The sequence below is a fragment of the Elaeis guineensis genome, chromosome 1 (assembly GCF_000442705.2).
Source record: "Elaeis guineensis isolate ETL-2024a chromosome 1, EG11, whole genome shotgun sequence".
Lineage (NCBI taxonomy): Eukaryota > Viridiplantae > Streptophyta > Magnoliopsida > Arecales > Arecaceae > Elaeis > Elaeis guineensis.
In genome coordinates, this window is record NC_025993.2 from 15,114,081 (window position 1) to 15,186,169 (window position 72,089).

The following is a 72,089-nucleotide window of genomic DNA, read 5'->3' on the forward strand; positions in this document are numbered from 1 at the left end:
GGCAATGTGAATTGTAGCACCAGAATCAATCCATCAAGTACTTTTTTTCAAGCCAGTTCTTATACTTTATGCAGCCCTTCTTTATGTGTTCCTTTTTCTTGCAAAAGAAGCATGTAACTTTATTGCCATTGCTCTTCATTGGCACTACAACATTCTTTTTTTCAGAAGCACTTTTCTTCTTTCTTTCTTTACTATGAGTAGCAAGATTAACACTTTCCTACTTTATATCCTACTTCCTTTATTTCAATCTTTCTTCCTCTTAAACATACATAGTCAAAAATTCATTAACACACCATTTTTTTTATATGTATTATAGAAAATTTTGAAAGAGCCATGTTGGGAATGTCTGGCCAGGACACCACTTCCATAGGACTTTTTCGATACCACATATTGCAGTAAGAAGGAAGAAAAAATAAAACAAAAACATAATCAAATATGTGGATCAGCCAAAAGGCTCACCTCCATGGGACATACAAGCTTTACTATGAAAAAAAAAAATTATAAGAGGAGATCACATCCTCAACCCTCATACACCCAATCTCTCTCTCACAAGAAACTCTCCCTCACAAAAGCTCTCTATCTAGGAAGACCTCCTAAATTTCTGAAGCGACCGCTATCTGCTGCCTGACAGTCTGCTTAAAGCACTCCTGTCTCTGCTCTCTGTCGGCTCCTCTTGATCTGCTACTGCTCTGGATCCTCGGCCAAACACACTACACTGTGCTGCCCTCTATTCACTGCCATAGGTCCTTTTAAAGAACTGAATCTGAGTCTTGATCGGATATGCACCCCAATTATCACCCGAACACACCTATAAACCACTAGATCTTGATCGGCTCATCCCTGGACTGTTCAATTGCACCTCATCGCATGCTACATGCCTGCTGATCTCCCTAAAACTGCCGACAACTGTCCGATCATGATCAAAATCATCCGCAACCACCCGATTATGCATCGGTCCATGAAATAATATCGTAGATCGTGAGAAATGGCTCTGAAACACCATTGATCCATAGTGGACCATGAGAAGTGGGCAAAAAATGCTCATTTGGTCCACCATAGCCTCCATGGACTGTCGGTCCATGCACCACACGTGGACCGCATAAGAGTCCCATGGGTCGTGCTGTGCGCACCCGTCTGGGCCAGGGCCGTGCCCGCACCATGTGTACTCGCACATCTACATGCTCGTGATCGGCCCATGCACCACCACACATGCTCGCTCCATCGGCCTGCTGTCGGTCTCCGCCACTCCGATCTCCATGCAGACTTTCTTCGATCATAACTTCTTCATCCGGACTCCATTTAGGCCGATCTTGGGCTTGTTGGACTCCATTTATCATCATGGATCTTGCTGTGGGCTCATCGTGGATCAAATTTTGAGATATCAAATCCTAACAATCTCTACCTCGACTCGACATTCGGCCTCCTCCTAACTCTGAGAGCTTCTGAATCTCCTCGCCCCCCGTGTTCTAGGGCAATCACCTATTGATCATAGATGGACAAACATAAGAGTCGAGCTAGATCGCTCAATTCCATCTCCATCGTACACTATGCTCCTCCTGATCTAAGATCTGCTCAGAGTATCATCCTGTGGTAATAAGAATCTCACCATGCGATATCGCCTCTCATCCTCTCAAGTCTCGTGTCTCGTGCCTGATCCACCTCTACTTGGAGCTCCACCTCGCTCTGAGCCCCTCCTGGCTCCTAAAGCTCCATCTCGCACTAGGCTCCCTGTCAGGTAGTAATATTCTCTCATCCTCTTCTTTCTTTCAAAAATAATTCTATCGCCATGCAATACCTTCAGGATTCCTCCACCACCTACCGTCCTGTAGCCTCTCAAATCTAGTCTACTCAATGAGATAAGATTCTGTCTGAAATCAAATATGTATCGGATCTCTCCCAATCTCCTCACTACACCATCATGTGTCTTTCAGCTAACTATCCTGATGCCTCAATCGCACAGCTCGATCCATCCGACAGATGAATAATGTCTTCACTGTTCTCTAGAGAGTCAAACTGCTCTTCTCTATAATATACATGATAAATGCATGCAGAATCTAAAATTCACTGCTGAAAAGAAGTAGATACCTCATAAGATATCTTCAGGATATTATCCTCTGACTTACTACTAGCAGTCACTGCAATAACCCTCATTCGATCGCTAAGTTGAGAGCAATCTCTGGCTAAATGTCCTAACTCATCACACCAATAGCATCTAATCTTGCTCAAGTCCCTCATCCTGGACTTGGACTGCTCCCATGACAATCTCCTATCACTCTGTCTATCGCCTGCTGCTCCTCCAAAAACTGTCAAAGCTAAGCTGCCACCTAAGCTCGAAGCTGGGTTCTCCCTCTTGAGAATCATGTTTTGAAGAATCACCATGGTGACCTCATCCATCTTGATGGTGTTCTTCCTCACTAGAAGAGCAGACATCAAAGACTCATACGAAGAGAAAGCGACGCTAGCAAGACCAGCGCTCTAGTCTTCTCCTCAACTTTCTCGTCAATGCTGAGGAGGTCGGTGAGGATCTTCTGAAAGTGGCTGAGATGCTCTTATATGCTCTGTCCTTTAGTCATCCACAGTTGGTAAAACTGTCTCCAGAGGAAGAGAGTATTGGTGAGAGATTTCACTGTGTACAACTCTTCAAACTTTGACCACAGTATCGTCGAAAAAGTCTCACCAAGTACATATATCACCACCTCATCCATCAGGTATATACAGATGATACTCGCCGTCTGCATCTGAAGTCACTTTCAATCCTATACCTCCATAATAGTCGGCTTCTCCTCATACAAGAGAGCATCGATCAATCCTTGCTGGATGAGTACGTCCTTCACCCTCACCTGCTATAAGAAGAACTTGCTCTTCCCATCGAACCGATTGATCTCTATCTTGATTGAGCATGTCTTCTCCATCTTCAATCTTGACCACCACTGTCATAACCTGCATCCTCATACCACCTTGCTCTGATATCATTTGTTGGGAATGTCTGGCCAGGACACCACCTCTAAAGGACCTTTTCAATACCACATATCATAGTAGGAAGAAAGAAGAAATAAAATAGAAACATAATCAAATATGTGGATCAGCCAAAAGGCTCGCCCCCATGAGGCATGCAACCTTTACTATGAAAAAGAGAAAATTACAAAAGGAGATCATACCCCCAACCCTTGTACATCCAATCTCTCCCTCACAAGAAGCTCTCTCTCACAAAAGCTCTCTCTAGAAAAATTTCATGAACCCCTGAAGCGACCACTATCTGCTGCCTGATAGTCTGTTTGAAGCACTCCTACCTCCGCTCTCTGTCGGCTTCTCTCGATCTGCTGCTATTCTGGATCGTCAACCGAACACACCATGCCATGCTGCCTTTTGTTCGTTGCCACAGGTACTTTTAAAGAACTGAATCCGAGCCCTGATCAAATATGCACTTCGATTACACCTGAACATGCCTCTGAACCATCAGATCTTGATCGGTTCATCCTTGGGCTGTTCGATCGCACCTCATCGCATGCTACACACCCGCTGATCTCCCTAGAACCATCGATAACCATCCGACCATGATCAAAATCATCCGCAACCACCTGATTGCGCACCGATCCATGAAATAGTATCGTAGCCCGCAAGAAACGGCTTCGAAATGCCATTGGTCCACGATGGACTGTGAGAAGTGGGTGGAAAATGCCCATTCAGTCCACCACGACCCTTATGGACCGTCGGTCCATGCATCACATGTGGACCGCGTGAGAGTCCTGCGCGGGCCGCACCTGCACGCACCCTCCTGGGCCTAGGCCGCGCACCGCGCGCACTCTCACATCTGCATGCTCGCGATCGGCCTGCACGCAGTGCTTCGCTGGCCCGCCACCGGTCGTCGTCGATCTCTGTCGCTCCGATCTCCATGCAGACTTTCTTCAACCATAACTTCTTCATCTGGACTCCATTTAGGCTGATCTTGAGCTCGTTGGTCTCCATTTATCATCACAAACTTCGCTGTGGGCTCAGTATGGATCGAATCTCATGACGTCAAATCTTAATATGTCATATTTTGTAGGTAAAGAATTCAAAATGAAATAGATTAAAAAAGTTTCAAAAATCTCAACATCCAAAGCTTGAGTTAAGCAGCAATATCTCTCATCTTCATGATATGATAACATATACCTTTAGTACTGTCATACCTCATGCCTGAAAGCCTCTTCATTAGAGGACTAGCCAATACCTTATCAGAACTTTCAAACTGTTCTTCAATATTCTTCATAAAATCCTTAATCTTATCATATTAAGGGATTGATCCTCTAATACTTTTAGGCATCCGAGACTTGATGAGCATCAAGCTCAAGCAATTAGATCACCCGCATTTCTCGTATGCCAAAATCTATTGCGATATACTTGAATCCATGAGAATAGATGGTTCATCCGTATGAAGCGTCAGACTAAGATCCTTATACTCAAGAGTGTAAAGAACACTATCTTTTCGGTCAAAAAAATTATCACCACTTAACATTGGAATATGCAGTAGGATTAGCTGCAATAATTAATAAGTATAGAAAACTTTAGTGCTATGAAGCATACCGTAATATAAAATAACCAATATTAATTTTACTAATAAATTCTAACCTTCATATGGATAGAGGTACATCATGCATAGAATTCACTAATACTTTATTAATAAGGCCAGCAACATAGATATCAAAATAGTAAATTTTCATACCTGTGGGTCTAGAAAAAATCTTATTCTTAATATCTAAGTTACCATCTTATCCCAATTAAATTATAAAAATAACCACTCCTTATGGGTAAAGTTAATTATCTCTATGACTTAATTAAAATTTTATTCGCATGCCATTATACTTTAATTTATAATGTTTATGTGATTTTATTATATGTAGGATGCTGTTGCTACTCCTGAATATAATAAATCTACTAACTTTAATATGATATCGAATAACCCAAATAACTATATAAAATTTTATTATTATTTTTATTTTTATCATGATCACAAAATTTTTAGCAAATAAATAATAATCTAAAAACTTTTATGTGACCAATATAAATTGTAAAATACAATTTAAAAGAAGATTTTTATATAATAAAATTTATTACACGGACTAAACAATAATCCAAGGGGTCTTTGTATAATAAACTCTATAACTTGAACCAAAGCACAATTTTATAAGGATCTTTATTGAATTAATAACTTTTCCAGGAACTAAATTGCAAAAGCCCCTTAACTGATCCAATTGAGTCAATTGAAAGGGCTTTTACCGAATACAGACTTTTTGAGGGGCTTAAATGCAAAATCGCCAGTTTAGTAAACGGATCCATTCTGGATTTTGGATTTCGGGTTTAGACCCGAAACCCGAACCCGTTAGGCCACCTTCTACCCCCTTTTTCTGATTACCACCCAAACCCCATGGCCGGCGCTTTGAATCTTGATTAACCTCCGATCCACCGCCGGCGAGGCACCTGCAGTCCTCAACCATCGGCGGCCGGCCTGGAGTTCGGAAAACAACGGGCGCAGGCCGGCGCTTATTCTCCCTTAAAATCCCATGCCAGCGGCCACCCGAAGCCCCAATCGGCGGACCGCCGGACTCTCCGGGGGCCAACCAATCTATTTTCGCTGGCGATAGGGAGGGGCAACCGTCGGTTTACCAAGATCCGACGGTTCGTTCTTCATGCCTTACATCTCCAAAAGAAAATCCGATTGGCGGCCGTCGGAAAAGCCCAGATCGGCCGACTGCTGCCGTCTGAAAAGGTGGTTGCCGGAGAGGGAGCTCGCCGGCGACATGTTGGATGTAGGCCAGAGGACCGGCTGCCGTGATGGCAGGAGGTGGGCCGCGGCCTTCTTCTTCCTTTTATTTTTTTAGTTTTTATTTTTTTTTAAGTCTCCGTTATTTTACCGGTGGGTGGCTGCCGGGGAAAAAGGTTGCCAGAAAGTGCGGCCAGGCGAGGGACGCCGGCGGCCAATCGTGGTCGCTGGACACAAACCAGAGGTCCAATCGGCCATCTTGATGAAGAGAAGAGAAGGGCACGGCCTTCTTCTTCCTTCAAAATTTTATTTATTTATTTATTGAAAGAACAATTCTAGCCCAAAATAAATCCTTCCAATCTTCGGATGTCGAAAGAAATAAAGAAAAATCTCTTGCTTCTTCATCCCATCCATAAATAATAAAATAATTTTTAATATATTAAAAATAAATCAAAATATAATATATACAAATTTTTCATCCAGTAACAAAATCAATAGACTGAACAAAATAATATAGAAGATGACTCTGATACCACTATATATTCAGCCATCGTTGCTCAAGCTTAAAGACGAATCAAAGATGAAGAACATTATGAAAATACTGAAGGATAAATCTATCAGACAGATCTACCTCACTTCTATCTTACAAAATAATACTATAAAAGAATTCTTTCGGTCTATACTTGAGGATCTCGATGCTTATTTGTCATGAAGAGTTATAAGCTATATTTATAGGCTAGATCAGGAACACTTTTAGATTAATACAAGTTTTTTTTCATCAAAGAATCATAATCATAGTGAAGTTCTTATTTTGATCAGAGTTCATCTTTATCTAAATTTTTTTTTTAATTATTTATTATCACCTTAATTATCTTAAGTTACCTTTAACGATTAGATCATATATGGACCATATCAAGTCCTTAATATTAGAATGAGCACAATATAATAAACTATAATTTTATATTATAAGTTAATATTATCATAGTGGCTAAGTATTAGGTAATTATCTAATAAGTTTTGTATCCTATTCTCTATACGGGTTATTAATTAAAATTATAAGTTGGAACAAATAAAAAAATACCATAGTCAAATATGACTTTAAAAGGATAATATTTGATTATAAAAATATTTATTATTAATTTATAAAAATATGTGATTATAAATATAGATTAATTTTAAAAAATATTTAATTTTCATTGTATCTATAGAGATAGTTATAATTGCGTTAGCATAGACTTGCTTATATCAATGCTCACCCAAAATACGACAACAAATGGCAATAGTTTTTAGCGATGCCACCTGTTGCCATGGTTTAGCAACCATTAGTATAGATTTTACCAATAGTTTTTTATACTTTTTGCGATGATTTTGACCACTACTATAGACTTTTTTTGTTGTAGTGCTAGCTCTGGTATCACATAGATAAATATATGCTCATCAACATATGCCAGTGATTAGCCCTATTTAGCTAAACCCAAAAAAAAATTGGCCCCTGACTACAACGCATCATCCGTCGATGTGCTCTCGTGATCGTCCCACCAGAGATCCAAAAGGTGACTAGATTCTGAATCTATATGATTACAGTCAGATTAGAAAATAATGATTCAACACACACAACACATTTTGATGCAAAGAAATACAATTTATTTTTTCACTAAAGCATGCATATGTGATCAAATATTTCATAAGTCATTTTTATATAGAACATATAAGATAATTAATTTAAATAGAATACTATAATAATAGATAAATATAAAATTCAAAAAAAATATATTTGAGTTAGAGGTAACTTACAACTTATCCTAGATTCTCGTGAAATTTAACCAATTCTGAAATCAAAATCTAATATACTTAATCAACCTATTAGACTTCTAAAAAGTAGTAGATAACCTAATTTACACCATCGAATCTGATCTAATATCCATGGGTCTTGACCAATCTAAGGATCTAATTATCAAATATAGATATCTAAGTGGAGATCAAGGTTACTGGTATGTGATGGATTTAGTTGCGATCAAAATTCTTTCACCATCTGGATCAGTGATTCCACCCGATCAATTCAAAAAAAATCTCTAAGTCAGACTTAATTTCATAAATTAAAGAAGAATTAAAAATTTAGGTTTGATCCAAATCCACTGAAATAGGAAGGAGGAGAGTGTGTGACTTGAGTTGGGTAGATCAAAGTTGGGATCTGATCCATTAGTGATCACGATATCTGGAGTATAGATCAGGGAAAGGAGATTAATAAACACAAAAAAATAGATTTAGAGAGATTGATTAAATATTAAATAATGAAATTGGAAATTGAGGGGAGAAAGAAGAGAAGAAAGAGGAGGGAAGGGAAGAGAAAAGGAGAGGAGAGGGGGAATTCATGGCTGGACTGGGATAGTGGTGGCATAGTTGACCATGACTGTGGGCTGGAAGCAGTGGCAACATCGATAGTGGCAACTCAAGAGAAGGCCAAAAGAAGTAGAAAATAGGGATCAAAATGGTTTCAAATAATTCTGAAGAATATGGCTCAGATAAAGAATGGAAGAGGAAGAAAGAGGCTCACCGATGATCAATAAAGGTGGCGACACCCAATTGATGGCAGCGATTTTTCAATGATTCAAGGGCACAAAATTGAGCCAAAATCGAGCATGAAAGAGAGAAAGGGTGGTTTTGGGGGGCCAGATTTGGGCTAAGGTGGCTTGTTGGCTACCAAAAAGGAGAAGGAAGGGAGGGAAGAGGGGAAGGAGGAAGGGAGGGAAGGGGGAAGAAGCTCGATGATGTCGATAGTCGAGGAGGGAGGGTTTAAATAAGACGTGGCCATGAAGAAGATAAGGCTGGTATAACACCGGCCGTTTCTTGTTGCACCGACCTCTAGTTAGCACTGGCCCAAGATTTCTGCACCAGCCACCATTTGGTGGCCTTAACCCACAAGCAAAGGCACTCGAGATGGGGGATCGGGATTCCCCTATTTCGAATGCTATCCCCTCTTCATTTTTTTTTTCAAATTTTCATCTGAAGTGGTTGGGCCCACTGACTTCAATCCAAAATGGACCTAATTAGGCTTGATTTCACATTCTTCCCTCAAAAAAAAAATTATCCTCGAAATTTGAGAAATCTAGATCTTCCAAAATTAAAGATACAACTCAAAATGTATATGCATCTCCTTTATTGGTGCTCGATAATTCTATCAAATTGAATATATAATGATATCATTCAAGTGCCTCTAAGCCATGTGACCCCTCAGATCATCCACAATGCTCATGCATATTTCTATATCAAAGCACAAGACTCTCCCCAATAATGCTTCACAACTTGGCACCATTATGCCAACTCTAGAATTTGTCCGTTAAATAACATACAATCCGAGATCTCATCTTGATATGTGATAATCAGATTTGAATCAATTATTAAAAGCTTTTTATCACATTCATGATTAAGATATAGAGTAACAAGATTAGCATTAAATAAGTGATTAAGAATCTGTGATTGAATTCATCATCTTGATATGAATGCACATTGATTTAAGATTGAGTTGGGATTAATTGGATGCAAAAACCTCATAGTAAGATCAATTATTAATTGCATTTGGAATAGAGCTTCAAAAATGATTCAACATGAACAATATAATGGAGCTTTGATCCCATAAAAGATAATGACCAATTTTGATTAGAGTCTAATCATTTGATGGCTGAGAAGGTGATCATGATTATATAGTGATAGTTTAGATAACAAGATTCTATTATAAAGTATGAAAATGATAACATTGAATCATAAAAATAAGTTTGAGAAAATAAAGTACTTGATAGCATGATTTATATGTTGGAGTTGCATGATTGATTCGAATCAAATTAGATCAAATTAAATCAGTAATCAAGTCACCCTAGACATGAGATGCTCCAAGCTTTTTCTTAGTGCGATGCACAATCATTCTACTTATTTGAGAGAATAAGATAGTCACGTCATGATTAGTTTAAGAATCAAATTCTCTTTTATTAAAAATATCAAATCTTTCATCATGAAATATTTCAAAGTACAATTAATATTTTCTATTATCTTTTAAATGATGCAAGCCACCACACTTCTGCTACATAATTCTAATCAATATTCTTTAAAATTTCTTAATGATCCTAGATTAATTTTTTTTTATAAAATTCAAGCAAAGATGTTATCGTTACTTTCTAAATTCATTGGATCCTGATTAACCCTCAAGATAATTACCATAAAAGTTATTATATTTCGTATCCAACTTGAAATTACGTAGATAATTCAATCAGATAATTCAAAATTGATCTCTCTATTTCAAGAATGTTAATTCTATTCTCTAATAAATTTTAAGATTCCAAATTATCTTCCTTATAAACATACTCGATCTGCTAGAATCTTCTCTTTTAGGTCAAACCTATTTAAGTTTTTCTACTAGCATTTCAAAAATGATGATGCAAGATTCATGATCAACTTATAAACATGATTATTAACTTTAAAAAAATACACAAAATTTAGTAATCTAGTTTAAGGGTTCATTAGTAACTCCTCAATGATATAGATTCTATAATTTTATAATAAGATCAATTCCACCAATTTTGAATTACATCTATATTTTATTATTATTCAATTTTAAATCTAAAATAATTTTTAATAGAATCAAAATTGACATTATATACCAAGATCACATCCAATTTAGATTTCTAAAATATTTGAATATCAAGATGAGATTTTTGGGTTACAGCTAAGTACTTACAAAGTCTATGTATGAGTCAAGATGAGATTGACTACTCTAAATTTTAGAGATAATGCTTCACTATATTTCAATTAAGTAAAATCTTGACCAGGATAATCCTTATAAGGAGTCACAGGATTTATAAGATTGAGATACTATATGGAGGCATTGATCAAGAGTCGACAATTTAACTCTGATGTCATCCTGAGCATTGAGGGTCAAAAGAATGAATTATATGATAACCATATTTCAAGGTTCTTGAATATTGCTTTGTAATAATTCAACCTATCCGAACGTCAGATATCATTGCTAGATGGTCACTTTGATTAGTATAAAAATTAGTTTCTATACTATCAATTTAGTGTTCGAACCTATGGGGTCACACAATAGAGATTCTTATCTGATCAGATTGTTGATTAACGATCATGAATCATTGAAGGATATAATTATCAATATGATTGATGATTAACCTTATATGAAAGTTACGATAAAATAATTATTGAATTATAGGAAGATGTATTAGTGATTAGATTACTAATTAGCTCAATTTAATTGAGCAATGAAGTTTGAATTAAGTTTAATTAAATTGAATATAATTAGATTTGACTTGATTAGGTTATAAAATGACCTAATTGCTAAGGAAGATTAATTTTTGATTGGATCAGGACTTGGACTCAATTAATTTCTGATTGGATTAGGATTTAATTATGGAGGTTAAGTAACTAATTAGATTAGGTTCTCTTTTTTAATTGGGTCTAACCACATAAGATCTGGATTGGGACCAAATAACAAAGAATTTAGAGTCCAAATTAGTTTGGACTTCTCCCTAGCGCCCACCCCATGACCACGCTGAAAAGGTTTCACGCCCACTTTGGTTTTTGCATAAAAAATTCTCATGCCAATCCTTATTCCATGCCCCCTTTCTCCCTTATTGATAAGGCTTGGGTTGGTTTTAGTTTGAGTTTAAATTCAACTTGAATTTTGAATTCAAGTTTGAATCAATTTTGAATTCAAATTGGACTCATCCAATCTTATCTCATCTTATTCAATTTGTTGGATGCCAAAAATAAAAAGGGCTTTGAATGTGCGTGCGCGAAGGATCTGGGAAAGTGTTTTTCACCATGAGAAAGAAAAGAAAAATAAGAATGGGTGTGAGACCCTAAGCCATGGGTTCATTCGAGGAGCATGTACCCTAGGGTTCCATCTAGGATTTTGGAAAGAGAGGAAAAGAGAGAAGAGAGTTCACATCTTTACCTTCTTCCACCACCTAATCTTCCTCCTATAGTCCTCCTAGAAGAGTTCGTGAAATCTAAAGGAGTCCAATCAACCATTAGGAGTAGATCTCTGTAAGAGAGCTAGCACTCTAGGGAGCATCGATCGTTGAACCTTCGATTGGACAAAAAACTTCATGTGGATACCTGTGGAGGCCAGACATTCTGTGCGGCTAGAAGCAACTGACAAATCCATAGAAATCAGTTGCTATGAAAATTGATCTATGTTCAGGTGATGAGATCTGATCTCACTTTCTTTGTAGATGCGATCTACTACCCAGATGTGATCTATGATTAGATTTCAGATTATGCATACATATTTACGTCATAAGTCCTTGCATAGATAGTTTTTAGATCAGATTTAATACATGATAGATTAAAATATTTAATCTAAATATCTTTCACTATTTTAAATTTTGAAAATATTTTAAAATTGCATGCATGAAACTACTTATGTTTCCTTTCAATGGTATCAGAGTGTGGTTGCTTTTGACATGAACATACATGCTTACATCTAAAATTTTATTTGTTACATATGGGATATATTAGATTAGATATCTTAGTCGCCCAGTTCTCGGAATGAGTTAATCACCATGGCCATCCGATCATAAGAGAAAGCAGGGATTAAAGTTCCTCTCTTGCCCAATCGATGGATTCTCTTATGGCATGTAGAGGTGCTCTGTGATCACATCTCATGAAAAAGAATAGAAAAAAAACTTCTTAAAATTATTTTAATCATTATAAATAAAATTTAAAATCATAAATAGATTTAAATTAGATCTAAAAAAGATTTATGATTGATTTTATTATTGTTTATGCAAAAATATCAGATTTGAAATCTTCCAATTATTACTGGCATAACTGCTGAGTCGACTCAATTTTGATTTGAGTCGACTCAAGACCCTGATGAGTCAACTCAATTTTCAGATGAGCCAACTTAGTTATGCAGGCTGAGAAAATAATTTCTATTCATAACAGTTGAGTCGACTATGTCTCAGAGTTGAATCGACTCACTGTGATGTGTCGACTCAGTTCAAGATGAGTTGACTCATTTTAATGGACAAAATATTTTTGCATAAAATTTAATGTAAAGGAGTTTACATTTAAAATTATTTCAATGTCTAAACCAAACTTATGTTCCAAATATACTTAATTAAGAATTAAGATCTGAAATTAAGTGATCTAAAATTAAGAATTTTAAGATCTAAGATCATTGCATAAAACATGGGGTTTGGGAATGGGTTAACTTGAATATGATCTATTTGACTAGGTTAGATCTAAGATTAAAATCAAATAGATAGTGGATTAAATTGAGAAATTGATTAAATCTAATCAAGAGTTGAATTAGGTTAGATCAAATTTCTCTAGATCAAACTCAATAATTGTAGTTAATCAAATTTATATCTTTGATTAGACCAAATGGATCTGATTGTTAGCTCAATGATTGAACCCAAGTTCTAAGGCTGATCCAATCAAAATTGATAACCAATTGGTGTCCAAGACAAATGGTTGAAAGGAGTTTTTAATTGGGATTGTTCTCTTTTCTAGCCATTTACTTTGGTGTCTAAGAAAAGAAATGAGGACCCTCCCATCGATCACCACTTACTTGGCCAATGTGGTCAATCTGATTTTGATTAGATCACTTAGTGATTCGGGTTCACCCATTCTACCTAGGTAAATCAGTTTGATTGATTTATGTATCTTTGGACCAGCTTATCTTTAGTTCTCTTTGATGACTTGGTGAAGTTAGTGAAAAGATTTTTGATTTGTTGGTTAATTTTTTTCTCTTATTTTTAAAATATATAACTAAATCTTCTAAATTATTAAATTCTTAAAATTATAAAATTATGGAGATAACTAATTCATAGCCTTCCATTAAAGTGGATGGTAATGGATCCAATAATTTAGGAAAACATTGGAGATGCCTTACGTCTGGTGTTCATCTGGATATTGAAATTATCATCCATTATATGATGACTCTATTGTGACTATCTGATGAATGGTTGGATTAGCTAGAGCTTTTCTCAGATCTAATCATTCATTAGTTAGATCCACTAAGTATATCATATTAATGGTTAGACCTAATCAGAACTTTCAGTGGGGGCACCTTACGCCTGCTGAAGAGGTGCCTAGGGTAAAATAAATTACTAAAAATTATTTGAAGAAATATGTTAACCTATCCATATATGTATATGGGTTAGTCAAAGCTTTTCTCAGACCTGTATGCAGTTTGTGTGAATTCTAGTACCTGCTGAGAAATTAAGATAATTTTTTGAATTGAAGGTAGAGGCTATCAATTCATATAAAATAGTGAGAGAATCTTTAGACTAAAGTCCAAGTCTTTAGGATTAAATAATTCATATACTAAAAGGGTCTTTATTTTTTTCAGTAATGGCTAATACTTTGTCACTCCACTCACTGTTAGATAGTGACAAGCTTATAAAACCAAATTTTGATAGTTGGTATTGAAAGCTGAAATTATTCTGGAGCATGAAAGGATCTTGTATGTCCTTACAGATCCTACACTTATAGAACCCAAGCCCAGTGCACATGGTGCGGTCAGAGATACTTATCAGAAGTGGCTAGACAAACGAACCACAGTGTGTTGTATAATGAGGGCAGCAATGAATGATAAATTTAGTCATAAATTTGAAAATACACAGTTTGAGGAGATGCTTCAAATGTTGAACAAGTCTTTCGATACCTCTGAGATGTCGAGAGATACAAAACCTCCTGTGCAGTGTTCAATGCTCGGATGTGAGAAAGAACTTTAGTCATGGATCATATATTGTACATGATCAAACAAATCGAGTATCTCAGTAAATTTGACTTCTTGTTACATAAACAGTTAGCCAAAGATACTATTCTGAACTCACTCCTCAAGTCCTACCTCCCCTTCTTGAGTCATTATAGAATGATCAAGCTTGCAGTGAACTATCATGGTTTGCTAGGATAGCTATAAATTTTTGAGAAGGACAATCAGCTCCATAAGGAGCCGATTCATGTGGTAGGTAGGTCCTCTACGAGGTGTCGATCCTCTAAAAGAGATAAGAACAAGGTGCAGAAGAATCGTGTTGACGCTTCTAAGCTCGATCAGACCAAGAAGTCCAAAGCAAACCAATGTCAGTCAGAGTGTCTCTTTTGTAAAAAGCTGGATCATTGAAAAAAAAATTATCCTCAGTATCTTGCTTCTCTTAATCCTAACAGGCAATGAAAGAGAAATAGACAATTGATTGCTGATCAAGGTACTTATATGATAAAATCTTATAATTTTATTATTTGTGATACTACTATCTGGATATTGGATATCAGAAGTTCAATTAACATTTACAATTCATTATAGAGACTTTAAATTAGTAGAAAATTTAAAAATGATGAAAGATTTCTAAATGTTAGGAATGGAAGTCATGTTCTAGTCCTAGCTTTAAGAATTGTCAAGATTATTTTTAATTCAAATATTATCATTTTAAGTGATTATCACTATTATCCATCTTTTTTTATGAATGTAATTTCTGTAGGCCTTTTGGCCAAAGACGGATTTACTTTTTTAATAAAAAAAATTTTTGGGACATCATTATGAATGGTGTTACAATTATGTATGGATAATTAAGAAATGATAAATATATTTTATCACAATCTGTGAGTGTAATGTACATATCGAACAAACATCCTAAAATAGATAATGTCATGGATGCCTACCTTAGGCATTGTCGGCTCGATCATATAGACAAGAATAGAATAAACAGATTAATCAGAAAGAAAATCTTTGACATCAATGATTGTGAATCATTATCGATCTGTGAGTCCTGTCTTTTTAAAAAGATGATCAGTCACTCTTTACTGAAAAAGATGAATGGGCCAGTGATATTCTAAGTTTAGTACATACTGATGTATGTGGATCCATGAACATAAGTGCCAGAAAAAGGTATAATTACTTCATTACTTTCATTGATGACCTATCTAGATATGGGTACATCTATCTTATAAAGCAAAAGTCTGAATTATTTGAAATATTTAAATAATTTCATAATAAAGTAGAAAAATAAATTAGAAAGAGTATTAAAATTTTTCTATCAGATCGAGGAAGAGAATACCTTTTCAATGAATTTTTGACATATCTAGAAGAGAATAGGATTCTCTCACAATGGATCCCTCTTAGGATACTACAATATAATGGGATGTCAGAAAGAAGGAATCGAACTCTATTAGATATTGTTCGATCCATGATGGAATTTACAAGTCTGTCAATATTTTTTTTGGGATTATGCTCTTGAGACTGCTTATTTTCTTCTAAACAATGCTTCGAGCAAATCTTTCTTAAAAACTCCATATGAGATATAGATCGAATGCAGGCTGACACTCTCTCACCTTAGGGTTTGAGATTGTCCGGCTTATGTCAAATATTTACAGACTGATAAGCTTAGATCCCAATCCGATAAGTACTTATTTATAGAATATCCTAAAGAAATAAAAGGATATTATTTCTACCATACTGACAAATAAAAAGTGTTCGTGAGTAATAGGACCGTCTTTTTGAAAAAAGAGTTCCTTATGGAAGGAACTAATACCACTAAGGTTGAAATTGATAAAATTTGATAGATAGAAGAATCGACATAGATAAATAAAAATATAAAATCAGATTTGATTAGATCAAATCTGGAGCCTATTGAAAAGGCACCTTTGAGGAGATCCAATAGAGTACCGCATCAGTCGGATAGACACTATAATTTTTTAGTTTAGGATGGTGATCCTGTTGAACTAGATGAAAATAATAAGAATTCGATCACCTATCTGGATGCCATATAGAGATCTGACTTTGATAAGTGGCTCAAAGCCATGAAGTGTGAAATAGAATCCATGAAAATCAATAGTGTATGGACACCCATTAATCTGCCTAAAGGGATAAAATCTATAGGTTGCAAATAGATATTCAAAAAGAAGAGGGGTACATACGGAAAGATGGAGACCTACAAAGTATATTTGGTTGTCAAAGGATATCAACAACATTATGATATTGACTATGATGAGATATTTTCTCCTATGGCAATGCTCAAATCCATTCAAATTATGCTTACGATAGTGGCATTCCTTGATTACGAAATCTAACAAATAAATTTCAAGATGGTTTTTCTAAATGGAGAGTTGGATGAAGAGGTGTATGTGATATAGCCTGAAGGGTTCACATCTATCGATAAATCAAAGATATGCAAGCTTCAGAGATCCATTTATGGATTGAAGTAGGTATCTGAAAGTTGAAATATGTATTTTAATAAGATGATTAGAATGTATAGCTTTGTTAAGAATGGAGAAGAATCCTGTATCTATAAATGGGCTAATAGTTCTGTAGTTATTTTTCTTATATTTTATATAGATGATATTTTTTTAATCAGAAATGATATCTCTACTTTATAAAATGTAAAGCTATGGTTGTCGTCATAATTCTCTATAAAAAATTTGAGAGAAGCATCCTACATTCTAGAGATGAAGATATATAGAGATAGATCTAAAAGACTACTTGGATTATCCCAATCCACATACATTGATACCGTACTGAAATGGTTTAGTATGATGAATTTTAAGAATGATTATCTATCGATAAGCCAAAAAAAAATTTTCTCTAAGAAGGATTGTCTGATAACTCCTTAAGAGAGAAAGCATATGAATAGAATCTCATATGTCTCGACAGTAGGATCTATCATATACGTCATGACATATACAAGACTGGATGTGGTCTACTCACTAAGAGTAGCAAGTAGGTACCAATCTGATCCGAATGAGGATCATTGAAAAGTTGTAAAGACAATCCCTAAGTATTTGAGAAATACTAAGGATCAATAGCTCATTTATAAAGAATTTGACTTAAAACTTATAAGATATACAGATTTCAGTTTTTAATCAGATCATGATGATAACAAAAGTATGTCAGAATATATATTTATATTGAATGGTAGGATGATATACTAAAAAATTCTGAGCAGCACACTGTAGCCAATTCAGTATGCAAGATGGAGTATATTGCAGCATTCGATGCTGTCAAAAAAATTATTTGGTTGAGGAGGTTCATCAGTGAGTTTGGAGTGGCACCCTCTATTGATGGTCTAGCTCTACTGTACTGTGATAATATTAGAGCCATAGCTCAAGCTAAAGAATCGAAATCTTATTAGAAGACTAAATGCATTCTATGTCACTATCATCTTATCCGAGAGATCGTTGATCAAGATGATGTTGAGTTTTAGAAGATCGATGAAAAAAAAAATTTAGCCGACCCATTTACTAAAGCTCTTAGAATCAAAGAGTTCGTTGATCACAAATGAAAGATGGGTATGAGATATTATTTTAATTGGCTTTAGTCCAAGTGAAAGTTATTGAGAATTATGTCCTAAGGCCAATTGTCTATCTATAAATGATTGTGCTCATTGTATATAAATTGTATATGAATTATAAGTTAATAAAAGTTATTTGGCAGTTCATCATAATTTGTGCATCTTTCTTTTAAGAACTCTTATATATATTATGATGAAGTCCTTAAAACTATTTTCAATCAATAAAGAAGAATTTATCAAATAGTTCTTAAACTTGTTCACGATCAAATGATACATTATTAACAAGATTGATAATGTTTATCAAGTATAGTTCGTTGTGTGCCATATGGATTGGTTGTCCTCGTAACTAAAGAGTGTGAAGTCACTGGTATGATATGCAAGTGAAATATAGGAGTATATTTGCACTGAACTTGACCCAACTACAGAGCATTTTGCTGTCAAGAGTAGCTCATGAAGGATATAGATATAAGTATTCTTGCGACCTAAGATCACTATAGTGACTTGTAAGCAACTCACTGTACTTTGATATCGAACTATCTATATTTCTAATACAGTAATAGAAAAATTTTGGATACAGTCAAATACTTACGAAATTTATGTGTGAGTCAAGATAGGATTGATAGCTCCAGATTTGTGTTTCAATTAAGTAAAACCTTGGCCAAGGTAATCCTTATGAGCAGTCACAAAATTTATAAGGTTGAGACACTATACGGATGCATTGATTAAGAGTTAATAATTTAACTCTAATTCATCCTGAGCATTGAGGATCAAAGAGATGAATTATATGGTAACCATATTCTAAAGTTCTTAAATATTGCTTTGCAATAATTTGACCTATCCGGATGTCGGATATCATTGCTAGATAGTCACTTCAATTAGTATAGAGATTAATTTTTATACTACCGATATAGTATTCGAACCTATAGTGTCACACACAATAGAGATTTTTGTCTGATCAGATGGCTGATTAACGATTATGAATCATTGAAGTGTATAATCGTCAATATGATTGAAGATTAATTTTATGTAAAAATTATGATAAAATAATTATTGAATTATAGAAAAATATATTAGTAATTAGATTGCTAATTAGCTCAATTTAATTGAGCAATAAGGTTTACATTAAGTCTAATTGAATTAGATTCAATTAGGTTTGACTTGATTAGGTTATAAGATGATCTAATCATTAAGGAAGATTAATTTTTGATTGGATCAAGACTTGGACTCAATTAATTTTTAATTGGATTAGAATTTAATTGAGGAGGTTAAGTATCTAATTGGATTAGGTTCTCTTATTTAATTGGGTCTAACTCAACGAGATCTGGATTGGGATCAAATAACAAAGAACTAAGAGTCCAAATTAGTTTGGACTTCTCCCTAGCTCCAACCCCATGACATCACCGAAAAGGTTTCATGCCCATTTTGGTTTTTGTGTGAAAAATTCTCAAACTAATCTGCATTCCACGCCCCCTTTCTCCCTTGTTGATAAGGCTTGGGTTGGTTTTAGTTTGAGTTTAAATTCAACTTGAATTTTGAATTCAAGTTTTAATCAGTTTTGAATTCAAATTGAACTCATCCAATCTTATCTCACCTTATCCAATTTGTTGGATGCCAAAAATAAAAAGGGCTTTGAATGGGCATGTGTGAAGGATCTGAGAAAGTGTTTTTCACTATGAGAAAGAAAAGAAAAATAAGGGTGGGCATGAGACTCTAAGCTATGGGTTCATCCGAGGAGTGTGTACCCTAGTGTTCCATCTAAGATTTTGGGAAGAGAGGAAAAGAGAGAAGAGAGTTCACATCTTCACCTTCTTCCATCATCTAATCTTTCTCCTATAGTCCTCCTCTTGGAAGAGTCCGTGAGATCTGAAGAAGGAGTCTAATCAGCCGTTAGGAGTAAATCTCTGCAAGGGAGTTAGTATCTCGGAAAGATCGTCAATCGTCGAACCTCCGATTGGACAAGAAATTTTGTGTGGATATCTGTGGAGGTCAAACATTCTGTGCAACTAGAAGCAACTGACAAGTCCACAGAAATTGGCTGCGGTAAAAATCGACCCATGCTCAAGTGATGAGATCTTATGTCACTTTTTTTATAGATACGATCTACTACTTAGATGTGATCTATTATTAGATTTTAGATTATGCATGCATGTTTATGTCATAAGATCCTTACATCGGTGATTTTTAGATCAGATCTAATATATGATAGATTAAATATTTAATCTAAATATCTTTTACTAATTTAAATTTAAAAAAAAATAAAATTGTATGCATGAAACTATCAATATTTTCTTTCAGTATGATCAAGACATTAATTTTTAAATCCAAATTTGAGTTAAGCCAACTCTAGATTAACCATTTATTAAACAATTTGTAATCGATCTTTTTCACTTTTGAGAAAATCAACTCTATATTCTAATAATGAACTCTTTAAAATCTTTTCTTCTTCTTTTAGATCAAACCCATTTAAGCCTTTCAAAACTATTTCAGAAAATTTTGCTAACAGTCATGTTGCTAATAGAAAATCTATGATTAACTTATAAATCCAATATTTGACCTCCAAATGATTTTATGAAAATCAAGTAATTTGGTCTACCAAGACATAGGTCCCTATAATTTCATCATAAGATTAATTTCACCGGTCAAAAAAATATTTCTATTTTTAAGTTTACTAGGATAATAGTGAAACTACTTTACTTTAACTTAGAGGATCTACTCAAGACATCAAGTAATAGAAATTATTTATAATAATTGATTATCCTTTTAATTACTTTCATTCCACTTTTCTCAATAAGAGAACTGAATTCTTCAAATTTTTTATAAATCTAGATCAAATCCAAAATCTACTACTTTCTTTTTTTCTTTTAGATAATCCATGATAACTTTCAATCAAATTGAAATTGCTAACATATCCCATAATCATATCAAGATCAAATTAAATGCTAACAGAAAATAATACAACTCAAAATATATCTCTATGTCAATTGTTTAGCCCTTGATTACATTCCTCTTAAACTAGGCTTTGTGATCTTAATCAGAACTTTATCAATATACTTTCTATACTTATCCTAAGCAAAGTCTTATATCCACAAATATAGACATTATGAGATAATTCGTTGGACTTCTAATATTAGTAATTATTTCAAGATATCAATCTGAACCCTAAATTTTATCCCACTCTCATTACTAATATAAATTCTAAAATCTTGAACCTAAGCTCTAATACTAATCTATCACTATCTGAATCTAGCATCCAGATCGAGCATGTGATGGCCGTACACTCCTTAGGAAAAGATCTTAACAAATATGCAAGGCTTGCCTTTTATCGATACATCAATCCAACTCAGGCAATGGTAAAAGTAAATTTATTAATTTTTATTCAATATATAGATAAATTTTCTAAGACTAATAAGAAATAGAACAAAGATTCAATGAAGGTCCAAAATAATTTTCATTTAAAGATAGCTAAATAAGTAACACCTAAAATCCTACACTACTTACAAATCGGTCCCAAGCTCCATAGAATCTTCTGAATTTGAAAAAAAAAAATGATATAGAAGTAAACTTTATAGGCTCAATAAGTTACTAGAATCTCTAATTCAATTAAGTATTTTACACAAAAAAAATTTCAAGTTGCATTATCTTTTCAAATAAAAATTTTAATGAATATAGAAGCATGCCATATCAATCAATATAGAATTAAAATATATAATCACTCGAAATAGATTATCCAGATAATCAAGGGTCAATCTTTCACTCTCACTCTCCTAGTTCCTCTGACTATGGCTATGATCGACCCATGGCTAGCCACGAAAGAGACTAGATATTGGACTACAATATACCATCCGTCGGTCATGCACCAATGATTATCCCATCAAAGGCTCAAAAGAAAAAGTAGTTCTAATATCACACAAATAAATGTACTCTCATCAATACATGCAAGTGATTAGCCCCATCTAACTAGGTTCAAAAAAAAAATTAGTCCCTGACTATAACACACTATTTGCTGCTGTGCACTAGTGATCTCCCCACCGAAGGTCCAAAAGATGATTAGATCCCGAATCTGTGTGATCATAGTCAGACTAAAAAGTAATAGACCAACAAATATAACATATTTTGATGCAAAGAAATATAATTTATTTTTTCACTAAAATATACATTTGTGATCAAATACTTCATAATTTAATTTTATGGAGAGCATATAAGATAATTAATTTAAATAGAATATCAAAGCGATATATAAATATGAAATCAAACAAAATATATTAAGGATGGAGGTAACTTATAACTTTTTGTTCTAGGTTCTCATGAAACTCCACCAATCTCAAAACCAAAATCTAAAATAATTAATCAACCTATTAGACTTCTAAAAAGCAATAGATAACCTAATTTATACTATCAAATCCAATCTAATATCCAGGGGTCTCAACCAATCCAAGGATCTAAATATTTATCAAATATAGATATATAAGTGGAGATCAAGTTTACCTATTTGTAATGGATTGAGTCATGATCAAAATTCCTTCACTATCTGGATCTACAATTCCACCCGATCAATTCAAAAAAATTTCTAAGTTAGATCTAATTTCATCAATTAAAGAAGAATTAAAAATTTAGACTTGATCTGGATCCATTGAAATAGGAAGGAGAGAGTGTGTGTGACTTGAGTTAGGTTGATCAGAGTCAGGATCTGATCCATTAGTGATCACAATATCTGAAGCATAAATCAGGAAAAGAAGATTAACAAGCATAGAAAAATAGATTTAGAAAAATTAATTAAATAATTAAATAACAAAGGAAAATGAAAAAATAGGGAGAAAGAAGAAAAAGAAGAGAAGGAGAGGGAAGGGAAGAGAAGAAGGAGAGGAGAGGGAGGGTGGTATTCATGACTAGATTGGGATGGTGGTGGCACAATTAAGCACGATCGGAGATCAATGACAATGGTGGTGCCGACAGCGACAGCAATGGTGGCATTGACGATGGTGGCCCAACAGAAGGCCAAAAGAAGCAGAAAATAGGGATCAAAATGGTTTCAAATAATTCTAAGGAATATGGCAAGGGTCTAGGAAGAATGGAAGAGGAAGAAAAAGAGGCTCACCAGCAATCAACAGAGATGGCAACTCCCAATCGATGGCAGTGATTTTTCGATGGTTCAAGGGCACAAAATTGAGCCAAAATAGGGCAAGGAAGAGAGAGAAGATGGTTTTAGGTGGCTGGACTTAGGCTAAGATGGTTTGTTGGCCGCTAGAGAGGAGGAAGGTAGGGAAGAGGGGAAGAAGCTCGATGATGCCGATAGTCAGAAAAAAGGAAGGGTTTAAATAGGACTCAACCATGGAGAAGATAAGGCTGATACAACACTGGCTGTTCGACAATTGCACCAACCTCCAATGGCCATCGCTAGTTAGCACCGGCTCGAGATTTCTGCACTAGCCATCGTTTGGTAGCCTTAACCCACTGGCAAAGGTGCTCGATATGAGGGATTGATATTTTCAAATTCTGAATTTGATCCCCTCATTTTCTTTTGGAGGATTTTCATCTGAAGTCAGTTGGGTCCACCGACTTCAATCCAAAATGGGCTTGGTTAGGTTGGATTTCACAATTATCATAAAGCTAAGTTCTGTATAGTCCTACTATAAAGCCACACCTTTTTTTTTAAGAAAGAAAACTTTTGAGCATATTTAGCTTGAAGTAAGGCTTTATTCCAATCAAGTCGAGGTTTAGAAAAAAACTATTGCATCTGCTTGCCATTTATGATGCTTTATTTACAAAACGTTTCTTGCTTGATTGGATTATCAAAAGGGATTCTAAACCTGTATTGAAATTAGGAAGCAAGGATACAAATTAAAGCTAAAATGAAAATTTTCTCTCTCTAAGATAGTGAGAATACTCCTCTCACAAAGGAAAAATGTAGGAAATATAGAGTATGTTATGTAAAGAAATGCTAGATATATACATAAGTGAGAAATTAATTTGTTATTAGTAAGGGAGGATGAATTATTTGTCAATTGATACTCAATGTGCCATAGAAATATTCAACCTCCAAAGATGAATTAGTTACTTGGCAACTTTGTTCCAAGTTATTAATCCTCTCACAAACTATATATTTCAAAAGTAGGTGTTGCACAAATACAAACAATTATGTAGCTAGCACCCAGAACTTGGCATAAGGTAGAAGACACATAAAAATATGTACTTTAATTGTAGATTAGTCTCAAAAAATATAAAAGGAACCATTTCAAATGATAACAGCTTGTAAATCATTGCTTGGTTTTAATTAAGGATTGATATTAATGCAAACTACTAGTTGATTGGGTTAATAAAGTTATAACAATCTAAGGATAAAAACTGAAGCATCTTATGTAGCAATTGAGAAAAATTATAGATCTTCGACAAAAGTCATCACAAGGTGCAACATCCCTAGCAAGATTTCCTTAGATAAAACAAAAATTAGCAAGAAAAAACATCACTAGTAATTAACCATAGGATAGGAACAACAAACAATCCTCTACAACAAATCCTTTGAGAATCATCTTCAAAAGAAGCTACCGAGTGATGGTCGTATAGTGAAGGAACCACTACACATGCCCCAATCACATTAGATGTATTAAAAAGATAAACTTAATTTTGAATTAGTTAGATAATTTATTTGGATAGTTCTGGATAGATAAATATGAAGTTGTTATTTTGTTAGAGTTGCTTGTTGCTCTATTTTATCTATCTAATATTTTAGTTAAATTTTAAAGCTATATATATGATGTATCATAGAGAATGTAATCAATTCTCTAACAATCAGAGGTCTTATTTTTTTCATTTCTTTCCACTTGTTTAGTATTTCTTCTTTTATCAAATTGGTATCACAACTAGATCGAGATGGTGAATAGCATGCAACTTCAAGTACCACACCTTATGAAAGACAATTATGAAAATTGGAGCATTCAAATAAAGGCCCTCCTTGGGTCGTAGGACGTCTAGGAGGTGGTCAAAAAAGACTATTTTGAGCCTCAAGATGATTCAACACTGCAAGCAAAAAAATATAATGTCCTATGAGATTCAAGGAAGAAGGACAAGAAGACACTCTTCCTCATCTATCAAGGTATAGATGAAGCTAATTTTGAGAAGATCTCCACCCGACAACCTCTAAAGAAGTATGGGAGCCCCTCCAGAAGCCCTACAAAGGCATTGATAAGATGAAAAAGTTTTACCTCTAAATACTGCAAGGAGAATTTGAAGCCTTTCAGATGAAAAAATCTGAGAGTATCTCGAACTATATCACTAGATTTCTAACTATTGTAAACTAACTTTGGAGGTATGATAAGAAGTTGGAAGACATCTGGATAATTGAAAAAGTTTTGTGGTCATTTGATGATAAATTTGATTATATTGTTATAGCCATTGAAGAATTGAAAGATCTAAAGAAGATGTCAGTGGATGAGCTTATGGGATCATTGCAAGCCCATAAGCATCGCATGAATAAGAAGCAGGAGGCAATGGAACATACTTTTCAAATGAAGCTCTCATTAAAATAAGCACAAGAAAGCTTAAAAGGTGATGGAAACACAAGTGATCAAGACCATGGCAGAGGTCAAAGTCACAGTAGAGATTACGAGCATGGTCGTGGCCGTGGAAGAGAGGATGAGATAGAGATAAAGCAAATCAAAATATTTGACATGGGAAACTAAATGCAAAAGGTCAGAGGTATAGATCTAAGGTTCATTGTTATACTTGTAAAAAATATGAACATTATTCTTTCGAGTATTTTTATAATAAAAATAATCAAGTTGAAGAAGCAGTTAATTATGTTAAGAAAATAGAAGAGGATCTTTTATTATCGTTAGCCTATAAAGAAGATGAAGCAAGTAGGCAAGAAAGTTGGTATTTAGATAGCGGGACAATTAATCACATATACAGTTATAGAAGCATGTTTACAGAGTTAGATGAATCAGTGGAAGGACAAGTCTCTTTTGGAAATTTTTCAAAAATATCGATGAAAGAAAAAGATAAAATTTTAATCTACCTCAAAGATAATAGTTATCAATTTATTTCTAATGTGTATTATGTTCTGGATATAAAGAGTAATATTTTGAGTTTGGGACAAATGCTTGAAAAGGATTATAAAATCTATATGAAAGATAAGAAACTTTATTTGAGAAATAATACTAATGATTTGATTGCCCAAGACAAGATGTCAAAGAATATGATGTTCATCCTCGTTATCAAGACTAACATAGCCAAGTGCTTGAAAGTTTATGTAAAAGATGCCTCATGATTGTGGTGCTTGATGCTCGGGCATCTCAACTTTGATGATCTCAACATGTTGTCAAATAAGTAGATGATGCATGGCTTGCCTTATATCGACCACCCTAACTAGTTGTGCGAGTTTTGTGTTCTCGACAAACAATCTAGAAGATGCTTTTCATATGAGGCGAGATACAGAGCAAAGAAGGTGCTTGAACTCATTCACACGGATGCATGCAAACCCATTATCTCTACATCATTTGGTAAGCATCAATATTTTTTGACTTTTAATGGTGACTGTACAAAAAAAAAATTGGATATATTTTTTCAAAGAGAAAACAGAAGATTTTAGCATGTTCAAGAAGTTTAAGATGATTGTTGAAAATAAAAATGACTATTTCATCAAAGTTGTTTGCTCATATCAAGGCAGCGAGTTCACCTCCAATTCATTTGAAGTATTTTGTAAAGAGAATAAGATTCGGCATCAACTGACTATCCCTTACTCACCCCACCAAAATGGTATAATGGAGAGAAAGAATCGCACTATTCTCAACATGGTGTGAAGGATAATTAAAAGCAAAAAATTATTGAAAGAGTTTTGGGCGAAGGTGATAGCATGCACCATCTATATTTTGAAGCAGTGTTCTACAATACATTTAGAGAATAAAACCCTACAAGAAGCATGGATAGGAAGGAAGCCAAACATCTCACGCATGAAGGTCTTCAGATGTGTAGCTTATGCGCATATGCTGGAGCAAAGGAGAACCAAGCTAGATGACAAAAGCTCAAAGCTCATCTTTATTGGGTACAACGCTAAATCTAAAGCTTATAAGTTATTTGATCATAACAATTCAAAATTTATGATCAGCAAAGATGTGAAGTTTAATAAAAAAGGTGAATGGAGTTGGCACAATAAGGTTGGCCAAATCATGAGAGATGAGCCTACTCAGATTGAAATAAAAAAATCTTCATCCACTACCAAACTGCCATCAACACCAATGCCTTCACCGACACCATCATTATCCACTTAATCAGGTTCATCATCGGATGGCAATCCAAGAGTACCACAAAAGGTGAGAAGTCTAAAAGAACTATATGAGGTAATAGATGAAGTACACCTTGTTTGCCTCTTTGCAGATTGTGAGTCTATTGAATTTGAAGATGCCATAAAAAGTGTAATATGGAAGCATGCCATGAATGAAGAGATGAAAGTCATCAAGAAAAATTTCACATCGGAGTTAACTGCTCTTCCTAAAGGACAAAAAGCCATCAGAGTGAAGTGGGTGTGCAAAGTGAAGAAAAATGCAAAAGGTATAGTGGAGAGATATAAAGCCAGATTCATGACTAAAGTGTACAAGCAGAAGATCAAAATTAAGTACAATAAGGTATTTGTCTCTATTATTCACATGGAGATTATTTGCTTAGTTTTATCAATTGCAACATTATATAGATGATCAGTTTTTCAAATAGACGTAAAATTGAATTTTCTAAATGGCTATATTGATGAGGAGATCTATGTGGAGTAATCGGTAGTTTTTGCTACAAAGAGACATTAATTAAAGATCTACAAATTAAAAAAAGATATTATATGGTCTAAAGCAAGCACTGAGGGTATGAAATATAAGAATAATGCACATTTAAAAAAAAATAGATATATCCAGTGCCCATATAAAAGAGCTCTCTACATGAAACCAACAAAAATGGGGAGGATATTTTACTAATCTCTTTAGAAGTATATGACTTAAATTTTATAGTAACAATCTAGCGATGTTCAAAGAATTCAAGCAAGCAATGATTCGGGGTTCGAGATGATGGACAATGATTTTATATCATACTTTCTAGGAATTGAAGTCATGCAAAGTAAGGAGGGCATTTCTATATCTTAGGAGGTCTATGCGAAGGGGATACTCAAAAGGTTCAAGATGGAGGATTGCAAGTCAATTTGTCCATCGATGGAATGTGGGATCAAATTATCAAAGTACAATAATGGAGCGACAGTCGATCTGATATATTGCAAGAGTCTCATTGAGAGCTTGAGGTACTTGACATGCATAAGATCGGACATCTTATATGGTATCGGGCTAATTTGTTGCTTCATAGAGGAGCCAAAGTTGACATATTTAAATGCTACAAAGTGAATTATGTGCTACATTAAAGGTACTTTTAATCAAGTATTCTCAATCACGGACTATTTTATTCAGTTTCTAATAATTCTTGTTTAGTTGACTACCCAGACAGTGATTAGAGTGAAAATCTAGAGGCTGAAAAAGTATGATCGAATTCATATTTTGCTTAGGTGACACCGTATTTACATGAGTTTCAAAGAAATAACCAATAGTGGCACTTTCAACATATGAAGCTGAATATGTTATGGTCTCTTTATGTATATGCCATACCATATAGTTATGAAATCTTCTGAAGGCAATACAATAACTGCAAGATGATTCTATCAGAATCTATATCGACAACAAATTGGTGATTGCACTATTTAAGAATCTAATCTACCATGAATGAAACAAACACATTGATGTATGTTTTCATTTTATTCAAGACTAAGTAAAGAAGAAGGTGATAGAATTGGAGTATATCAAGTTTGGAGACCAAATTGCATATATTTTCATAAAGCCCCTCAACTCTGAAGTATTTTGCAAATTGAAAGATTCACTTGGAGTCATTGATGGAAGAGAATTAAGTTTAAGGGGGGATGTTGAAAAGATAAATTTAATTTTGAATTAGTTAGATAATTTAGTTGGATAGTTCTGGATGGATAAATTATGAAGTTGTTATTTTATTAGAGTTAGTTGTTGCTCTATTTTATCTATCTGATATTTTAGTTAAGTTTCAAAGCTATATATATGATGTGTCGTAGAGAATTTAATCAATTCTCCAACAATAAGAAATCTCATTCTTTTTCATTCCTTTCCACTTATTTAGTATTTCTTCCTTTATCAAGATGCACATCAGATGCTAGTCCAACAATAAATGTCATATGCCCCAATCAAAGTAAGCAAAATTGTCCAATAACAAGAAAGAAGCTATCATAGTTGTGCCTACACCAAACACCAGCCTCAAAATGTATATCACAAGCAACAATTGGATGCTCAACCTTAGGACAAGAAAGACAATCCATTCATTTAGGATTAATTAATTTGTCGAATTCATGACACTCAAACTAAATGCTAGTCTCACAACAAACATTGATCATTAGTATTAATTGAAGTAAAGAAAGACAACCCCCAAAAACTGCCAAGAAGTAGCATGGCCTTAGTGCAAGGCATGCAATAAGGGAGAGAAGGGCAAAGAGAACAATATTAGGACTCGTTTGGTTCATGGGAAGTAGAGGGGGCGAAGACGATTTTTGAGAAGTGGAGAAGAGTTCCTTTGTTTAGTTAGAGTTTTAGGAAAAAAGAGAATAAAAAAAGCTCTTTCTAGGAAAAGATACTTCTCATATTTCATAAAAAGTAGAAGCACATAGGAGAGACGGATTTTGGAACTTTCAATGAAATAAAAATTGATGGTCCTTTTTTCTTTCCAAATATATTCTTTTAAGATCTATAGTTGAAATTTTATAAAATATTAATGAATGGTTAAGATGGAATATTAAATAGTGATATATGCTAAGATCTCCACTTTCTTCTCTTTATAAAATTAATATAAATATTATATTATCTTAATATTTATATTAATATAATATAATATTTATTTTAATATATATTAAACTATTTATATATATTAATATTATTTTGATATTTATATTAATATAATATTTTTATTAATATTAATATAGTATCTATATAAATATAATATTAATATATATATTATATTAATATAATAAATTATTATGATCCAATATTATATTATATTATTATATTTATATTAATATAATATAATAATTTTTGAAAAAATTATAGGAACATTCTCTCAATTTTAGTTCAATTTTATTTACACCCTCTATATTTTAAAAAATATCAAATCGATCTTTTTAATTATTGATATGTTTCAATATGGTCCAATCGATCACTTACCAATAAACAGTATTATCTTTTCCTCTCAATGAACAAAAATGCTCCTTGCTCATGAGTGGGCTTGAAGAATGAAGAGGACAAAGAGGAGGGGGCCGTTATGGAGGGAGATGGTTTATGGATGACTGAGAGGAGGACAAGGAGGATGAGAAGAAAGAAAAGGCAGTGGAAGAACGGATAGAAGTGAGAGCACTGTCATAGAGAAGGAAAAATGGATGAAGAGAAAGGAGAGAAGAAGGAGGAAGAAGGAGAGACATCGGCAATGGAGGAGGAGGAGATCAATCGAAGAAGAGAGAGGAAGGAAAAGGAGGATAAGGAGGAAGAGGAGAAGGATGAGAATGAGGAGGAGAAATGAGAGGCGATGGAGGAATGGATAGAGAAGGAGGTGAAGGGAGCCATCATGGACAAAGAGAAATAGGTGAAAAAGGGGAGGAGAAATGAGGAAGGAGAAAAAAGAATGCCAGCAATAGAGGAGGGGATCAATCAAAGAAAAGGGAGAGGATGAGGAGCAAAAGAAAGAAGGGGAGGTGATAGAGGAATGGGTGGAGGTAGAGGGAGCCATGCATCATGAAAAAATAGAAATAGTGAAGAGGAAGGGGATGAAGGAGGAAGGAGAACGACAAAAGAGGGATGCTGGCGATGGAGGAGAGGATCAATCAGAGAGGAGGGAAGCGGGATGAAAAAAGAGATAGAGATGAGGGTATTTTTATCATTTTATAAAATAATGGTATCATATGATAATCACATGACATCTTTTAATTAAAAGAGATAAATAGCTGGATCATATTGGAACATATCGAAAATAGAGCAGTCTGTTTGATACATTTTAAAGTATAAGAGATGTAAGTGAAAGTGGACTAAAGTTTGAAAAATATTTTTATAATTTTTTATATTATTATTTATATAAAATTTGGGAGCAAAAAGATATGGTCTTATATTTATTAAGAATATAATAGTTATTTTATATAGTTTTTTCAGAAAAATAGATATTCAACCAAAAATAAGTCACTTTAGAATAAACCACTATCCCATGATCAACCAAACAAACCTAAATTATATTTTCAGAAAGTAACATCATAGGAAATAATTTTTCAAAAAATTGATTCCTAGGAAGAAAGTTCTTCTCATGAATCAAATAAGTCCTTAATGTGCACAAGAGCAACCACTAGTCGTCTCAATACGAAAGGGGATCTAGTCAACACATGCGGAGCTATGAAACAGCAAAAATTAAAGTCTGGAAATAATTTATCAAGACTTTTGACTTCCTTTTGTACCTATAAACACAGACACCATGATGCATATGTTCCTTTTGTACCTATAAACACAGACATCATCATACGTATGTTTTTTGTTTAGGTTTCTAAAAATGCCTAAATGTTTTAGAATGCCTTAGTCATCTAACAGAACTTTCGCTTGAAATGCTGATTAAAAAAAATTACCATCATTTGAAATTAAATCCTGATTTTTGATGTAAATCAAAAAGCATTGTGTTGACCTAGAGAAAATACCACTAGGAACATTTGTCATTATAAAAAGATATATTGTTGTCGTAATGTTTGGAAACACCTCAATTCTCTATGATATAGTCCGAGGAAATCTCAAGTCTTTCATCGTAGGGACAAGCACTCAGATTACAAGAAATATTTGACATCAACAAAATTTATCCTAGCTAACAACAAGCACCCTTCATTTGCCAAGGGGAAGGGATTTGGAATATTTGAACTTTTTATACTTTACATATACAGCTTGCAAGAGAGAGAATGTATTTTACATGTTCTTTTGCATTTTGTTTGTCTACTTAAGTGATCATGCACATAGATCAACCTATCAGGGTTGGTTACATGATCTTTAATCAAAGATGATGGGATGAAATTAATTGTGGTTCAATGGTGATGCACTGAAGCAATGTTAGCCACGTTTTAAAACAAATTTAAAAAGGACTTCGAATTTGTATGCTATGTAGACTTCTCTTTCCCACATCCTCTCTCCATCAAAACTGGCCCAATATTAGTCAGATTCTGAATCGACTTTGAAGAAGCTGTGGATGTGCTAAACAAGCAGCTCTCTTTGCAACATATCACATTTGTCGCACATGAAAGAACGTTCCAATAAAGATTTCACTAATTGTATACTCTTCTAACCATAACTTAAACTAGCTTCGTGAATTTGAGTTATATCATAATTATACTCTTGAATCTTTAACCCAAAATTACTGTCAAAAAAAAAAAGGAACTAAGTCAGAATCAGGATTTAAATTTAACTCTTTGAAAAACTATTTTATTTGCATAAATCAATTACTATTACATGTTTCTAAAAGAAAAGAGTTGGGGTATAATTTCATGTTCCTTCTATTTCCAATTGGAAAACTTAATGAGATTTCCTCACATAACAGTTCCATATAGTTGAAAAATGAATGTTCTAAAATTTAAAACAAGAAAACATTTCCTTGTTTTTCTACACTTGAAGGCAACTACTGTTTTGATTCGGAGGGACCATGGGGCCCTGAACATTGCTCTTGCAAACCCTTGTCTCCAGAAACTATAATGACATCTATGGACTCATCTGCAGACAACTCCCCTACCTTCGCTGCTTCTCTTCCTTTTCCCCAAAGTACTATGTACAACCCGATTACTATCAACACAGCTCCTAATACACTGCACCACAAAATAAAAAAAAGGAACATTAGATTATTTTTTTAATTAATAGATGCATATTCTTCGTCTTTTTTTAAGGTAGATAATTTCATGAAAACAAGAAGAAAGTGAAATTACAGGAACCGTATCTAATGTGGACAGATAATGTGATGCACATGAGAAGCCTGGATAACTAATATGGTTGTTCATCTGATTAGATACTAGCTTCTTCCATTGTTTAAGTGATAATACGATAGATGTACTTTCAATTTTTGCCACTCTAGTTTCTTCTTAAAAACAAAACAAAAGAAAAAGAATAGTCTTGTAGTCTGAACTGAATCAAGTATGAGAGCATGTACATTAGTAGTCAGAGGAAGGTGGAATCATGTCCAAGGGTTTGCATCTTGTTAACAGTAGAGTGATCCCAACACTGAATCTAGAGTCGTTTTTACACAACTACCACCTATTACCAAGCATCCAGTGCCAAGGACAATACAGGATGGCAGTACATGTATGTCAGACAACCTTATGAACACCACAAGTGGACAGGCTGAAGCGGGGTTCTTTAGAGTTATGAATAGCAGTTGTATTATACTAGTGAAGATGCAAAGAAGAAAGGTGAACTCAAGAATTCAATATTACCTTCCAAGATGCAACTTCTCATTCAATAAAAGTGAACTCAGAAGTGCCACGATGACAAGCATCAAAGGATTAAAGATAGAAGCATACAGTGGGCCCTTCTTCTTGATGCACCAAGCCAGAACTGTAAGGATAAGTCCAGATCCCACCACACCCTACAACACCACATCATGAAAGAAGGCACACTTTAGCAGTCACATAAATATTGTCAAGAGAACAAAAAAGAGAAATGTCTGAAAAACCAAAAAAGAATAAGAAAAACCGCACCGAATAGATGACGGCGAGCAGCCTAATATCGAAACATAATCTCCATTGTTCCCAATCCCTCTCTACACAAAGTGCAAAAATGATGGACTGAACTGTGCCCATTAAACACATCAAGGCCGTGGTCGAGTAGTGGCAAGGATATTCTTTCATCATCTTTGCCTGCAAAGGTAAATATTTGGAGACATATCCAACAGTTATACAAGTGTAGTCCAAGGTACCAAGAGACCATAATCGCGTTAATATCACCTGAATTATTAACCAGATTGCATAACAGACACAACTGGCAACAGCCAGCAATGAGCCCATTACGTGATTACCCGGCTCTTGGTGAGGTGCTGCTGCTCCCTCGGAGTGGGACTTGAGGAGGTTGATGTTTGTCGACCAGATATTGATGTCTACTCCTCTGTAGAAGGTAAGAAGCATGGCACCACTAATCCCAAATATGGTGCCCAAAACCTTTGCTTGTCCAGAAAGGGAATGGATTCCTAAACTCTCCAACCTTCATGTAATATTTAAGATTAAATTTGATAAATAGAAAAAAAAATTAAATTAAACTTATTTGCAAAAATATAAATAGATTATAATAAAATCTCTAAATTTATTTGTAACAATATAAATAGAACATCAAGCACCTGAACAGAACAGCCAAAATGAATGTGATTGCTGGGATGAGATTAGTCATAGCTGAGGCAAAGGTTGCTGATGTAAGCTTCATGCTGGAGACATACAGATTCTGTGCTAATGAACCCCTGCCCAATTGAACGTAAGCAAAATATTTAGGAAGTGATTTCCAATCAACAAACTAACATATGAAGCGCCGTTACTTATGGATGATTAAAAGAGGCATATTTGCTAGATAGATTGACATCAATTAGGCATAATTATACTGAGCGAACATTAAATTTTGTTGGAAAATTTCTGCTAATTAATACAGTTAATTATTAAAGGATTTGGAGTGGATTACTTTTTTAAAAGCTTTTGTAATAACCACACATGGAGACATATTAGATTGGGATTTAATTTAATTACGGTCACATAATTTTTATATGGAGAACTTACACTAGTATGTTCACACATGCGAACCATATATGCCTAGTATTAACAAAAAAAAAGTAAAATAAGAATCTAAAAAAATAAAGCACCCAACAAAATGAAACAAATAAAATTATAAATATAAATAATATATATCAATATAATATGAATAACTTGAGTTTCCAAGGAAACGTATGCACGGCGCGCAAGGCATCGCCAAGCAAGCCAGCATGCATGCGGTCACCAGCCAACTTCCCTCAAAGCCCAACCTAGGCTTCTTGGGAAAGAAAATCCATTTAAGCAAGTAGACTTGCTTTCATGGATCCGATGTGTGGGACTAAAATAGGTAAGAGTTTTTAAAATATTTGAAACAACTAACAAATGGGCTTAAGGTTGGTTTTATTTTTGAAATTTAAATCTTTTATAAATTGAAAACTCCAGCAAGACAGACCTTCATTAACTAATGAAGCCAGTGGAGGTCTTCCTTCTTCCTTTTTGAGAGAGAGAGAGATTGCTTTTTTTGATTAAGAGAAAGAGATTGCTTAAGATAGATAACATGCGTGGAGTAAGTTAGGATTGCTTAAGATAGATAACATGCATGGAGTAAGTTAGGAAAGAAATGGATCTTATCGAACGATTTTGTTGTCAAGATAGCATGAAATAAGTTTGAGGAAAAATAATTAAAAGGATAAAGCTTTGTTTCGAAAATTATCCATACTGATAATTGTTATATGATAAGCTTTTACATGTGAACCAACTAATTTTCTAAGGGAAATTTTGACAGAGTACATATAATTTGTATGGGCTTTGAAGTCTGAAATAAATAGATGCAACAAGCTGCAACCACCCTCTGCTAGATGTGGTCATCTAGTGGTGCAATTCTCCGTTCTAGTGTTATTGGGCAGTCAGCTGATATCAGGACTAAACTAAAAGCCACCCCAGAGATTTGGCAAGGATCTCGGGATGGCAGAGATTCTCAGTTGCCATGTGTCCTGAAAGCCAAAAAAAGTTAAACAAGACCTCAGCATATAGACAAAAAGACATTTACAACCAGCAGCTAATGTTGGTTCCTCTAAAGAGTACAAGCTAGTAGGCCAGGTTACTGAAAACGAGCCAAGGTGTACCGCAGATTTCTCGTGAAGGCTGATCCAACTCGCTGTTTCCATTTATTAAGTGGTTAGGACTAGCGAATACCAGAAGAAATTATTGGGACCTGGGATAGATGTGGCCAAACAAGGCTTTGCGTGGAGAACAGAAGTCATGGAGCCCTCTTCTCTCCTCTATTTGCAAGGAATAGAGGATGATGGTTGTCTTGTGAACGTAGCATGCATCTGGGAAAGTAGGGCCTCATGCATCAGGAGTTTCTTCCAGAGGTGGTAATCTCAGGTCAGACTAGGTATGGGTCGTATTGGATACTAAACACATCAAAGATATATCAATCCAAACCTAATTTGGGAAAAAAATCCAGACCCACCCTGACCATTTTACTAAATGGTTAACCTGAGCTGACCTACAATGGGTTAAATCAAATTAAAAGGGTTAAGCATTGCCACCCTACTTTCTTTAGTGCTTCCATGTTTGTTTAGGAAAGAGATCTCTTTTTAGAATTTTAGCTGTATTTCTTGATCATTAAGAATCTGATGTTAAAGCACATACCCAAATAGCCCGCATAAGGAAGCCAGCATTAAAACCTTCCATGTTATCTTTGGCCGACTCTTCCTGCAATTACAAAATTTGAATAGTTACACTGACATATCCTATTTTCTCAATAAACTTTATTAAATCACGAACGAAAAAAAAATATTTCTACTGTAATTTGTAGAAGCTATATAACATTTCTTTTGTGACGTAGTAGTTATAAGAAAATCCTTCTGAAAATTAACGGTAAAGTTCAAACTTTTGCCATCACTTCAATAGAATCAACTGAGCAGTTTTCTGAGAAACAAAATCGCATGAATAGGTGAAGTGCATCAATTTTTTAATATAAACTGATCACCTCAGGTATAAATAATTGCTGGTGGACCGTAAAAGAAAAAAAATGCTATTTAGCATCATACTTTCCGATAATTCCTTTTTCCAGGTATTTAAAGCAGACACTAACAAGAAAAGAAACGAAGATTTTTTTTTATAATCACAAAAGTCGGTCTCGGTAAAGCTGCCATAAAAAAAGAAAGGCGAGGACATTTGCTGTTCGCTCCTTAAAGGGGGACAAAATGAAAATATAAACAAATACACAGTAAACCTGATCAAGGGATCTTAATCATGTCGAAACCTTTGCTCTCACACCACTTCTCCATTGTCATCCGAGTCGTTAACAAGGAAACATATTTTTTCATTTTTTTTACTTGTATATTTTAGAGAAATATACAAAAACAAGAAAAGATCGTACATACATACATACATACATACATACATACATATATATATATATATATATATATATATATATATATATATATATATATATATATATATATATATATATATATATAGTATTAATTTTTTACCTTTCTAGAAAGAAGGCTAGAGGGCCTAAGAAAACAGAGGCGAAGAGAAAACGATAGGTTACAAGGACCCTCATGTCCATGCCATCGTTGATGGCTAACTTATAGAAGACGTTTACCCCGGCGAAGACAACCTGAACCAAAACCATTCCCCCCGCCGGCTTCAGCCCTTCCAACACCGCACAAAGCTGGCCTCCCATTACTGCCCACAAACTCCGACGTACCCCCAAGCCTTTCAACAATACAGCAAACAAGCAGGAAGAAGCCCTTAATCTTTCCTCTTCGCACCTGTCCTTAGAGAAACTTGGAAGTTTGAATCCTAATTTATAGGAGAAAGAGAGAGAAGAAAGGAGAAAGAGAGAGGTGGCGTCATAGGGACCAGGTCGCTTGCATGGTGTCAGACTAAGAGAGAGAGAGAAGGGGGGGGGCGGTGGGGGGGGGAGAGAGATAGAGAGAGAGAGAGAGACTAGAAGCTTCCTGGCGAGATCTAAGCGGTTGGGAGGGGAGGTGGCGTTGGGGAGTCGCGACGCCAGCTATGACTCGGTGTCCGCACGTGTTGAGCGGATGTCGCGTGGCAGTATCAAGTGGCGTGGGATTCTGTCACGGTGCTTGGAACTCGGAGGAAGCTGAGACGCCGCGTGTGCGTGCAACCGTGAGGATCATGGACGGATTTTATTTGGCGTGGGTTGGAGAAATTGGTTGGATTTGTCCCGCCAAATAAACTTTGGACTATTCAGTAAAATATTACTATATCATTCCATAAAATTAAAAAAAATTAATAAAAAGTATATTCAAAATGATTAATTATGATTAACTGCAAACTGTATTTCATTCAAATTTTTAACTAAAAAGGGAGGTATGAAATTTTGAATCACGAAATGATGACGCAGTATTTCATTGGATGGCCTAAAATTTATATAGCAGAATAGTTCTAACTGATAAGTTTTCCATGGATTCAGTGGAAAGTACGTACATGTTGAAGAAGTGGGAAAATAGATCGAATGGGATCTCTCTGGTTGCCACCATGAGTGTCAATAACAGGTTGCTAACGAGGACAAGAACTATTCCTTTTTGTTCGACATTGCCAGCGCAAAAGGTTGCAAGAAAGCTATAGCTCTTCTTATATTCGGAGTTGGAAAAGAAAACTCAATTGCTGCAACTTATATTTGTAATGGATTTGGATTGTATCTTTCACACCAAAGAACGAACAATTTTTTTTTTTTTTTTTTCATGATGTGCACTATTCGATCTTGCAATAGCCACTTCAAGGGCCATGCAGGCATATGAAAAAAAGAGAGTTGGGAGTGCTTAGAGTGCGATGCTTGATCCAATAGTTGATGCCATGGAAAAAAAGAGCAAGCATTCTTTCACGTGAAAGATACAGTGGAACCCACCTATAACACGACATGCATCCCACCATTAGGCCACCCATATTTCGATGAAATGTAACACCACTCAACACTCATAATTCGGAACACATTTGTGAACGAAGTAGCGTGACCATGAACTAATACTCAGGTATGCACCTAAAATAATTGGAAGGTTATTTACCAAAAAATAATAATAATAATAATTGGAAGGTTGAATAACTTGAGGTAGAGGTACTATTAGACCAAATCAGGTCCATATACCACCTAAAGGTGACTATGAGCTGTAATTGGAACAAATAAATATCTAAATTTTCAATGGAAAAACTATTCATCCAAAAATCAGGTTTGATTTTAAAAAATAATGAGACCAAAGCAAATCTACAGTTGGAGTCTGTATTGTTCAGACAGATCCTGTACGTCCAACACATCTATTTTGGATCGAGTACCCATTCTCAAGCAAGTATTACATAGAAAGGTTTACATTGTATCTTTTACATGAAAGAATGATCCACCTTCTTCCATGAGGCCAATAAAATTAGACCACATAATAGCTGCTTTGAGATCTATGTAGGCTAATGGAAGAAATAGGTTGGAGTGCTTTGTGATTTGTGTAAGGTGCAGTCCAATATGGTTGATGTTGCAAGAGAAGAACAATCATTCCTTTACACAAAAGATATTACCTCGAACGCTACACAGAAATCTTAATTCCCTTCTTACCCTTGCAATAAATCATTGATGACATAGCTTCAAATTAAATATAGACGATAAATGATATGAAAAATATGAAGAATATACCGTAAGAAAATTATAGTAGCATGCAAGCCATCAAGCCTAAATCCAGCCTCATACAGAGATCAGGTTGACAAAAATCATTCCTGCATCTCATGGATAATAGGATGGGGCTAAATTGTGCCCAAATAAGCTATTTTTTTAAGACCGAGATCGAGATCCAAAAGTTTTGAGTCTATCATTGAATTTTGATAAAGTTTGTTGAGTTTACATTTTCAAACCTTAGCAACAGATTACTGAAAGGTGGCATTCAAGAACTTTGCTACTCTTATTTATTTATCAAAACATATCATAAAAGAAATTTATAAAAGAAGTCTGTAAATTTAAGAAGAGGATCATTTCTAAAGCCTCAAGACCTTATGAACAAATATCCAATAATATTTGATGTATTAAATTGCAAGCATTGAAGACCATGGTGATGTTGTAGCAAAGGAAGTCAATATAGATTGGGATGGTAGGACGGTGGTGTGCAGGAAATAAGAAAGGGACAAAATAAGCAGTGGGATAGTAGAAGATCTTATTTTTCTTTCTTCTTCTGCTTCTTCTTCTTCTTCACCTTTTCTCTTTGTATTTTTTATCCAAAATAAAATAGAATGATTCTATAATAATCTAAGATCTTATCCAAGAATTCTAATCAAAATGTATCATTTGCATTCCTTAACCTTGTATATATGCATACCCAAGATCAACTTAGTGCATGCATAGCAAATGTAGAACTCAATACATACGTCAACAAATCCTCATATGTCCACTATATATCTTGATGTTTTTAGTAGACTAAGGATTCAAATCCAATCACAAGTACCATGCATCGAATCACAAAAACTATAATTATCTCGTAGTCATCTTAATTGGTCTCATGCTATAATGTCCTCTAGTCCACACAGTTCATGGGCTATGTCCATTTTAATATTACTTGTTACAACCTAAGATCTCTTCCTAAAAGTCTAGCAAGAAAGTGTTTTTTAGGTTTCTTGACTTGTACAAGTATTCAGTTTCTATCTAGTAAATAACTGCGATCGATGTGGGATAAATTAAACACGCACTTGCATTGGTCCTCATAGACTCCAACTATGCTCTTAATTTGTTCATGTGGCCATCTACCTATTAGATGGTTTCAATGGTTTGCAAGCTATGTAATACACCAAATCTAATTCCGATCTCATTCAAGTATGCAATGTGAATCAGCATATATAGGACTTGTGTAATAGTTATTTCAAAGTTGTAGCTATGAAAACATGAGTCATGCTCAATTGAGAAAACTCCACTATAGAAACTAATACTCATGGAATGGCATGTAACTGACAAAACTGAGATGGCTAGATATTCCGAAATGTCAAGTGTTCTATTGGTTTGCTTGGGGATAGATGTATTAAGATGGCAGGGGGCTAGATATACCTATAGAAACCCCTTTCCGTTCTGGTATATATAGTTGGATCCCTACTTTTTTGGTACATTATGTACATTAGATCTACTCTGCAAATTGGATCTAGTTTGTTAAGACCTATATTCTTTCTTATGCTCATTTAAGTTTGGATTAAGTAGAAATGTGATTTGAGTACCAAGCAAGATTTATTATTTACAAGTCTTATTTCCTTCACGCTCAAGCTATTGTAAGACTTGTAAATATCAATTCCCTACTTTTATGTATAGGATGATTGGGTTAGTTTAAATCGAGACATGATATTTTTCACTATATCTGGACCTAAATTTGAAAAGTTCTAGAGGTTTACCTTTAGGGGCCATTTGGTTGGGGATAATCTGATATGGAAAAATGATTCCCATGTTAGATTACCATGTTTGATATGAAAAAGAAAAGAAAGAAATGATAAAAAAGTTGGTGCGTCCCATACTTATTTTTTGAAGAGAGAAGGTAAAATAAATATCATGAGAGAGTTGGTATTTGATAAATTTTTGAGTGGCGGTAATCCATATTTAACCAAAATATCCTCAATAAAGCTGCATATATAATTATTGACTTTATTTTCATATCTTTCCAAATTTATTCAATAGAGAGTTTTTATCAAAAATTTAAGATAGAGATAGTATTTTATAAATGGCTATGTGATTATAATCATTACATAAAAACTAATTGGAGATGACAATGCTATTCTAATATTAAAAAATTATTTTATTTTTAAGAGTATATTTATAAATTGGATTATATTCCTATGTAGATTTATATCCAATCAAACGTAGTAATCTTTTTTTCAATATCATTTTTCAGAGTAATTTTTCCACCAACCAAATATAATAAAAATTATTTTTCTCTACAATCATTTTTTCAGATAAATGATTCTCAGAAATTATCAAATTACTCTGTAATCTGGTATACCCTAATCAAACAGACCCTTAGATCTACATATATGGAATGTGATTAGGTAGGTTTGGAGTTAGGTCGAGGTCGGTGGCAACTTTGTTAAAAAGAGTGCTTAGTTTCCTAGAGATTTCACCCATGGACTTCATAACAACTTTTATTTTTCTTTATATAAAATTATCATAAAAGGAATTTTCAAAATCAATAAGTTCAAAGAGAGAATATTTGACATGAATCCTCGATATCTCACACAAACATTCTATGACTGTTTGGTATGCTTAATTGCAATATTATTCACAAAGAAAGATTTCCAGCTTTAAAAACTTTTCTAAAATATTTTTTATAAGGCCACATTATCATATAAATTATTATAAATATTCTATGATGGCCATGAAAACTTGTTACCCACCAAAAATAGGAAAATAGAAAAAGAAAATTGTTGAGCTGTCACCATCTCTTACGTTTTTTCTTTCTTATTTCCTTCATTTTTCAGTGTATCTTTAACAAAGCAAAGTGATTTACAGGATGGATCGACGCTACTTAGAACCTTTTCCTAACTTCTGTCGAGTCTTGTGGTTTTTTTTCTCTTCAGAACTTGAGTTTCCCTCTGTACCAGCTAGTTTCTCATCTAAATAAATGGGTGGTCCCATCCTCCCACTTTCACATCAAAAACAGAACAAAAAAAAGAAAAAAAAGGTGGTTTACAAGGATACAGGACCTTGTATGATAATTCCATCGCTTTTCTATACCTGTCTTTGCTCCAGTTTTCTTGCTTGCTTTTCTAAAAGATTAGATTGCTTTTTTTTCACTTTCTTCAACTTAGATTGGCATCGCTTGGTTCCAGGTTCCTAAAGTCAGTCAATTTCTGTATGGCTGTTCTTCTGGTGTCGCCCACATTTCATTTTCGGTTGCCTTGATTATTGTAGTAACTTTAGCTCATGAGTAAAACGTGGGCTTCTTTTTCCTTTTCTCTTTTTTTTTTTTTCCTTCTTTTTGATAAACAGCTTTTTGATGTTTACATTGTTGCACGGGGAAGTTTACTGGATCTTTCATGCCTTGGCTAAGATGAAGATACTGCTAGAAAAGTAGGCAAAAATATAACTGGACCAAACAAAGGGATTCTTGGTCAGAATTCCCAAATGAAATTTTCATGCATTTTTATCTAGTTTGACATAAAAAGGATCATATGTTATGGTATAAATTTGGTCTATGAATTGGAGTTGTTGCTCTTGTTAAATGTGCCGTATTGACTTGACAAACGGCAAGCGTCCGTCTTTTCATTGCTTCTAATCCCATTCATCTTTGCTGATAACGACTCTGTGATCGAAACAGTCTGAAGAGTTTTAATTATTTATGGATTGTGGCATATCCTTAAATTTAGTACAGCTAGCATATTCAAATACCCAACAAAGGAAGTTATTGTCCCTTTCTGCAATTCTGCATGTAATCTCGTTGTACCTTTTTATGACCAGCTCGCAATAAATAACGGCGCCTATAGGCTTTTTTTTTTTTTTTTTTTTTTTTTAATATAAAAGAAAAGATAGAGTTGGCATAAAGGCTATTAATTAATAAATCTCAAGGTCTTTCCCGCAAAAGAAGATGAATCATTTCCTTTAAAATGGGAAAAACCAGGAAAGTAGTAGCCAGGTTGATGCAAGTTCTCATAAATAGCAACATGTCACGAGGAGCTGCAATATTTATAAGAAAAGAAAAACCCAGACAAACTTCGAGGCACCCCATGCATCTATCACCCAAAAAAAAAAAAAAAAACTAGCAGTCGATTATGTTAGTTTTTATATACCATAATTTGTGAAATTTGGAAGATTGCTGCTAAACCCTAAATTAATACAAAGCTTAGGTTTGATCATACTTAGGCCATCAAATATGTTATTGTATACATTGTGGTGATCTAAGTTATTAAACCCAGCTCGGCCCGACCGTTCGGACCGGGAACCCGGTGACCCGGCCATGGGACCGGGTCGGTTGCCTAATTAAAACAGCTATGCTTAAAACCCATTGAAATTCGGATGAACCGGCCTATTGGACCGCGAACCATTTGACCCGATAAAATTCAGTTGAGACAAATCCGATTAAATTGCTAACTTACTATCCATCTTCATCGCTTATCTTTCGAAGTCCCGATCATTCCTTGAGCTTCAACTTTCCGATCTCGGCTTCCCATGTTCAAACCCCGTTGGCGTCTTCTCCTTCCTCGATGACCAAATCGGCAGCGGTGGCAGTGAACGGAGATTAGGGACGGGCCGATGAGGACGACGAAGCCTCCGGTGAGTAAACGACGCTAACCCTCTTTTTTTTTTTTCAAATCTCCGGTGAATAGGCCCAACCGCCCAAGATCGGCCCCTCTGCCTCCTCCTCCATCCGCGACCGGCGACCTCCTCCCTTTGCTTTCTCCTTCTCCGCTCGACCCACCCCACCTCCTTCTCTACCGACCGAGACCTCCCTCCTTCGCTCCTTCTCCGCTCGGCCCCTCCCCCCTCTGCCTCCTCCGCTCGACCTCCTTCGCCTCCTTCTCCCCATCCGGGACCTCCCTCGGCCTCCTCCGCTCGGTCCCCTCCCCCCTCCGCCTCCTCCTCCTTTGCCATTCGAACATCTTTCCTCCATCTCCTCCTCCGCTCGACCCCCTCCACCTTCTTCTCTCCGTCCGGGACATCCTCTCTCCACCTCCTCCTCCACTCGGCTTCCTCCCCCCTCCACTCGACCCCCTCCTCCCTCTGCCTCCTCCTCCATCTAGGGCCCTAGGCATTAGTGAGATTGAGGGTTAGAACTTAAAAGCCATGACGGCATAGGAAAAAAAAAGTTTTTTAATGAGTGCAATGCTATATCACATGATGAAGCAGTGGACTGCTGCTCGTGATCTCACCGTGAGTCCCACTCTGTGGGATCATGAAAAAAAAATGAAGAAAATTATTGATGATTCACTACTGTTATTTTATCTTCTACTTATAAATTATAAATTATAGTTTAATTTAATTTTTTTTATAGATTATCAAAATGGCTTCTGTTGAGGAGACTATGCCATCTATGGGTGATACAAGTAATACTTCATCTTCTGGAGTTAGAGGTAAAAATGATCCTACATGGAATTATTATAGAGAAGCTCCAAAACTTAGTGGTAATGCTAAAAGGATGAAGTTGGCATGTTTGTATTGTGGAAAGGTATTTGCTGGTGGTGGGATCAATCACTTCAAACAACATCTTGCAGGAGTAAAAGGAGAAGTAGAACCATGCCGCAAGGTATCGGCTGATATTCACTATCAAATGATACAAAATATTCAAGCTATTGGTAAAAAGAAGAAAAAAGCAAAGATAATGGATGAAGATTACAATCTCTTTAGTGCAAGGCATAAGGAACATGAGGAACAAGTATATTATAGAAAATTGGGTGAAGATGATGGCATACAAGAAATTCCTCACTCATCAAACAAGTCTACAAGTAATGCAAAAAGTAAAAATATAGAAAGTGAAAAAAAATAATTAAGAATATTTAGAAATTATTTCATACCAAGAACAACTTTTGGTGCTCAACCAACTATAAAAAGCTTATTGCAAAATAAAGAAGCAGTTGAAAGGTGTGATCTTGCAGTGGCAAAATGGATGATAGATGTATTTGTGCCATTTAATATTGTCAACTCTAAGTATTATCAGTGCATGATAGATGCCATAGCTAGTATGGGGCCTGGTTATAAAGCTCCAAATTTTTATTTTGTTCGTGATTATTTGTTAACCAAGAATGTTAATGAGGTAAAAAGTTATGTTGAAAACTTTCATGCCATACGGAGGAAAACAGGATGCACAATCATGGCTGATGGATGGACAGATCAGTGTATGAGAATTTTGATTAATTTTTTAATTTATTATCCTAGAGAGATCGTATTTTTGAAGAACGTGGATGCTTCAGATACCTCAAAGATAGCTGATATGTTATACAAGTTGTTCAAAGAAATTATTATATCTATTGGTTTTGAAAATGTGGTTCATGTAGTGACTGATAATACTGCAAATTATGTTGCTGTCAGTAAGAAGTTGAAACAAGACATTCCTCTTTTTTGGTCACCTTGTGCTGCTCATTGTCTTAATCTTATTATGCAAGATATTGGTAAGTTAGTTTTAGTTAAGAACACAGTAGCCCATACTGCAGGTATTATAAAATATATTTATAATCATTGCTATCCTTTGTATTTGATGAGAAAATTTACTAGTGGAAAGGAGATAATTCGTCCAGCACCCACATATTTTGCTACCAATATTATTGCTTTACAAAGCATTTTGGGCCACAAAGATGCATTAAGAGCAATGGTGACTTCTAGAAAGTGGACAACTTCAGCTTATGCTAAGGATAGTAAAGGAAAAAAGCTTGCCGATGATGTGCTTAATTCTCTTTTTGGAATGAATGTGCAACCATTGTTAAACTAACGGAGCCTTTAATTCGAGTTTTGAAGATTGTTGACAATGATGATAGACCTTCAATGGGCTACTTGTATCATGCTATGCATCAAGCTAGAGATGAAATGATCAAAAAATTTAGAAAGAGAAAGACTGTAGTTGAACCTTATTTGAGGATAATTGATTCTCGATGGGATCTGCAGTTACATCAAAATCTTCATGCAACTGGATTTTGGTTGAATCCTTGTTTTCAATATGACTTAGAACTTATGGATAAACATCCTCGTAGCATTTCTGGACTCTTAGATGTTATAGAGAGGTATTCATTTGGTAATCCAACCTTACAGGATAACTTAACTAATGAGATGAGATTATTTAGAAATACAGAGGCTGACTTTGGATGCTCATCGACTATAAATGATCGAAGTCGCTTGGCTCCAGATAAGCTTGTTCCTTAGTTATGTCCTTATGCTTTCATTGATATAAATTTTTTTCAACTATATTCTATTTTAACAAATAGAATATTTTGTATCTAGATGAATGGTGGGTCACATATAGAAGTTGTGCACCTAATTTGCAAAAGTTGGCTATTCATGTTTTAAGTCAAACTTGTAGTGTGTCTGGGTGCAAGAGAAATTGGAGCATCTTTGAACATATTCATTCTAAAAAGAGAAATAGGTTAGAGCACCAAAGACTTAATGATCTGGTATTTGTGCACTATAATTTGAGACTACAACAAAAGTAATTTTATTATGAATTATATCCAAATTTTTTTATTTATTTTTTATTATTTAATTTTTAAACTAACAAATATTAAATATAGATTTTATTTCAAGGGTCACAACTATGATCCTATTGACTTTGAATTATTTGGTGATAATGATGCATGGGTATTAGTTGATGAGCTATCAGAGTTAACTAGTGAAGAATTGAAAACTTTTCACCGTGAATTGGCATCATGTTCTATTCAAGAAAATGATAATAATAGTGAATAAATTATTTTATTGTATAATTTATGAATAAAATATCATTATAATTTCATGAGATATGATTTTTTTTTAACTTTTTGTTAAATTTATGACTTTGTAGATATATTGAACTTAGAAGATTTGGATGCTGATGATGGTGAAAATGATGTCCATAGGAGAGAAAATGGAGAAGATGAAAGTATTGCAAGTCAAGAAGATGTTTTTGCAAATATTGACATAAAATTTCAGTCTATTAGCTTGAATTTTTATGTTGTGTACTTGTTTATCATTTTTAATTTTTTTTTAAAAGATATTGAAGTGAAATATCATATATTATTGTGTACTTGTTTGTTAAAATTTTTGATCTTGCTAGCAGATGTGGATGGTTATGTTTTAAAGTTGGATTATATATTTGAGCTTGTATCAAATTTTGATATTTTTGGATATAAGGTTAGCAGTTGGTTGGGTTCGTATATCTTTATCAGCTTTGTTTGTGTGGTTGAATAATGCATACTTGCTAATTACTAAAATTTATAAATTCATGGCTTGTTATCTGATGAAGCTTTTTATGATTTATGTTATTGTGGATATAATGCATGAGGTACCATGAAGGCAAAGATTATGCGATGAAAATATCAAATAAGTTTAAACTATTAGTTAAGTAGTTATTATGAATTTATAACTTTATATCATTAAATCTTTATATTCATGAATATTTTAATCTAATTATTTGTATTTATGAGATTATAGTTGTGTTTCATTTGTATTTTGATACTTGCAGCATTGAAATTAATATATATTATCAGGACTCCTATTGTATTTTTGGATATAAATAGGTTATTAAATTTTATATTTTATGCTTTATGCATTAACCCGTCGGTTTAACCAGTGATCCAACAGTTGGACCGCTGATCCACTGACCCGATGTCTTGTCTGGATCGAAGTCTGGGCTGGATTTAATAACATTGGTGGTGATCATCGAATCTCTCATGATTGGAATCTTTTGCTGTGAAAATATTTGCATTAATAAGTTAGCATATCTTCTTTGCATTATTATATATAAATCACTAGTTCAATCAAACTTAAGCTAAAATATTAAGAATCAAATATTATTTAAATAAAAATATAATATTGCAAGAATATTAATATTTTTTCATAAAAAAATTACTATTGCTTTTTGTTATAGTAGTAAATAAGGATAATCAAGAATTATCCATTTTTAATAGTTTGTAAAAAAAGTATTTATGAATATGGTGACATCCAAAGGTTAATTTTTAAATATTTTTTAACAATAAAACTTTGAAAATATCATAAAGAATTAAACAAAGTAAGTTCATTTTTTATTTTTGTGAAAAAGAAATGGACTTTTCAAAAAAATTATAATTAAAATATGAAATACAAAAATATACATCAAATAATTAGTTAATGTGTATGCATGTGTATGTTAATAAGTTAAATAAATTGTTCTTGTGTAATAATAATATAAGCTGTAGAATCCTCTCTTAGGTCACATTCTTAGTTGTGCAATTTATTTTTGAAAATTTTTTACATGTGTAGATAGTTGATCCAAGCTCTGCCTATTTTGGTAAGTGTTATCAATTTCCCTCTATAAATAGGAAAAAATAAGAGATCCTCAAGTAAGTTACATTCAATTACTCCGACCATTCCTTCTCAACACTCTTTCTCTTTTACTCTTCGATCTTTAGATTCCAATTGACTTAAACATCAGAGGATCTCTACCGGTAGAAATAATAGTTGGATAAATTTTTATGGGTACCCAATGCATCCCAAATCCTATAGGATTTTATTCGGATTTGTTTAGTAAAATCCTATAGGATTTGGGAAGCATTTAGGATTTAAAATTAAAATCCATTCGAGTTTGGGATGGATTTGAGATTTGACCTGTAGGTATTCACTACTTGAACCCAATTATATATATCATATTTTTTTATAAAAATATATACACAATAAGAGGGTGAGAAAAGTTGAATTCTATACCTTTAGAAGGTCTAACCACTGCTTGGATTCATTTATTCCTATTTGAAGCATTCATTTCTTGGATTCATTCTCTCGATAATGCATAATAAATCTAGTTGAATTGTTCTTGAATAACTTATGATGTGGTGTATCATATTGCTTTTAGATTCTAATTTTTATGATGTTGGAATTGATCGAGTGAGTTTGGGTTAGGTAGTAAGATTTGAAATGGGTTCAAACATGGGTAGGGCAAATTTTAAGGGTACCTACCCATTACTATTCCTACCAACCAAAAAAAACTCTGACAAAAGGATCGCCTTTTCAAGCTAGCCATGCAACCAACGTGCTCTGACAACCATGTCTTCGAATCTAAGTCCTCATCTTCCTTCTCAGCTATGCTTCAAAGGGAAGCCGACCACATCGCCACTTCGCACACCTACCAAACTTTGTCTGGTCTCAGATTTCAGACTCAATACATTCAAAATATCATAAAAATTAGAATCTACAAGTAGTATGATACATCAAATCACAAATGGTTCAAGAACAATTCAGTAAGGTTTACTATGCATTATCAAGATAATGAATCTAAGAAAGGAATGCTTAAATAGAAGTAGATGAATCAACTAGTGGTTAGACCTTCTAAAGGCATACAGAGTTTAACTTTTCTCACCCACCTATTATGTATATATTTTTTATAAAAAATTATAACATATACATAATCAGGTTTGGGTAGTTGATACCCGAGTGTCAAATCCAAAACCCAAACAAATTTTGTTGCCCAACCAAACAACCCAAGGGGGGGTGTGAATTAGATTTTTAAAACTTAAAATAATTATGTGTTGAATTAACTAGTTTACTATTGATGGTTCAATGAATGTTATGTATGAAAATAAACATAAAGAAGGCAAGCACACATACAAAGATAAGAAAAATTTTATAATGATTCGGTGCACACCCAGCATCTACGTCCACTCTCCTAGTAAGACTCTTGAAAATTTCACTATAATCTCTTAAGATCACAACTGGATAGTTTTAACCTTGCTCACTATCCACAAAATTCAGTTGATTTTTTTTTTAGGTTTACCAACCACAATCTTTACACGCCTTAACTAAGGCTCCATAATTCAATTATAGGGGTGGATTAAACTTTTCCCTTAGTTTCAGCTCTTGCTGAAACTAATTATAGCACATAAATAAGAATAGAAAAATTACGACAAAAAAAGATCCTTGGTTGAGTAAATTTATTGTCGATGTAGCTCAGTAGTTGTCCTCTTAAATGCTTGAAGTTAATGCTCTTCAAAAGCTTTTCAATGCTCTCAGAGAATTAAAAGATTTTTAGTTGGAAGTAGGTGAACTCTCTTGAATGCAGGAAGTTTCGAAATTTTTTCTTCTTCTCTCAATGGAACGTAACTATTTTCTCTTTTTTTCTAAAAAATAGAGCTTTTCCATCAAGTTTGAAGTTACTGGAGTTCAAAACTAGCCATTTCTGACCGTTGGAGGTGAGATATAGTCATTGAGAATAAATCAGTACAGTTGCAGAACTAGCCATTAAAGACTATCAGTCGCATCTCGAGTTGGCTCGGCTGTCTTCGAGTTAACTCGGTTGTCTTCTCGAGTTGTTTCGGCTGCACCTTGAGTCTGCTCGCTCTCAGGTGTTCGAAATCAACTCTCTCAAATTTTTGGACCTCTGAGATGGAATTGGCTCGGATCTATCGGAATTGACTCTACTGCCACTTTCAAGTCAACTCAAAAATCTGAGAGTCGACTCGATCTCAATAGACAGAAACATGCTTTCTATCATTTGAGGTGGAGTCAACTCGGATGATTTTGAATCTGCTCGATCCCATGCAAAGCCTGTGTGCTAGTCTCCAAATTGTGCCAGAGTCGACTCCAAACTCTCTTGAGTCGACTCGAACCCTTCCCAAAGCCTTTTTCACTTGACTTTAGCTCTAATTTGATATCACTTAGGCTCTATAATGAATTCGCTTGGTTTCTACCTTATATTGTTCAAAGCGCTCTCTTTTTTTCAATCTTTACAATACTTAAAATGAACATATTAGTAATTATGTGCTCCAATATTTGATCATCATCAAAATCACTTAGGGGGTCAATAATCTCCTCCTTTTTGATGATGACAAAATACTGAGCACTCATTAAAGAATAATTAACATGAACAAGATATCCAATATGTACAAGTAATTATAAGACAATCAAATGCTTCAAGTTTTCAGATTTTCAATAATACTACTCCTCACATTATGCTGCATGAAAAATTATTTTTAATTTTAAAATTTTAAGTTTCAATTGTGCTCCCCCTTAGATTATGTTTAAATCAAAATTTCCAAATTTTTATATTGTCCTTATGATGCATTGTCCATTTTTTTTTACTAATTCTTTTCCTTTTTGTCATCATCAAAATCACATGAGGAGAATTAGGATATAAGCATAACAAGAGGTCTCTGGTAGGTTTACCTTTTCAAATTTAATTTCTAGACTAGAGTTGCTTGTTTAATTTGATGTGATTCTAATTAAAATTTTTTTACAAGGTGTGTTGTCCAGTCTAGAGTGTGTAACTTGAAAGTAGACATTCATAAAAGTCATTCATATGAAAGCACAATACAACATAAGAAGACAGAATAGTACCCAATAAGATAAAGAGATATAGATATTCATTAATAGATTGTATTGTTTACAAAAATGGGGTATCCAAACAATACAACATCGATTACAAGAAAAGATAACCAAAACATAAAACTAGATTTAGGATAATCTAAGGTAAAGACTCTAGTCTTCATCTGGCACTTCCTCAATAATAGGGCCAGGAGGATAAGATGAGGAGGAAGATGGAGTGGTTGATTTGCTAGGTGCGAGGAAAAGGTTTGGGACAAAATGGAGGAAAGATAGTGCCACGTCTGACAGTGGCACTGAAAGAAGATCTAGTAGAAGTGGGGGGCTGGATAGGAGAAGGTCTGATCTGAGTGGTAGATGGAGATATTCGAGACCATAGCTGACCCAAATACTCTCCAATCCGTCGAAATACAGTGACAAGTAGCTCTATACTGCCATGCTGTGACACCATAATCTCCTCAGCTCTTCTCAGAATTTTGACGACCTTAGCTTTTATCTGACCAACTTCCTCAGCTATCCCATGCTGTCTTTTTTCAAATATGTTTATGTTTTGAGACAAGACACTCATTTGATGCATGATAGAATCATACTGCCCCTAAGAAAAAATCTTCATCTCCTCCAAACTCTGAAAGATGTACTGTCGAAGAGCAGAAATATCAGTCCTGGAAGATGAAGAGTCAGTCCTAGAATCTGTGACTCTCTCTCACTACAAGAAATGCCACTTTTTGCGATAAATTTATTTGTGACAGAAATATATTTCATCACAAATAAGGATATTAACGATAAAAATTAAAATTTATTGCTAATAATTATTTATTTATGATAAAATAATTTTTCAACATAAATATCTTCATATTTATGATGAAAATAAAATTTCATCATAAATACATATTATTTACAATAAAATTAAACATCATAAATAATAAAATATTTATTTTAATTTTAAATTTTTAAATATTAGCGATGAAAATAGTTTCATCATAAATAATTGAAGTATTTACAATAAAAATTAATTTTTTATCATACATACATGTTATTTACGATGAAAAATTTTCATCATTAATATTTATAAAAAATAAAAAATTTAAAAAATTTAATAATTAAAGATTATATATGATAAAAATATTACATCATAAATAATAGAGTATTGGTGATGAAATCTAAATTTTTATTGTAAATTAATATTATCTATAATAATAATTTTTTATCACTAATATGTGAAAAAAATAAAAAATTTTAAAAATTTAAAAATTATAGATTATTTATGACGAACATATTACATCACAAATATAGGAGTATTCATAATGAAAACTCATTTTCTATCATAAATACTAAAGTATTTATGATAAAAAAATTTTATCACTAATATTTGAAAGAAAATAAAAATTTTAAAAATTCAAAAATTATAGATTATTTATGATAAAAATGTTACATCATAAATAATGGAGTATTGATGATGAAACCTAAATTTTCATCTCAAATATATTTTATTTACAATAAAATTTTTTTATCACTAATATATGAAAAAAATAAAAAAAATTAAAATTTTAAAATTATAGATTATTTGTGACAAAAATATTACATTGTAAATGATGGATTATTAGTGACAAAAATAAAATTTTCATCGCAAATATATTTTATTTATGATGAAAATTTTTCTTCACTAATATGTGTAAAAAAATAAGAAATTTTAAAAATTTAAAAATTATAAATTATTTATGATGAAAATATTACACCATAAATACCTGTATATTTATGATAAAAATTAATTTTCTATTATAAATACTCTAATATTTACGATGAAAAATTTTTGTTGCTAATATTTGAAAGAAAATAAAAAATTTAAAAAATTTAAAAATTATAAATTATTTATGATAAAAATATTACATCATAAATAATAAGTATTTATGATGAACAATAAATTTTTCATTGCAAATACTCTAGTATTTATGATGTAATATTTTCATCACTAATACATAAAAAAATAAAAAATTATAAATTATAAATTATTTATGATGAAAATTTAACATCATCAATAATCAAATATTGATGATAAAAACTTAATTTTCATCATAAATACTCTATTATTTGTGATAAAAAAAAAATTTTGCTAATAAATGAGAAAAAATAAAAAATAAAAATTCAAAAATTATAAATTATAAATTATTTATGATGAAAACTCTATTTTCATCATAAATAACATGTATTTGCAACGAAAAATCTATTTTCATCATAAATAATCACTATTTATGATGAAAAATTTTTATCGCTAATATTTAAAAAGATAAAAGATTTTAAAAATTTATAAATTACAGATTATTAGTGATAAAAAAAAATTTATTGAAAGATGTTTAGATATATTATAGTAAATTTTTTTTATATTTATAAAAATAAATATTAGATAGTTTTTAAAAAATAATATGTGCACAAGAAAAGTATGTAGAATATTAAGATATCCCTCATCCTCAATCTTTATAAGGCTCTATCTGTGGCATCTTGAACCAATCCAAAATCAATTCTTGGAGGATGGATCAAGAGAAAGATGGTTGGAAATTGAAGCTAAGAATGTCGTCATTCCTTTGGCTGCCCATTTTAATCTCGTCTAGATGATGTTCGATCTTTCAGACCTTTTGCTCGAGGTCCTCCTCCCGACAAGATTTTGTGAGGCACGGAGAGTAGCCCAAGGTCGAATCTCCATTGGAGGACACTGGGGAATGTTGGCATTTTTCTTCATGTCTAGATCCTGATGGGACGGTGATTGTCGATCGATCAGGATAGAACGATGCATACCTCGAGGGAGATTCTCTGGAAGTAGTTTTGCTGGCTACACGGAGAGGACACAGTTTAAGGAGCATGTTGCGGGGGTTGTCATTGCTCTATGATTTGCTGTAAATGCTGGATAGTGTTGGTCAATGCTTGGACCTGTCGAATCAGGTCGTTGAATCATTACGGGTCCTCTATAATACGTGGTGGTATAGGCTCTTAAGGAGTGGATGCTTGCACTGTGTCACCCATGCTTCATCGAGATGACTGTCGATGAGAAGCGGTAGAATTATTGTAGGTTTTTGTTCTTACCATAGTTCATCCATTTTATTACTAAAATATTCTAGAAAGTTGATATATTTACTATCAGCTATGTATGTAATGGATGAAAATAATACAGGGAACACAACTTGATCAAGAGAAATTTTTTTTAAATAAAAAATTATTTTTTATTAATTATTAGTGATGAAAAAAATTTTCATCGCTAATTATGTAATTAGCGATAAAATAGAAAATTTTCATTGTCAATAATGTTTTCTCAGGACTGAATTTTTTCAGCAAAAATTTTTTTAGTGAAAATTATTAGCGATGAAAATTAATTTTTCATCCCAAATATTTTTTGTTAAAATTATTTACGATGAAAATTGATTAGTAGTGATAAAAATTTATGTCGCTAATACCCCGCATCCCATCAACTCCCATCGAAAATCTATTTTTCTTCCTCGTTCCCCCCGACAGTCCGGCTTCCTCCCCCTCCCACGAGCTTCCTCCCCCCCGGCATCTCGCGTGCCTCCGATTTCCTCCACCATCTCGGTTTCCTCCGTCACCGTTGCCGTCGAGGTGAGTCGACTTCATCTCTGTTTTTTTTTGTTTGGGTGGGTTTCGGCCGAGGACGGGAACAGGAAATGTGCCAGAGCTAGCGTGCTGGGGACGGCGCGCTTGGGTCGGGACGACGGGCCACGGCCACGTGGGGCCTATGGGCCGCGACGGCAACAGCGATGGTGGGCCGGGGATGGTGATGTGGGGCCGGAGCCGACGAGCTAGAGCCGGAGCTGACGATGTCGACTCTTCTTTTTGTTTTGGGTAGGTTCGGACCAAGGATGGGGAACAACACGGGGCCGGCGTGCCGCTGCCAGCATGCCGCGGTCGGCATGCCGAGGATGGCACACCTGGGCCGAGATGGTGGGCCGCGGCCACGTATGGCCTGTGAGCCTGTGAGTCGCAGCCACGTGCGGCCTGCGGGCCGCAGCCACGTGTGGCCTGTGTGCTGAGGCATGCTAGGGCCTGCATGCCGGGGCGTGTCGGGGCTGCAACGGTGGGTCGAGGGGTCGAGGCTGCTAAGCTAGAGCTAGAGCCGGAGCCGACGACGGCAAGCCGGGATGGGGTAGGTTGCAACTATGCCGAGGCCTTCGGGCCGAGCCAGTGACGGCGGGCCAGGGAGAGGCCGACGAGCCAGAGCCGGAGCCGACAATGGCGAGTCGGGGCGCGGCTATGCCGGGGACGGCGAGCTGAGCACGCATGGCCTGCAAGCCGGGCATGCATGGGTTCAAATGGGTTAGGCTTGGTTGGGGTGGGTCGGGCCTAGATGGTGCTGGTCGGGCCAAGTCCGGTCGGGCTGCCGTGGGTCGGGTGGAGCCGGGTTGGGTTGGGCTGGGGCCGGGGATGGCGGAGCTGGGGCAGGGCAGGTCGGGCAGGGTTGGGTCGGGCTGGGGCTGGTCGGGTGGAGCTAGGTGGGCAGGTCGGGTAGGGCCGAGATTGGTTAGGTCGGGTTGGGTCGGGGTCGGGTAGAGTCGGTTTCGGGTCGGGCCTAGTCGGGTCGGACTGAAATTATTGTAATTATTACATATTATCTTTTAGTGTTACTGCTGAAATTATTTAATTATTTGACTAATTATTTTTTCACTAACACAATGCACATTATTGTTACTTGTTATAATTAATTTATTTTATATGCTATTTTGCATGCTGCTAAAATTATAAATAAAAAAAAAATATTTTTATTTTAGAAAAAATTCTATTAAAATTTTTAATGAAAAAATTTCAATACGAAGTTATTCTTTTCTGATAAATTAAAAATCCATCTTTGAATGCATGTTCAAAGATGGTACTTAAATTACATTGAGCCATAGATTTTCGTTCAAGTTTCGATCTTCATCGAGATCGAAACTTGGATGTCCCGTATTCAGACTTTTTAGAAAAGTAATAATATTATTATTGTTAATAGTTGATATTTTATTTCATTATATGGTATTCAGTAGTTATCTGTCCATTGTTCTCTAGATATATGGTGGATAGGGTGCGTAGGCACCATATCCACATCGTATACTTGGAGAACCATGAGAAGATGCTGTCGAAATTTTTATAAAAATGAGATGAAATATCCACTAATAACAATAATGAGATTATTACTTTTTTGAAAGGGATAGGGCCACACCTGTTAGTATTGATTTGAAAAGGATAGGATCATGCATTTTGTATCAAGTGATCCGGATCTGGATCCGGGTCAGAATTTTAGCTGAAATTCGGAATGCGATTCAGTCCGAAATTCAGATCGGGATCCAGAATACCACTAAAGTTTATTTTGGTTGTTAATGATTTTGTGTTTGTTGTTAGATGAATATCAACAAAAGTTGAATGAATGCTAGAGATATTTTTTTATCTGAATATCAAAAAGGAGTTTGAGATTTCATTGACTTTGCAAGGTATAAAGCTGACAGTGCTAATCAGATAAAGTGTCCATGCAAGAGATATGTCAATTTGATATATCGTCACATAATACTTGTTGAGGAGCATCTGCTACAATATGGTATGGATAAGAAGTATATTTGTTGGATATGGCATGGGGAGGGTGATCTGAATGAAGTGGTGCGTGACGATAACGATACTGAAGATGATAGTACTGATGGTGCTGGACCTGTCGAACATAGTGGTATTGGAGAATTGTTAGATGATTTACATCAAGGTGCTTGTTCAAATGTATACATGAATACTGCTGCATCTGAAAGCAATTTTGATCATGAGCATAATATCTGGCTTGAGGTAGAAGGGACTTATGAACAGTTTGCAAAGCTTACAAAGGATTCACGAGAGCCACTCTATTCAAATTGTACAAAATTTTTTAAGTTAAAATTTTTGATAAAATTACTTCATATTAAAACCCTGAATTGTTGGAGTTAGAAGTCATTTGACCAAATTTTAATATTGATTAAAGTAGCTCTGTCCGATGGAGAGAGACTTCCAAAATCACATTCTGAAGCAAAAATATACATGTGGGAAATGAGACTTGGCTATACTCCTATACATGCCTGCAAAAATGACTGCATATTATTTTATAAGGATAATGAACAAGCAACTGAATGTCTGAAATGCGGTGAGCTTAGGTATAAAATCGATAATAGAAAAGCAAAGAAGATACCTCAAAAGATTTTGAGATATTTTCCATTGATTCCAAAACTTCAAAGGTTGTATATGTCCACAAAGACAGCTGAAGAAATGAGATGGCATTATGAGCAGTGAGTTCCGGAGGAGAACATACTTAGCCACCCGACCGACTCTTTAGTGTGGAAAGACTTCGATGCAAAGCATCCGTACTTTATGAGTGACCTGTGCAATATCCAGCTTGATCTAGCGATAGATGGATTTAAACCCTTTGGCAATCTGAGTACCTCTTACTGCATGTGGCTTATGATGCTAGTTGTATATAATGTGTCACCTTGAAAGTACATGAAAGAATCATTTATTTTTATATCACTATTGATTTCAGGTCCGAAAGCATCAGGTAATGAAATTGATGTATATCTATGACCTTTAATTGATGATCTGAAGGAGTTATAGGAAAATGAAGTACAGACATATGATTCTGTAAGTTGAAGTAATTTTAAGTTGCATGCTTCGATTTTATGGACCATAAATAATTTTTTGATATATAAAAATTTATCTGGATGGAGCACCAAAGGATATCTTGTATGTCTAATATGCAATAGGGATGCATCCTCTTTACATTTAAAGCATGGACGAAAAATATATTTCATGGGTCATCGATGGTTTCTTTCTGTTAATCATTCTTGGAGGACCCGTTATAATCAATATTTTGATGGTAAGTTCGATCGACATCTATCACCTAAGGAGTTAAGTGAAGTAAAAATTTTAGAACAACTTGAAGTCATTGAAAACATCTAATTTGAAAAAACATCAGATACTCGCAAGCGGAAGCATACTGAAGCTGAGTTGAATTGGATGAAGCAAAATATCTTTTTCAAACTACCGAATTGGAAGCAGCTACTACTTCATCATAATCTAGATGTAATGCACACTGAAAAGAATATTTGTGATAATATCATCGATACTGTATTGAATATTTCAGAAAAAATAAATGATGGTACAAAATCTCATCTTGATTTGCAGAAAATGAGAATCCGATCGGAGTTGCATTTAGTTCATCAAGGTGAAAAAATTTTTATGCCACCCGCATGTTATTCACTATTTGAAAAGGAAAAGAAGAATTTCTGTGGATGGTTCAAAACCATAAAATTTTCTGATGCATATGCTTCAAAAGTATCACAGTGTGTTAGAAACAATGACAGTAATATCTTCGGCATGAAAAGTCATGACTCTCATGTGATGATGCAACGTTTGCTTCCTATGGTCATGCGTAGTTATTTGGATGATGATGGTCAAACTACAATGATTGAGCTGGAAGTGTTCTTCCTAGAACTGTGTTGTCAAAAATTGAAGATTAATTTACTTGAGAGATCAAAGCAGGATATTGTACTCATTCTTTATAAGTTAGAAAAAAAAATTTTACCATCATTTTTTGATGTTATGGTACATCTGACTGTTCATCTTCTAAAAGAAGCTCTTTTGGTCGGATTGGTACATTATCGATGGATGTATCCTATTGAAAGATAAAAAAATTATACGTACTTTATCATATCAATTATAAGATGTAAATATATTTCTAAAATTTAAATTTATTTTTGTTTGCAGATTCTTGTGCATCTTAAAAAAATATGTGCGCAATAAAGCAAAGCTTGAAGGATCTATAGCGGAAGCATATGTAGCTACTGAGTGTGTCGCGTTCTGCTTGATGTATCTTGATGATATCGAAATAAGATTCAATCGTGCAGATCATAATGCAGACCGTGATGGGGTGACAATGAACCGATGTTGTCTATATTTAAACAAATGGTTCAACCTACTGGTGTAAGGAGATATAAATTTATGGACACGAACGAGCTATCCAAAGTACACTTTTATGTTCTAAATAATTATGAAGAAATTGAAGATTTTATTAAGTATCATCTTACCATACTATTTAATTTTTTAAAATTTTTTTATATCAATATAAAATTAAAAATCATAACTTCTAACAGTGAACATAAGAGTATACTATGTAGAGAGAATAATACGGATGCTGATGATCGATCTAAGAGGGAATTTATAAAATGATTTGGTGATCTTGTAAGTTGCATTAGTGATACGTTATTTATTTACTTATAAATAATATAATTTAAATCAATATAATTTTTTATCTTATGATGTAGATGAAACATAAGTATTTCAATAAAAAAGTGGGTGCGACCGATGAGTTGTACGATTTAGCATGTGGTTCCGATCGAAGGGTTAATCACTACACATCCTATATCATTGGAGGAATGAGATTTCACACAAGGGAGCTTGAGATGCAACGACGGATCCAGAATAGTGAAATTGCTATAACAGGATATGAAGGAGAAGAAGAGATTGATTATTATGGTGTACTGGTAGATATCATAAAATTGAAGTATGGATCTAGTAATTCTGTATTTTTATTTCAATATGAATGGTGGGATATTAGTAATAAAAAGATCGGTATTCATATTGATTCATAATTTATCAATATAAATCTTGTACGAACATGGTACCAAAATGAGCCGTATATATTAGCAACTCAAGCAAAATAAGTAATATATTTGAAGGATCTAAAGTATCGAGCTAATTGGCATATTGTACAAAAAATAACATCTAGAGGCTTATATGACATACCAACTCGATTAGAGATGGATGAAAATTTGGATTTACATGAAGAGGAAGCTTTTCAGCAAGAAGAACAAATATTAGCCGAGCTTTTGGTTGATGAAGAACTTGTAATGGCACCTTTGAATAGGACTGATCTTCTGTCCAATGAAGTTGAAGCTGATTTTGTATTTAATCTTAATGAGTTGGAGGGCGATGATCAGTTCATAAATGACGATGAGATAGAAGATGACATATATATCGATTACTATGATTCAGACGAGGATCTACACATTGAGGAAGAAATGAATATTGATGAGTAGATCTAATTCTTCGTTCAATTTTATCTTTCAATAATGGTATGTGATATAATTGTATTCATTAAAATATTATTTGATTTTTACTATTATTATTCAATATTATATTTATTTATATCTCAGTTTCTGCAGATATGGCACCAGGAGACAGACGACGACATTCGTGTTCACAGCTCCCTGCAGATGCCTCAGAGGATGAGGCACCTCCATCGATCTTCGTTGCCGCACTGGCTTCACTGTCAGAGGGTTTTGCACCGGCAGGTCCCAGTGAGATGGGTCCCAGTGAGGTGGGTTCCAGTGATATTAACTATTATACTTTATATATAATAAAATTTGATTCTTTTATTTGGATCATATTAATAATTTATTTATTGTTGTTTCAAGTGAGTCCTCATCAGTGGTGAGGCAAGGGCGAGGTCTATCGAAGAACTTTGCTCTGGAGCATTGGAGATGTGAGCATCCGGGACAGCATCTCCGGATCGAGATATCAACCGGCTACACCAGACCCATTAGGAGATGGTGTGACCCATGGCAGACTGAGCAGGGCATCATATGTCACAGTTATGCCCCCATGATGCTCTTTGATTGGCATCATATTCTACCAACTCAGAGAGAGATTTTCTACACCCACTTACAGATAAAATAAATTATATTATGAATATTTAATTTGCATAGTATTCTTCTAATATTTATCATTGGCAGGGCGTATTTGATATCGCTGATTTTGAGGAGGATCGTGTGAGGCGAGCCATCGACATTCAGTTATTGTTGCATTTCAAGGACTATCGCCATCACATGCATCAGCATTGGTATCGGGTGGTGCAGGATCATGGGGAGGAGGCAACACAGCAGTAGCCCTATGACAGCATCACCATAGATGATTGGACTATTATATGCCGGCAGTACGAGGATCCAATATATCAGGTTACACATCTAAATTTTTTTTTTATAGTTTAATGACTTAATCATTTATTCTTAAATTAAATTTTTTATCTATTAATTTTACTGATAATTTTACAGAGACGATGTGCCCAGAATGTGGCAAATCGGATGAGACAGATCGTGCCGCATTATGGAGGTTCAAGATCGTTTGCTCGTCACATGGAGCACATGATAGGTAATTTTTAATTTTTAATTAGCATATAATTCTCTAGTTATTTAAAAATTTTTTAATTAATTTTCAAATTACAGAGAGATGCTGAGAGTGGCGAGCTTCCTGGTAGGATCGATATCTACCAGCGGATCCACCAGCGACAGTCAGGGGAGTGGACGACGGGGAGCCAGAAGCTTTTTGTAAGTTTTTTCAATTATTTTTCATTCATAATCTGATTTTTATTATAAAATTAAAATAACTATAATTTTAATTTTCAGGATCGTATGACAGAGATTAGATCCCAGCCTACCCCGAGGGCTCGATCCGCCCTAGGGTATGGGATCACTACTCCCTCATCCTCATGCACATCTAGGGCGGATATCCATTCTGCGTGTGAGGCTCGACTGATGGAGGTGCAGAGGCAGACTGTCAAGGATCGACAGTAGGCTGTTAAGAATCGACAGCAGACTCAGGAGTTGGCTGCACGCATCGACGACTATCAGTGCTTTCAGATCCAGATGATGGAGCGGATGGCGCAGATGGAGCAAATGATATAGTTGATGAGATAGCAAGCAGGCCGATTCGAGCTCCATCATCGGTTCGAGCTTTGTTGAGCGCTCTCCATCCCCAACTCGTTCTCTAGATGCCGATATTTGATGGCTTACTGATGTACTTTTTTTATTTTAAATATTTTATTATTTTAAATTAATATAATAAAATAATAAAATTTATTTATCAATTTATTATGTAAATTTTTTATTTTTATTTTTAAAATTTATAAAAATATTATACATATAAATTTAAAATATATATTTATAATTTTTTTTAAAAAATATGACTAAATTATTAGCGATGAAATTATTTTTGATAAAATATTCATTACTAAAAATATTTTACTAATATAATTTAATTTATCAATAAATATATAATTAACAGTGATGAAAAAAATATTCATCACAAATAATTAAGTTATTTACAAAGAATTTTTTTATCACTAATATTATTTATTTTTTTAAAATAATTTTTTTATTAAATTAATAGTGATGAATTATTTTCATTACAAAAATAGTTTTTTGTGATAGAAATTTTTATCACTAAAATTTTAGCAAATAATAGCAACAAAAATTTTTCATCGTAAATACCTTTTTTTAGATTAAATTTTTTCATCTATTTTTTTTAACGATGAAAAATATTCATCGCAAACATCTTTTATTAGCGATAAATTTTTTTTATCATAAAATATTATCAACGATGAAATTATTTACGATGAAATATTAGTGATCAAAATTTTATCGCTAATATTATTAGCGATAAAAATCGATTATTAGTGATGAAAATATTTCGTCGCTAATAACCTATTTTGTTATAGTATCTAAGCTCTTAAGTCTCAAGGTGATCTTCAGCATCTCTCCACGAAGCTACTAAAATAGAGTCTGTGTGTCCTCACGAAGTGCTTTATGGCTCTGAAGGATCTGAGACTTGAAATTATTAAGCATCCTCTCCATCCTATCCAAGAACTGATCAGTAATCCTCTCTGCAAAAAAATTGTGACTCTACTATACTCGAGGAATGTGGAGAGATCCTAGGGTGAAGAACTGAGTCTTTGCTAATGCTGTTGAATTTGGTGCTACTACTGAAGAAGATGGCATAGACCTAGCTTCAACCTGTGGCTCAAACTCATCTACCTCTCGCTCCATATCCTCCTGTCCAGATTTTCTTCTTACCCATCTGTCTCCCCTCTTCTTAAACTTCATCTGGTGAAGAGTGCTCTCATTCAAATAGTTTGAGTACTCAAGATCCTTGAAGTCTTCTCCATCTAAACTGACTCCAAACTCCTTGAAGATCAATGTAAACATCATCACATAAGGCAAACATGTCCTCTACCGGTTTGTCACATCCTTGATGTTTCGAAGCATCATGGTTGGCAAGTTCATTTCTATCCCTTGAACCATATAGTACATCATAGCAAGTTCTCTTTTTCCTATCCAGTCATGCCATCTAGTTTTAGGGTAAATACAGTGAGCCACTACATTGTGCAGCAACTTCATCTCAATAGATAGCTATCTAGCTTTAACTTCACCAATGTTTATCACATTTTTTCTTTCCAAAATGCATTTTAAGGCCTCTATTTTGTTATTTAAGTCTAAATACTAGATCCCCTACCTAGATACTTCTAATAATCTCCTAAATTTCTCTCATCTAGGACAATATTCACTCCTTTCACCACCGACTTCAAACCAGTCTCTCCTTAGAATCTTATATTCTCAAAGAAGGCTTTAACAAGGTCGAGATAAATGGGTACCTCGAGTGTGCATGCCTTGACCCATCCTTGTTTTCAAATCCAAGTACCAATCCAAAAATACTCTTAATCCAGTAAGTCGATATCAACCTTTCTTTCAATTGGGATAGCTCTAGTAGCCACGAATCGACAAGGAGGGGGGTGAGAAATAGGTGTCGACCCTTGTGGAGCATCTCTCCATGGCTTGGACCTTTTGCGAGCTAATTGAGAGCTATTGGGATGCTTACCAGTAGCCATCTTCCTCTTCGATGCCATTTGAAGCTTATATTTTTAGAAAAAAATAGGATGGAACAGTGATTAATTGGAAGGATTGGAGGGAGTCGGGAGGGGTTTCGACAAGAGAGGACTCGAGGGCTTGGAGAATAGGAGAAAAGATAAAATAAAAATGATTTTATTGTCTCCCATTAAAAAAAACTCAGTCCGCGACATTTGGCTTGACTTGACTCCTTTTGGAGTTGACTCGAGCACTGAGTCAACTTGAGACTTCTACGAGTCAACTCGAACACAGTATTAAGAAATAAATTCAGTTCAGATTTAAAACTAATTTTTTCTGATCTATCTCGACTCAAAGAAATTAATATAAATAGCATGAGAAAGTGCAAAACATATCAAACACACAGAATAATCCATTCAATTTCAAAAAGGATCATAGATTCCAAGTTCACCCTTAATTTTTGAAAACCTATCTTCATTTAATGATTTAGTAAAAATGTCATCTAATTGATTTTCAGTTGAAATAAATTCAAGCATAACATTATTGTTCTGTACATAATCTCTAATAAAATGATGTCTAATTTCAATATGCTTTCTAAAATATTGAATTGGATTTTTAGTTAAGTTCATGGCACTGGTGTTGTCACATCTTATAGGTATTTTATTTTGCTTGATTCAAAAATCTTCGAGTTGCTACATAATCCATAGTATTTGAGCATAACAACTCTCCATAGCAATGTATTCAGCCTCAGCTGTTGATAACGCTATGAAGTTTTGCTTCTTGCTATACCAAGAGATCAAGTTTAACCCTAAAAATTAGCATGTGCCACTAGTGCTCTTCTATCTATTCTACATCCTCCATAATCAGCATCTGAATATCCTTTTAGATTAAGTGTAGATTGTTTAAAATACCATAAGCCTAAGATTTGAGTGTTAACAAGATATCTAAATATTCTCTTAACAACCAACATGTGTGATTTTTTAGGATTAGATTGGAATCTTGCATACATATAAACACTAAATAAAATATCAGACCTACTTGTAGTTAAATAGAGTAGAAAACCAATCATACCTCTGTAGAGCTTTTCATTTACACTTTTACCATTTTTATCTTTGTCAAGTCTACATGTGGGGCTCATTGGTGTGCCGATCTCCTTTGCATTCTCCATACTAAACTTTTTAAGTATTTCTCTCACGTACTTGGTTTGGTTGATGAAGATATCTTTCTTTATTTATTTGTTTTGAAGCCTAAGGAAGAAGGTCAGCTCCTCTATCATACTCATTTCAAATTTTTTCTGTATTAACTTAGCAAATTCTTGACAAAGATCCTCATTAATAGCTCCAAAAATGATGTCACCTATATATACTTGAACTACAAGAAGGTTATTATTTTTTTTTTCAAAAATAATATTGTGCCTACACTACCTTTGTTAAATTTATTATTCAATAAAAATCTACTTAATCTTTCATACCAAGCTCTAGATGCTTGTTTTAATCTATACAATATCTTATTCAATTTAAACATATGATTTGAAAAAGAGTGATTTTAAATCTTGAGGATTGTTCTACACATACTTCTTCAGAGATATAACTATTCAAAAAGGCACTCTTTACATCCATTTGAAATAATTTAAAGTTCATTTAGCATGCAAAAGTAAGTAGTAGTCTAATAGTTTTTAATCTTGCCATAGAAGCATATGTTTCATCAAGATCAATCTCTTCTTCTTGATTATATTCCTTAGCTACTAGTCTAGCTTTGCTTCTAATTATATTACCATGTTCATCTAATTTATTTTTAAAAATTTATTTTGTTTCAATTATGGAGTGGTCAATAGGTCTACTAACTAAGATCCAAATATTATTTCTATCAAATTGATTAAGTTTCTTTTGTATAGCAATCATTCAGTTAGAGCCATTTTCAGCCTCTTCTATACTTTTAGGTTCAATTTGTGAGACAAAAACAAGGTAATCAAAAATATCTCTGAATAAAGCTCTAGTTCTTACTCTTTGTGAAGGATCCCCAATAATAAGGTCGTTTGGATGGTTATGTATATACCTCCACTCTTTGGACAAATCACTATGCTCCCTAATTACCTCTTGTTCAGCACTTTTCTCTTATCAGCATCCTTTATTGCTTCATCTTCTCTTTGGATTGATTTTTTTTCTAAATTGAGCTCCCTCAATCTATTCTTCAAGGTACCCATATCATCATCAAATAAGTCTTTTTTTCTTGAGGAAGGATTATTAGCTTCATCAAAAATGACATAAATAGATTCTTTAACAATCAAGGTGTGTTTGTTGAAGATCCTGTATGCTTTGCTAGATATGAAGTATCCAAGAAAGATATCCTCATCCGACTTAGCATCAAATTTATCTAAATTATATTTTTCATTATTATGAATAAAGTATTTGCAACCAAAAATATGAAAGTAGTTAATATTAGATCTTTTTTTCTTTCCAAAGCTCATAAGAGATTTTTTTTTTTAAATAGATCAAATTGAAACTCTATTTAGGTGTAACATGCTATGTTGATGGCTTCAGTTCTAAAGTATTTGAATAAATTTTTTTTACATAAAATGGTACGGGCCATATCTACTAGGATTCTATTTTTTTCTTTCAACTACACTACTTTGTTATGGGATCCTTGGTGCAGAAAAATTATGTTCAATATCATTTTCATTGTAAAAATTTTTAAAATTTTGAATTTCAAATTTTATTCCATGATCACTATGAATACAAACTATTATAGTATTTTTTTCATTTAAAATTTTTCTATAAAATTTTAAAAAAATAGAAAAGATTTCATCTTTATATGCTAAAAATAAAATCTATGTAAATCTTGAAAAGTCATTTACAATCACAAGTCCATATTTCTTATCACCTAAGCTTGTGGTCTTATAAGTTGGTCCAAATAAGTCCATGTGAATTAATTCAAGTGATGTAGAAGTTGAAACTATATTTTTAGATTTGAAACTCTTCCTAGTTTATTTTTTATAGTTGACAAGCATCACAAATATGATCATATTCAAAATTTAACTTAGATAATCTTTTAATTAAGTTATTTGCAGCTAATTTAGATAAAGTATGCATATTTGCATGTCCTAATCTCCGATGCCATAGCCAACTAATTTTTTTGATTTTAGCATCATTAGCAATAAGGCATTGGCCACTTTTCATGGCTATCTCATCCAGATCAACTAAGTAAATGTTGCCACGCTTGTGTCCAATGAATTTGATACTATCATCAAAGAGACTAGTGACCATGCATGAAGATAACTTAAATATTACTTTAAAATTTTAATCACACAATTGACTTATACTAAGTAAGTTATGCCTTAAGTTATTAACTAAAAAAATATTATCAATAAAGATAATAGGGGTAATCTGAATTTTACCAATATCAATAATCTTGCCTTTGCCATTGTCATCAAAGGTGACTACTCTCCCTTTCTTCTTTTCAAGGATGAAGAACTGCTCCTTATCATCCGTCATATGTCTTGAATAGCCACTATCCAATACCATTTTCTTTTTGATTCATTGGTTGCAAGATATTTCTACAAGAAAATCAAGTAACTTTCTTAGGTATCCAAGTTTTTTTGGATTCTTTAGGGTTAGCAGTTATGATTTCTTTTGAAACTCAAATTTTTTTAATTATTGTTTCATTCAATTTTCTTGTATTATATACAAAAGCTTTGTATCCTACTCTACTGCAACTAAAGCAAGTGATATTTAAGGTGCTACTAGTAGATGATGATGCAGTGAAAAAATTCTTAAGAACTTATTACTTGGTTTATATCCTAGATCAACCCTATCCTCTTTGATTGTTTGGTATCATTTACAATTTATCTGAGCTACAAGTAAATTTGTCAACTAATGATTTTAGTTGGTCTACTTTCTTTTTTAGAGTCTCATTTTTCTTCTTTAATTTATTATAGTTTACAAAGGTTTCTTTCTTTTCCTTAATTAGATGCCTTATTCTTTATTTTTGAATTTTTATTTTTTATGCTTATCTTCTTAAAATCTTTTATTAAATCATAGAATGCATCTTGAAGTTCATCGAATGTAAATTCTAGAGAAGGATCTGAACTTACCTTATCCTTTTGTGCCATGAAACACAAATTGGCTTCATTTTAGGTCTTCTCATCTGAGCTTGGCTCGTCGATGTTGCTTCATGTTGTGATCATTACCTTTTTCTTACTTCATTTGAAGGTCTTCTTCAAGATTGGATAGTCAGCCTTGAAGTGATCTGGTCTCTTGCACTCATAGCACAAGAATGACTCTTTTTTCTTTTCTTTTTCTTTTTTCTTGCTTGGCTCATCCTTGGATAGATTTTTCTTTCTAAAACTTTATCTTCTCCTTCTCAAGAACTTCTTAAATTTTTTGATCACCAGGGCCATATCCTCATCATCTTCAACTTCGGTAGATTGCCTTTCATCTTCCTCAGCTACAGTGGATTTCAAAACAATAGTTTTCTTCTTTTATCTTTTATCTTCCAAGTGCTGCCCCATTGCTAGCTCGTATGTTATCAGCGATCCAGTAAGCTCCTCAAGTAACAGTTTGTTCAAGTCTTTCACCTCTTGGATAGCTGTTATCTTTACTTCCTATATCCTTGGTAGTGATCTAAGAATCTTTCTCATTAATTCACTATTAATATAGACTTTTTTTAGGCTTTTAAGTTCATTAATAATGTCAGTAAATCTAGTAAACATGCTAGTAATAGATTCAGCTGAATCCATTTTAAATAGCTTATATTGATGGGCAAGCATATTGATCTTAGATTCTTTCACTTGATTGGTTTCTTCATGCATGACCTTAAGTCTATCCTAAATTTTTTTTGCAGAATTGTAAGTAAAAATTTGATTAAACTCATTCATATCAAGGGTACAATAAAGGACATTCATTGCCTTGGCATTAAGTTGGGCAAGTTTCTTATCCATTTCATCCCAATCCTTCTCGAACTTGGGTGAAGGGATGCCATCTACAATGATTGTCGGAGTGTGTGGTCCATTTATATTGACACTCCACATATCATAATCTAAGGCTTGTATAAAATACGCATGCAAGCTTTTCAATAGGTGTAATTCGATCCATTGAAAAGTTGTGGCCTATTTGTGGATTACCCCTTAGCAAGTGAGCCTCCAAGTTGGGTTGTCATAGTCTTTGGCTCTTGAGAATTAGGTCAACAAGTAATATTGGAGTATCTCGCTTTGATACCAATTGTTGCCCATCCAAACAACCCAGGGGGGGATAAATTAAGTTTTTAAAACTTAAAACAACTATGTGCTGAATTAACTAGTTTACTATTAGTGATGTAGTGAATGCTATGTATGAAAGCAAATATGAAGAAGGCAAGCACACATACAAAGATAAGAAAAATTTTATAGTAATTTGGTGTACATCCAGTACCTACATCTACTCTCCAAACAAGATTTTCGGGAATTCTACTATAATCTCTCAAGATTACAGCTGGATAGTTTTAACCAGGCTTACTATCCACAAATCTAGTTAATTTTTTCTTAGGTTTACTAACCACACCTTTACACGCCTTGACTAAGGCTCCACAATCTAATTATAGGGGTGGATTAAATTTTTTCCTTAGTTTCAGCTCCCGCTGAAACTAATTATAGTAAATAAACAAGAACAGAAATATTACAACAAAAGAACCTCCTTGGTTGAGCAAATTTATTGTCAATGTAGCTCAGTAGTTGTCTTTTTGAATGCCTGAAGTTAATACTGTTCAAAAGTTCTTCAATGCTCTCAGAGAATCAAGAGATTTTTGGTTGCAAGTAGGTAAACTCTCTTGAATGCAGGAAGTTTAAAAATTTTTTCTTCTTCTCTCAATGGAACAGTAACCTTTTGCTCTTTTTTATAAATAATAGAGCTTTCCCATCAAGTTTGAAGTTCTTGGAGTCCAAAACTAATTATTTTTGACCATTGAAGGTGAGATATAGCCATTGGGAACAAATCAGCATAGTTGCAGAGCTAGCTCTTAAAAGCTGTCAGTTGCATCTCGAGTCGGTTCGATTGTCTTTGAGTTGACTCAGCTGTCTTCTCGAGTTGCCTCGACTGCACCTCGAGTTTGCTCGCTCTCAGATGTCCGAAATCAGCTCTCTGAAATTTTTGAACCTCTGAGATGGAGTTGATTTGGATCCATTAGAGTTGACTCGGTTGCCACTTTCGAGTCAACTTGAAAATCTGAGAGTCGATTTGGTCTCAGTAGATAAAAATATACTTTCTATGGCTTGAGACGGAGTCGACTCGGATGATTCTGAGTCTTCTCGATCTCGTGCAAAGTTTACGTATTAGTGCCCAAACCATGCCAGAGTCGACTCCAAACTCTCCTAAGTCGACTTGAACCCTTTCCAAAGCCTTTTTCACTTGACTTTAGCTCCAATTTGATGTCACTTGGGCTCTATAATGAATTTACTAGGTTTCTACCTCATTTTGTTTCAAAGAGGTCTCTTTCTTCTAATCTTTACAACACTTAAAAAAATATGAATAATTATGTGCTTCAATATTTGATCATCATCAAAATCATTTAGGGGGTCAACAAATTTTAAATTTAAATTCTAAACCTTTTCCAAATCCTATAGGATATTGTTAAATGGCTCCTATTAGGATTTGGGATGGGTCAGATGTTCAAAAAATCCATCTAACTCCCATCCTTACTAGTAAGGGACCTTTCGATATTCAAGTCAGTTAAAATTTAAGGAAGAGTAGAAGAGAAAGAAAGTTGAGATTGAGTGGTAGGAGTAATCAAATATGACTCACTTGAGCGTCCCCCATTTTTTATTGTTTATAACATGAGATCGATAACTGTTTCCAAGATAGGCGGAGCTTGGATCAACCATCTAGCAATGGCTCCCATCATGCAATAACTGCTTTTTAATGGATTTTCATGTTATTTTATGATAGCTCGACAATCATGGCATCACAACTACCGCTAAGATCATGGTCATGTCCTTCAACTTGTCATGATCCAAGGTGAATGTGGTTGGGTATCTCAAAGCTTATATCACTTCGGTTCATCCTAAGGTCAAGCAAGCAAATATTTGCCATATCAGTCACAATCCCTAATACAACATAGTTCTTGAGACCCAATCTGTAATCCTATTTTTCTTCCTAGCCTGAATCTATCCTTGGGATTTTTGAATCAAAGGGCACAACCCACCAACCCTTCCTTCAACCTGAATGCTTGTTCATCATAGACCAAAAAGATATAATTATAATTATATTTCCTATTGTTGATGATCAGCATATATGAAATATTCCTATGTTTTATTGAATTCTCAAATGTTTGTAATCAAGCAAAGGAAATGAAGATCTCAAATCTTTTGTGATCTACATAATTGGAAATATTAATTAGATATATTCTTACATTTTTTTTAAAATAACCTTCCATGAATGAATGCTCAACACATAAAATATTCCCCCAACCACTACTATAAGACGAAAGACAATTAGCAATGCAAAAAAAATATGGCTAAATTTCAAAAAGCATCAGTAAAAATAACTACCGACTCAATTTGAGTCGACAAATAAACATTAGCAAAAGGAGAGTCATTAATTACCTTTACCCATGCTTA

At 34.1% G+C, this 72,089-nt stretch overlaps 1 protein-coding gene and 1 pseudogene across 3 annotated transcripts; both read right to left on the reverse strand.

The window, feature by feature from the left end:
• Positions 1-32,580: 32,580 nt before the first annotated feature.
• On the reverse strand, positions 32,581-37,680 carry LOC105038017 (WAT1-related protein At1g25270). 3 transcript variants are annotated; one of them, XM_010913684.3, is made up of 7 exons: positions 37,375-37,680; positions 36,524-36,586; positions 34,468-34,584; positions 34,082-34,334; positions 33,836-33,994; positions 33,572-33,723; positions 32,581-32,950 (listed from the first exon to the last, which is right to left on the reverse strand). In XM_010913684.3, exons 1-7 carry the CDS (start codon positions 37,569-37,571, stop codon positions 32,767-32,769), a joined length of 1,125 nt encoding a protein of 374 aa, XP_010911986.1. In that variant the 5' UTR covers positions 37,572-37,680; the 3' UTR covers positions 32,581-32,766. The 3 variants fall into 3 exon arrangements, with proteins under 3 accessions (XP_010911986.1, XP_073107027.1, XP_073107028.1); XM_073250926.1 differs by having other exon boundaries at positions 33,836-34,334; XM_073250927.1 differs by having other exon boundaries at positions 32,582-32,950; positions 33,836-34,334; positions 37,491-37,641.
• A 25,867-nt stretch (positions 37,681-63,547) lies between these two features.
• Positions 63,548-72,089, reverse strand: part of LOC105038083 (WAT1-related protein At1g25270-like) — a 73,149-nt pseudogene continuing 64,607 nt past the window's right edge.

What these genes read in the sequence shown, in the direction of transcription:
- LOC105038017 (XM_073250926.1), bottom strand. Translation starts at nt 37,571, where the DNA reads ATGGGAGGCCAGCTTTGTGCGGTGTTGGAAGGGCTGAAGCCGGCGGGG. An exon ending in ATTTTGGCTGTTCTGTTCAG is followed by an intron (nt 34,335 to 34,467) that starts GTGCTTGATGTT and finishes TATTACATGAAG; the next exon opens with GTTGGAGAGTTTAGGAATCC. An exon ending in TGCTCGCCGTCATCTATTCG is followed by an intron (nt 33,724 to 33,835) that starts GTGCGGTTTTTC and finishes GTGGTGTTGTAG; the next exon opens with GGTGTGGTGGGATCTGGACT.